This window comes from Pelodiscus sinensis, chromosome 5, assembly GCF_049634645.1.
Source record: "Pelodiscus sinensis isolate JC-2024 chromosome 5, ASM4963464v1, whole genome shotgun sequence".
Taxonomy (NCBI): Eukaryota; Metazoa; Chordata; order Testudines; family Trionychidae; genus Pelodiscus; species Pelodiscus sinensis.
In genome coordinates, this window is record NC_134715.1 from 83,340,900 (window position 1) to 83,400,815 (window position 59,916).

A 59,916-nucleotide genomic window follows, 5' to 3' on the forward strand; every position below is an offset into this window, starting at 1 on the left:
GCCATTTCTGTCTTATGTGACTGTAGAAACATGTAATCTGCATGACACTACTGTGCCTTTTGCCAGATGCATTTAAGGTACTGTAAAAATGGTTAAGATCTTGTTCCAGGCATATTATTTCCATAAATAAGCATTTAAATGTACAAAATTTGAAATGTTCACTTAGAATGCTGTCATGAAAGAGAGGCTCTGAGGGACTTCATATTCGAAGCCCTGGATTCTTGTGCAAATCTGGCTGCTCCTTTTTCTGCTGATGTGAGAACAGCTGCTGCTTTTAACATCTGGTGTTGTCTTAATATCTAGGGAAATTTTTAGGAGCTAAGGAGCATGAAGAGACATTTTCTGCCTCAAGAACTAGAAATGCTGGAGCAGACAGCTGGTTACAATGTTTCATGGGTCATTCGGAAAAAAATACACATCACAAATAGAACTCCAATTTCTGAATTTGAGATTGATAAAGTTCAGACTTTGGATGTCAGAGTTTTACACTAACTTTAGAAGTTCAGGAATACACAAACTTTTTGAATTGAGCATTCAATATCTCAGTCTTTTTGTTATTGTTATTTTTATTACCCTGCAGAGAAGTTTGTTTGATCCTGTAAGTCCTGCTAGTATAGTGGAAGTATTTTGGTTGTTGAACTTTATATTCCTTTGTCATAAAATTTGGAGTACAGACCTAATGGGCCCTATTATTCCCTATCTCTGCAGCAGACATTGGCTGTAGCAGCATGCCAGTAACTTACAAATGTGCCTTGCTGGGACTACAAAAGTTCCACTAAGGCACAAATTCTCATTTATGACTGTGATACCGGAATAGTTGATGACGATGGAAGCTCAGGGTAACAGAGAAAGATGTAATGCAGCAGATTAACCTGAGCCCAGAGAAAAGTCCTGGAGCTTTGATACCACTTTTAAAGAGAACTCAGGGCTGTTAGCTGCTAGGAGTGAAATTGGATGTATTGGGCCATTTATTTGGCTTTGGAATACGAATGAAGGAAGAATTTTGCCATTAGAAAATAAAAAAAATCAATGCGAGAAGCAACAACCTTATTTGTTAGATCCCAGGAGTGATAGTGAATGATGATGGATGAAAGAACATATGAAAACTCTTTTTTGTTATTTAGTTATGCCTAAGGGTGAATATCTGCAGCCTTTATTTTATTTGTTCTGCTAGACCTATACCACTACACTGAAACTGAGTTTGAAATTGCTATCCGTTAATAAGATAATTAGTCAAATCAAAAATTAAATAATGCAATAAGACAGACCATCTTCATTTGTTTGGAACACTTTGGAATTGAATATTATAATAAAAGCCAAAAAAAACAAAACCCTACCCTGTAATTATTTGTAAACGAGTAATGAAAATTCAAGATATCATGAAATGAAAAAGAGTGAAAGTGGTGACAGTTTTTAGCAGGCTGTACTTAATAAGCATGTTGATAATTCTAAGGCTATGATAACTAAGGGTATGTCTACACTACAAAGTTAGTTCGAACTAACGGACGTTAGTTCTAACTAACTTTAATAGGCGCTACACTAGCGCTCCGCTAGTTCGAATTTAATTCGAACTAGCGGAGTGCTTAGTTCGAACTAGGTAAACCTCATTTTACGAGGATTAAGCCTAGTTCGAACTAGCTAGTTCGAATTAAGGGCTGTGTAGACCCTTAATTCGAACTAGTGGGAGGCTAAGGCTTCCCAGGTTTCCCTGGTGGCCACTCTGGCCAACACCAGGGAAACTCTATGCCCCCCTCCCGGCCCCGGACCCCTTAAAGGGGCACGGGCTGGCTACAGTGCCCGTGCCAGGTGCAAGCCTGCCAGCACCCAGCCAGCAGACCCTGCACCTTGCACGGATCGAGCCACCCACCCGATGCTCCCCAGCCCTCCCCCTCTTCCCGGCATCAGGCTGGCGGCTCCCGAGAGCTTGCCCGGGACCGCAAGAGGCTGGCACCTGCCTGGGCTAGTGCGGACATCGTGGACCTTGTCCATGACCTCCGCACTAGGCACAGGAAAGTGGCCGGCTTGGGCAGGAGAGCTGCCAGCCTGGCCACCCAGGAGCAGGTGTGCAAGAGAATCAAGGGGGTCCACTGAGACCCCCGACCCTGAGCCCTAAGCTTACAATGGCCGTCCTGGGTCAGACCAAAGGTCCATCTAGCCCAGTAGCCTGTCTGCCGACAGCGGCCAACCCTAGGGACCCTGAAGGGGATGGACCGGAGACAGTGACCAAGCCATTTGTCTTGTGCCATCCCTCTCCAGCCTTCCACAAACTTTGGCCAGGGACACCACTCCTACCCCCTGGCTACTACCACTCCATGGACCCAACCTCCATCACTTGATCTCACTTCCCTTTAAACTCGGTTCTAGTTCTAGCCTTCACAGACTCCTGCATCAAGGAGTTCCACAGGTTGACTCTTTGCTTTGTGAAGAACAACTTTCTGTTACTAGTTTGAAGCCTGCTACCCATTCCTTTCCTTTGGTGTCCTCTAGTCCTTCTTTATGGGAACTAATGAAGAACTTTTCTGTATGCACCCTCTCCACCCAACTCCTGCTTTTAGAGACCTCTATCCTGTCCCCCCTCCGTCTCCTCTTTTCTAATCTGAGAAGTCCCAGTCTCTTTAGCCTCTCTTCATATGGGACCTGTTCCCAACCCCTGATCATTTTAGTTGCCCTCCCCTCTCCCAGCCTCTCTCTTCCCCTCTCCCACCTCCTTTTCCCAGTCTCCCCCAGTTTTTTTCAATAAAGACAGATTCCATTTTTGAACACAATTGTCCTTTATTTTGTACATCAAGAAGAGGGGCTAGGGAAGGGTAAGTGGAAGGCGGTGAGGGAGGAATGGGGCACGAGCCCCCGATGGGGAGGACTGGGCTGGCTCTGTGGGCTTCTGGGGGTGGAAGCTCTCCTGCAGCCCCTCAATTGCCCCCTCTCCCCAGATGGCAGCCTGCGGCAAGTGCAGCCGGGCTGATGGCTGAGTGCTATGATGTGCCCAGTGTGGGCACTCTGGGCACTCCAAGCCATGACTGGTTTTCAAGCGGGGCACCCCTGAGAACTATCTGTCCGGGGTGGGGGTCGGGTCCCTTTAAGCACAGCCCTCAGCTAGCCTGAGACAGCATCTCCACGCTCTAAGTCCTCCTCTGATGCCCTGCCGGCACTGCTTCCGGCCATCCTTAAGCCCTGTTCAGGGTCCACTTAATGTGGACATGCTAGTTCGAATTAGCAAAACGCTAATTCAAGCTAGTTTTTAGTTCTAGACGCGTTAGTTCGAATTAGCTTAGTTCAAATTAACTAATTCGAACTAAGTTAGTTCGAACTAACTCTGTAGTGTAGACATACCCTAAGAAAGGAGGACTGACCATGAAGGCAGGGAGTTTAGAAAAGAAAAATAATTTAAGCACCTGTTCTCAATAATTGCTCAGAACAGTGTGTTTCTGTTTGATGCCCAGTATTTGTACTAAAGCTGCTTGGTGCAAAAGGTGGTAGCTGACACCAGTTTTTTTGTGAGTGTTTAAAACTGTTATTGGACCAGCTAATGCAGAGGTAGGCAATGATTTTTAATTGGGAAACTACTCCAAGATTTTGGTAAAGGGTCACGGGCCACACTTCTATGGAGGGCACTGTGGGTGGGGGGTGCAAAAGGGAGCTTGGGACAGAGGATTGTGGTGTAGGAGGGCATGTGGAGTTTGAAAGAGAGTTTGGGTGAAGGAACAAGTTATGGTCTGCAGCAGGGGCTTGGGGGTTTAGGGTTCAGGTGAGGGTAAAAGTGCAGGAGAGGATTCTGGCCTCCAGGAAGGTTGTAGGAGGGGGTACAGGGTCTGGGAGGGAGCTGTGACCTGGAGATGGGGAGAGGGGATACAGAGGGTTTGGTGGTGACCTAAGGCAGGAGAGACTGGTGACCTCAGGCAAATTAGGAATAGCCAATGGGAGATGAGGGATTTTGCTGGGGGCAGGGACAGCATGCAAATTCTCCCATCTCTCCCCAGCTTGCAGACCAATTAGCAGCCAGCTGTTTAAAACAGCATCTGGCCCACTAGCTGCTTCTTTCCCACCCCCAACCTAATGTATAGAACAGAGACTTGGCCAGCCCCTAAAAAAGAAATCTATATGCTCTCCACCATGAAAATGAAGATGCTGAATTGGTCAAAGGGGTGAACACTGTGTGATAGGAAGAGAAATGAGATTGGAAGGGGTCTAATATGAGTAGCTCCAACTGAAGACGAATTGAGGGATGCTAGATGATGTCAGTATGGGCATATCCAGTGGAGAATTAAAATCTGTATTGGTAAGATGTCTATTACAATGATCTTTGATGAAAGACAACCAATAGGGAGACCAAAGACTTGGTATGTGGACCAAAGAGAGACCAATCTGCATGACAGCCCGGTGTCTAATTATGAGTTTATACAAGTCTATACAAGTTTATACAAGTCTATACAAGTCACCAGCCCCAAACAGGGATGTGATTAAGAAAGAAGTAGAGAAATGAAGAAAACCAACATTCCCTTCCTTTCTTTTACTAAGGAAGATACAGCTACAGCACATGCTAACTTGTTTATGAGAAAATAACCGCTCACCACAGTGTTTTATAATTGATAAATAAAATACATGGTCTTTCCCATGTAGTCACAACGTTGGCCAAATTAGGCAAGAACTTGAAAACAACAAAGAAAATATTTAAAAATCCAATACAATTTTCCTCTGAAGCTCATTAGTAATTCCAAAACTTACTCCCAGACCAAAATGTACCTATTTATCATTGTACAGACACACCTTCCATCTACTCATGTAATAATTTAGTAACTCTACATTTGGAAAAAGCAGAGAAAATGTTTAATTGATAGGGAATCTTGGTGTTTAGATTCTCATTAAGCTGTTACTATAGGACAACATCTTTGGACAGTTTCTATAGAATTTAAGAGTGATAATCTTTCTATAGATTCTTAATACAAAAGGCTACACTGTCTATAAAATCTAATTAAAAAGTATCCTGAGAATGGTTTAAGGACCTATTAAAAGAAAGCTTTTAAGCACATGCTTAAATCCATCCCTCTTCAGGACAAGTGGCATGGACACAGCTTAAAAGCTACAAGTTTGAGAGGATTAAAATATAAGACCCTGATTTGGTCTAATTAACTCTAGATCAGCAGTCCCACTAAAGCCATGAGTCAGACAAGTATAAAACTATCTGATTAGAATCAGACCCATAGGGCAAAAACTCAGGTTTTGAGGCATCTTTTTAAAACGCAGCCCCTATTCAGAGTATCATCCAAAGCTTGAACTATTTTCCAGACAATTTTTTAATTCTTTTTGGTTTCTAAATCCTGTTTGTGTTATTGGAGCAGTTGGTATAGGTTGTAATCACAGTTTTTCCAAACACAATAAATAATAAACCAATCTTTTTTTCCAAAACATTTTCTCCTTAGCAAGCACCCTGTAATTTATGTTTCTATAATTGTGCTGTGGAAGTGTGTAAATCTCAGCCTGGAATTCATTTTTTCCAACTAAGTTAAATGCTACAAAGGAAGGTTTGCCATAGACTCTGTAATATCAAGGCACAGACATAGTTTAAAAGCCATAATGGTACAAACATCCTATCAAAATGGATCAACATATGATTTCTAAATTACAGCAATAACATGTGAGTGCTTTTAGGAAAATGTAGAAATGGGAAAAATAATTTGCTAGTCACGGGGTTCGAACTAGCCGGCATTTAAAAATGGCGCCGGCCGGCTTCATGCAAATTCAAATCCCGGGCTTCATTTGCAAGTACGGATGACTACATTACCCCCGCTAGTTCGAACTAGCTGGGTAGTGTAGACATACCCTTATTCTGATGTCATTTGCATCACTCCCACTTCCTTAACTTGAAAAGAATTGTTCCTGATTTGAAGCTGTGTGCATGAGAACTGAATAAGGCCTGAACCACGAGGAGTAGCGGTAGTTCGAATTAGGATCTTTAATTCTAACTACCTATTCCGTGCCGCATGTAGCCCCGAGCACGGAATTCAGACTAAGGGGGATTTAAAAATGGCGTGCCCGGGAACATGCAAATGAAGCCCGGGATATTTAAATCCCGGGCTTCATTTGCAACTCTGCTTGCCCTAATTACCCTACCTAGCTCGAACTAATAAGCTAGTGTAGACGTGCCCTATGATATCTCTGCGTGTCTGATTTTCCATTTTCTATATACATTTGCCTGCCTCTAGCGATTTCAATTCTACCCTGCATAATTATTATCTGATTCGTACAGCAACTTGGCAGCACTGGTGTGCTATATGTAGGTTTGAATTGGGTCAAGGCTTAGAAATGAGTGAATTCTTAAACAACTGTTACCAGTAGTAAGCTCTTGAACAGCTAAAAGTCTGAAAAATAGCAAGAGAAATAGGAATAAATAGGATGAAGGAATTGAAATATTGCTGTTTTGCTCCCCATTGTTGCCCATATGCCAAGCACTGCTCCTCTGGACGTTGGGGAAAGGAATTATGAAAGATGAAGAAGAGAACCCAATCTGGTGCCTTTATCTCTTGCTTGAAGAGCTTCCATGCTTAATGTGAAGCCTGTCAGAAATTCTCATAAACAATGTAGCTCTAGACAATTTCACAATATCACTCTTTTTGCAGGTCTTTTTGTAAAACAATTGATTTTAAAAAATCCTCTTTTTATACACGTTTTAGAAAATACCTTGTAATTAGTGCCTATTAACCTGTCTTAATACTTCCATGTTTAATACTTTAATAGACTATTAATACACATTTTGAAAGTTATAAAATATATTTGCAGCATACAATGTTTGTAGAAAGGACAAAAGGAAAAATATCATTACATTTAGGAGCAGAAAATGTCCCTCTTTAATTACCTTAATTTTGGAATGCAAGTCATTAGAATATGCTTTATTTTCTGTACAGATCATTACACCATATAAAATGCAGTGAAGAACTTTAATTTCATTTTCTTGACTCTTATCTCTGGGGAGTCCTACATCTTCCGCAGCAGCTTGCAGGCCCTCTGATGATATGCAAGTTTCTTAATGTTTTGCCAGTGACTGCCAGCATGTTGTTTTCTTTTACCTTGTGTGTTCTCTTCAAAGCCATCCACCCTCTTTCAATACCCATCACTTTCTAGTCCAATGAGCTCAGCTCAGCCACCAAATTTTCAAACCTTTCTTTTGAATAGTTACAGAATTTTACATTTAGCTGAGACAACAATTCCTTACCAAGAGTATCTTTCTCTCGGTGTTATCTGAGCCATTTGTGTTATCTGGGTCTCAAGCATTATCAGATTGATATGTATCAATAAAAGAACAGTATCACCAGAACATGGAAAAGCACTGGAGAAGAAAAATGCATGCTGTTCTTAAGATACCATACTTATTTTCTCCAATTATTACTCAGGCCTTGAGGATGAAGCCCTGAGGGAACGAGGCAGCTAAGCTTTCCATATTTTCTGATTTTTTTTTCAGGAATAGGCAGGAAGTAGGTCTAATGATGTTGGTCCCTCAGAGATGGACTCAGGGCATGGTATGGCCAAGGTTGGTGACAGTAATTGCTGGGCCGCAAGCAATGTGAGGGGGCTCAGCTCCTAGCCCCCTGGAAGGTGCGAAGACTTGGGTGGAAGGGGTGAGGCTAAGGTCAGGGACTAGCCTCCCCAAGCTACCCCTCACTGCTGCCTGGACCATGCCACCCTTTTAAATTGCCAGGCCCCAGGACATCTACCCCTTTTGTCCTCTTCCCACTCCTCCCACCCTATCTGTGGCTCTGGGTATGGCATAAGTTTCTCTCCCTGAAAGTTTCAGGGAGGGAAGAACTATTAATTTCCTTTTAGCAGAGAATGGGAAGAGTCTGTGATCCTATGTAGCACAAGTACTTCTACCTCTTAAGGAGGATTGAAAAATGTAGCACAAAGGAATTGTTATTTCAAGGAGATTGGATATTCCAAGGGCTGATGGTAACAGTCAGGTAGGGACTTACCTATCTGAAAAAGTCTATAGATTGTTTTAAGAAGATGATGTTGGAGAACCAATAACAACCTCTGAATTCCAGACAGTGATGGTTTATTTTAGTAAATAGCATTCATAGGCTGCCAGGCCCATTTTGCTGAGTACTGTAAAACTCAGGAAGGAGACAATTTCTGCCCTGATGGGATTACAATCTGTATGAGTTTGTCTGTATATGGAGAGTTAGTATGTGGCTAGCTGCAATGTAAATTTGCACATTAGCCTATCACACACTAAATGGCCATGTAGGCAACCCAACAAAATGCCCTTAAAGTTCTGTAGTGAACTTTGATCCAAAACAGAGTCAATGTGGTTAGTCAGCTTCATCAGTCACAGGTTATCAATCTAAAACAACAAACATGACTATGTAGCACTTTAAAGACTAACAAGATGGTTTATTAGGTGATGAGCTTTCGTGGGCCAGACCCACATCCTCCCTGGGGGATTCTGTGTAACCTGAAGTCTTTAACTCATGATTTCAGGATTTCAGTAATTCAGCCATAGGTTTTGGGTCTGTTACATGGGCAGGTGGGTGAGTTTCTGTGGCCTGCACCTTGCAGGAGGTCAGACAAGATAACCACAATGATTCCTTCTGGCCGTAAAGTCTATGAATCTTTGATTAAGGAGAAATAAGGGCATTTTAAAGCCAATCAAACTGAGTTAATTCAGTTTAAAAACAGTTGCATTACCACAATGCAATCCATCACTGTTCATTAAATCTGCATTTGTCCTCTCCGCAAGTAGACTATTTGCTGTGAATTGAATTAGTATAGACTATTGTTCTTGTGGGCACAATAGCTATGCACCATTTTGTCTGTATATGGAGAGTTAGTATGTGGCTAGCTGCAATGTAAATTTGCACATTAGCCTTTCACACACTAAATGGCCATGTAGGCAACCCAACAACATGCCCTTAAAGTTCTGTAGTGAACTTTTATCCAAAACAGAGTCAATGTGGTTAGTTAGCTTCCATTTTTTTGTGCTTCCACAATTCTTTGCAGGTTGATGTTACTGACCTGTCTCTTTACTTGTTTCACCTCTGCTGCTCTGGTGTCAAATTCCCAAGTTGTTCCATCCCCACTTGAAAATCTGGCTTAGCATCATCATTTGCCCTTTTTATTTCTGAATCCCAGACTAGCCACATTCTTGCAATACAACTGCACTAGCACTGCAGAAGGCCCAGAGGTGTTAAGATCCAATATCATTGCCGGCTGGGGAAAAGCATCAAGGCAGGAGGCTTTCAGGTCCAGAGACCAGAATAAAGTCCTTTTCATGACAGTGCAAAGCAGATGTTCACAAGAGGCTAGAAAATAAGCAAGCAGCTTGGAGTCAATATATCAGGGGACGTATGACCTGTCCTTTTTATAATGAACCGGACAGGATTCTATACAATTATAGCACAACCCATCCAAGATACCTCACACCCTCTGCCTCACCGAGGACAAGCAGCAGGACCCTGAGAAGATGAGCTGGAGGACGTTGGAGAGAAGTGTCCTCTGAGATCCAAGATATTTTATTCCTAGATAGAAACTCAGGTTGTCCCAGAGAGAACTTTGGCATGTAGGTACCTATCCCTAATACTTAGAATTTATTAGTGTTGTGCCATATTGTTGTGCTTCCTCAGGTGCCTCCTGACCACAACCATTAGATGCATGGTGAGTTAGGAGCCCTTCTGGGTATGCATCCCCTGTCTTCTTCCTATTGCTCTGCCTTTCAAAAAAGCCAAATACACACTTGGCCACCATTCTGTCCCAACTCAGGTGATAGCACCCAGGATATGTCTACACTACATAGTTTTTTTTGAAAAACTGCCATTTTTCTGAAAAAAACTTAATTTATGTCCATACTGCAATTGCATTCTTTCAAAAGAAAATCAGAGAACACAGGTTTTTTTTCTGACAGCAGTAAACCTCTTTCTGTGAGAAAGAAGCCTTTTTCTGAAAGAGCTCTTTCAGAAAAAGGCATGTGTGGATGGGGAGGAGGGAGTTCTTTCAGAAGAAGAGGAAAGAGGAAAAAGCAAGGTGCCCTGGTGGCCACTCCATCCATAGTAATCACAGCTGCAATGTGAGACAGAATCCATTCAATGTGGATGCTATCTTTCAAAAACGCAGATCGTTTTTTCGATGTGCTTTGGTAGTGTGGATGCTGTCTTTCAGAAGAAGTTTTTCTGGAAGATCTCTTCTGGAAAAGCTTCTTTCGAAAGAAGCCTGAAGTCTAGACATAGCCCTAGGCTGCACTAGTGGCGCACTCATGGGACACCTGGTCCATTTTCAGTTTGCATTGTGTGAACACACATTTCTGGGTGCTGGAAATGGATGGAGTAAAATTCTCAGAGTAAATCCCATAGCATGCAATGATGAGACATAAATGACATAACTTGTATTTTAAATTGCTTTTATTCTGAAGCAATGGTAACAGAGCCAAAAATAAAGTTTAAATTGAACCTCTAACTATCAATATGTTTTATTTAAAGTACATTTATGACAACAATCTATAGACTAACAAAACAAGTAAATCTTTAAATAAAACAATAGCACCTGAGTTCTCAGTGGGAGATATTGAACCTGAACTCTGGTCTACACTAGGGAGTATGCACGCTACCAAGCCTGTTAATTCAAAACAAGAGGCAGGTTATTTTGAAATAATAGCTTCTACTTTCCATGAGGAATAATGCTTATTTCCAGTTATTTCAAAATAGTGTTAGTGTGGACGCTCCACTGCTGGTATTTCAAAATAACTCCCCAGAGTCATTCAAAGTAATTACACCCCAGTGCTTCCTGGGCTCTAAGTCGAGGTAGCACATCCAGATTAAGGTAGCCTGCCTCCAACTAATTTTGAGGCTTCCCTGTAGTGTGGACATGATGTTTTGAAATAGTTATTTCAGGAGTTACTATTTCAAACTAAATTATTTCCAATAATTTCCTAGTGTAGGCATGCCCTGAGAGAGGAATGGCCTCTGAAACAAGGGTTGCCCTGTGATGGGGTAGCCTATCCTTGTGGGTATTATTGCCTAGAGATTAGTTTATTCTACCACCTGCCATGAATGTTTGACTTGAAAGGACTGATGATAAATACAAGGACCTGGGAGAGAGGAAGCAGTCCAGAAAGTAAGTGAGGTTTGGAAGGAAACTCTTAAGGGCTCAGAGTCAGGAGCTGGCAGAGAAGGCAAGGCAAGGCTCCCTTTTCTCCCATCTAATTGGGTATGATATTGGAGAAGGGACCTGTATAAATACTGCCTCCTCCTTCAGAGCAGGGCAGATGCCTGCAGACACTGAAGAAAATAAGAAGGTTTCTTTGGGAGTTAGCAGGGAGCAGACAGTGGCTGAAGAAGGCTGCCAAAGCTTCTGAGCCTGAGGACTAATTGAAGCCAGCTGAAGGACACAAATTGCAACCAAGCTCCAGGAGAGCTGGGGACTCCTGGTGGAAGGAAAAAACACAGACCAAGAGAAATTGCAACCCAGCTCCAAGAGAAATTCTGGGGATTCTTAAGAAGGAAAGAGGTAATAATTGTTTGAACTACCCAAGCTCTAGGAGAAAAAGGAAGTATCCTTCATAAGAAGAGACATAAAGACTAAGATAACTGTAAGGGGACTGGTAACTCAATATCCTAGGAGAGTTGCATTTTCCCCCCTCATGTCACAGCCAGTATGGTCCTCCTCTGGGATTCTGCCATGAGTTCTCCAGAAATCTTATCTCGAGCATCCTCTTTCACTCACTCAGCTTGCACAGCCTGTGAACCATAGATAAAGGTCCTAAACTTGACGTTCTGGCAAGTGCTGTGGCTATTGGAGTAGGGAAAATATAGTCACTTATTGTTAACATTTCAGATAGTTTCAGCTAGTAATGTTTTAATAGGCATATGTGATTTGACTTCCCTGAGGGTATGTCTACACTTTCAGTCTATTTTCGAATAGGGCTGCAAATGTAGGCATTTGGAATTGCAAATCAAGCCCGGGATTTAAATATCCCACGCTTGATTTGCATCTTCCTGGTCGGGCACCATTTTTTGAAATTTACAAGCCCGAAATAACTTCCCGCATATATACGCGGCAGTGAAACAGGCGTTCAAAATAAAGCCCTATTTCAAATTACCTGTTATTCCTCCTGCAATGAGGTTTAACAGGTAATTCAAAATAGGGCTTTATTTTGAACGCCCATTTCACTGCTGCGTGTAGACGCGGGCAGTTATTCTGGGCTTGTAAATTTCAAAAATGGCACCCGGCCGGGAAACTGCAAATCAGTCACGGGATATTTAAATCCTGGGCTTGATTTGCAATTCTGAATGCCTACGTTTTCAGCCCTATTCAGAAATAGGCTGAAAGTGTAGACATATCCTGAGACTCTTCCCATTCTTCAGGGACCCTCAGAGATGGGAAGGCTGCATGTGAGGAGCTGCTGTGTGAATTGGTATTTCTGTTTGCTGTATGTGATGTTGTGCTGTTTGGAGATAGGAAGTGTTGGAATGTAGATTTCATTTTGGTTTTGCAGTTTTGTATGATGTTGGAGGGTTAAGGGGAAGTTGGAGGGGGGAGAAAGATAGTAATCCCCCCTGCATCCCGTTTAAGACTGCCCTGACTCTTGATGACATTACACTGAGGTGGGTGACTAAGAGGCAAAGAATGACCTTGTCCAAAAAAAGTAAAGGTTAGACCAGCAAGATATGTAGTGAAGCTTTTCATGAGGATATGTTCCCCAGAATTAGTCCAGGAATAGAAGTAGCTTGCAAGCTTTAGTAGGAGGAAGGCATAGTGCTGTTCCCTATAATGTGTGAAATAAAATTGTCATTCCTTGGTCTTATAATTTGCTATATCTTCCTTACAGTCATGGTGAAAAATAGGGTTCTATAATGATTGCTAACTAGAATGTGTATTTTTCAGAAGATTTAAACCTCAGCAAGGAGAAGTATTGTTTGTTCCTTTACCGGATTGGATGGTGTTCATGTAAACTGTGAACACCATCCAACCTTATTTTCCTGTAATCATTGTCAGTGAATTGTTGTTTGTTACGTAAATGATTTTTTTTCTGTATTTGAATGTGGTGTGCAGGTGGGATGGGGTAGGTGCTTCAGCTGCACCATGTTGCTGGCTGCCATTTTGAATGGGCAAATGGGATGGTGTAGGAATGTTTAACAGGTGGGACGGATGAGAGAAGTGAAAAGGAAAACGGGAAGACGAAGAAGTACCCTCCAGATTATGGGTTCTGAAAACAGCTGATAGCTGTGAGTTGTGACACAAGACAGAGGCCAATTGTCTATGTACAGCAGCCATTTGGATACATATATGTGGGGACTGATGGGGCAATGTGAGCTGAGTGAAGATGGGAGACAGGCAAGTGTTGGATACTCTGAAGGGGCCCTAGCTCACATCCATCTATGAGGCATCTGGAACTGAGTCAGAATGGCCCAGGTTTCTGGCTGGGACTCAAGCTCAGCCAGTGTGAGACACATATGGGTATAAGTGATTTTACAGCTGGCCCAAATCTGTGTCCTGGCTGTCAGCAGGTAATACCTTCCCAGCATCCTAGTGTCCTCAATGGAGAGAGGGTATGGCCAGCAAGTTTCATATGGCATCTTGGATGGGTTGTGCTATAATTGTGTAGGATCATATACAGTTCATCAAAAAATGAACAAGTTACATATCTCCTGCTGTAATGTGTATTTTGGTCCCTCATATTAATATACCCTCTCCTGAGGTCAGGTCCCAGGCCCCTTAAATCACTGCCAAAGTGCCATGTGCACTCTGGGTGGCTCTCGGGGCTGGCTGGTGTGATTCAGGGAGGTATGGCATGATCTGGGTGGCACCAAGGGATGGCTACCTCAACCCTGTCCCTTCCTCCTAAGACCCCACCCCTTCTGGAAATGCAGAGCCAGCCAGCCCCCAGCACTGGTTGGTTTCATGGCCCCTCATAGACATCTGCTTTTGCAATGTCCAATACAGGTATTTCTAAACTGCAATTAGATACTTGATGGCAAAGGTCCAGCATCTCAGCACAGCTCTAGACTGCTGTGTGAGGCAAGTTGTGAGCTTCTGCTGTTGCCATTGTATTACAAGAATATTATTCACTAAGTTCCAGGAACAAATGGAGATATGTTGGCTTTGTGCAACATTACAAAGAGGAGAGGAACATGCTGGCAATTGGACACCAGAGTAGGTGAGGGGACTCAGATGAATGAATGGGTTAGTAATATTAACCTACAAAGGACTGCAGGAGAGCTACTGGAAGCATGCAAAAAGTGGTGTGCAGCAACTGTGCTACTTCAATTCACATCAAACCTAATCCACTTGGCACAAAGACTCGAGATCACTACAAATGTGGAGTTAATGAGCAATGATGATTTGTGTTTTCAGTCCAGTATCTGCTTTAAACTCCTCATGTATCCAAGCCCTAAGTGCTCTACAAAATACTAAAGAGCCTGTAGCCATATAGCCTACTATCTTATGGTCCATTAAAAATATTTCCTTCTTCCTGAGGTCAGAGGTGTGCTCTGACCTCAATATGAGGGAGGTAATATTTGCTGTTTGATGTGAATAAAACCTACCAGTGAACCTTACCTCCTATCAGATTAAGAGTGTGGCCATGTATGTGATTCACCCCAAAACCTGCTGAGATATTCCCAATGATGTCATGGTGAGCACAAAATCTTCAGTCAACTCACAAGAAGCCTTCACTGCCCAAACAATGTGGTTTCAAAAATCAGAATTTTATCCCCATCCTAGAATTCACACACATTTATTTGTGAAAAGGCCTCAGGAAGCTTGGGCTTCAGTGTCTTAAATACTTTTGTCACCTGATCAATAATTCATACTGCTAAATTATGTCAAGGAATAATTTCTGTATGTTATTATACAATAGACCAGTCAAAATGGTAAAACAGTTGTGCAGAAACTACCTTCTGTCATCTATATCAGTGCAATTGAAGTGGGAATTGGCACAGAGCAATTACTTATTCATGCTGCAGGCACTGAGGCCTGCTTATATAGGGTTGTCCATCATCTCTGATGTGTGAGACACAGCACAAACTCTTTAGTTTTCCAGAACATAAGACATAAAAATGTCTAGTAATTTGCATACAAAATCAATTATTTAAGGAACTGTAAGATATTTGAAAGTTAGTTAAGAACATTTTTAAAGTAATTTTATACAATCATAGATTATAAATATTATAGCTCTAAAAAGCAAATAAATCACAGAAGAGTCAAGATGATAAAGATGTAGAAAGGGGTCATTGGTTTCAGGTAAAGAGGGACTCGGGTAGGGTATATAAAAAGTGGAGATGATGCTTTTAGCAACTTGTGTCCAATCTTTTTCAATGTATTTTAATTGGATTTTTTTAATTGTACTATACTGTATAAATGAAGCAAAATACAGGACTATGTAGCACTTTAAAGCTCATCATCTAGTAAACCATCTTGTTAGTCTTTAAAGTGCTACATAGTCCTGTATTTTGTTTCAGCTACACCAGACTAACATGGCTACATTTCTATCACTATTATACTGTGTATAATATAGTGATATACAAACTTTAAATTAAAAAAAAATTAGGCATAACACAATAACACCATAAAAGTTCTACTACAGTTCAGCAGAGGTTTATACAACAAAACAAAGAAAGGAATCAATATATGTTTCAGACAGATATTGGTCCATATAGATTGTGTCTTATGCTTGTTCATGATATGTATAATAGTATGAATATTTTACAGTGGAACATGTGACTGCTTCAAATCATTCTATAGTTACCAGTATTCATACAAATTCCTAAGTTTGTCATTTGTAGATTAGGTTAGAGTCTGCATGCATTTATTTCTTTATTTTACATTATTTGATCTTTGTGTTTAGTAAATCTTCAGAATACAAACATCATACAGAAAACATGGCACACTGAGAAAGCCAGATGATGATGTTGTTTTTGAAGTGGGTGTGTTTATGAATTGACAGTAGATTTACAGCAGCATTCTTATCTATGCATCTGTTTAAATACTGTATCACCAGTCTGCACATATTTTTTGTTCTAATATGGATTCACTCAACATGTTCCAAAAGGTACTGTGTTTTATTTTAATTGGTCCTGTGAACTACAAAATTTACCACAAGATGTCCCTGTTTGTTCATTTTTCTCATTGCGTCATATGTTAATGTTGTATTGAAGGGCTAAGTAGCACAAAATTAATAAATCCCATATTTGACCTGTTTTTCTTTTTCAATATTTGTGCCTCAGAAATTACTTGGCCAGATTTCCATCTCATACTTACAAGGGAACTACATACAGTATTACATTTCTTAAATTAAATTTCTGTTCACATCATATGGTGTGACAGCTTACTTCTAGGCCATGGGAGCATCATGTGTTGCAAAATCAAAACTGCTGTATGCAGAGGTATTTCAGAACTGTGAGTTAAAGGTAGCGAGGAAATAACTCAAGATCATCTCATCTGAAGAAGTGGGTTTTACCCAAGAAAGCTCATGATACTACATATATATTTTTGTTACTCTCTAAGGTGCCACAGGACTACTCATTTTTAAAGTTACAAACTAACAAGGCTCCCCCTCTGAGACAAACGTGTGTGCGCGCGAATGCGTGCTTGGCACTGATCTGGAAGGTCTCTTCCATATGCTTTAAATATGCTGTTTTTAACTTGAAACATTTTTCTTCATCAAAGCATAAACTTTAGTTTCTGTGTTCCATAGTTTGATAAATTTAATTCAACCAATAAAAGGTTAATTGCTGCTCAAACTAAATATATATATAAATTAAGCATAAGTCTGTACTGAGCATTGGATAAAATGCCTATGAACAAAAAATATTTTACACTTTGTGTCTAACTGATTAGCCTAAGTCTGGTGTGCCCTGAGACAGAATTGTGCTAAAAAACTGCTAAAAAGAGGTATGTGTTTTCTCAGCTTGTTAGACTTCTGTTTGATTGTTCATGCTTCAGAATCTCCTTTGGAGGTTTAGTAAAAGTTTTGGTATTGTTTAAAGAATTAAAAGAGAGGAAGCTTAGTATTTTTTTTCCAGTCCATAAACTTCTAGGCTATGTCTACACTGGCCCCTTTTCCGGAAGGGGCATGTTAATTTCAGCTATCGTAGTAGGGAAATCCGCGGGGGATTTAAATATCCCCCGCGGCATTTAAATAAAAATGTCCGCCGCTTTTTTCTGGCTTTTAGAAAAGCCGGAAAAGAGCGTCTACACTGGCCCCGATCCTCCGGAAAAAGCGCCCTTTTCCGAGCCTCCGGAAAAGGGCGCTTTTTCCGGAGGATCGGGGCCAGTATAGACGCTCTTTTCCGGCTTTTCTAAAAGCCGGAAAAAAGCGGCGGACATTTTTATTTAAATGCCGCGGGGGATATTTAAATCCCCCGCGGATTTCCCTACTACGATAGCTGAAATTAACATGCCCCTTCCGGAAAAGGGGCCAGTGTAGACGAGCCCCTATAGTAATGTTGTTAACAGAAAAATCATTAGAACAGCCAATACATTTTATGGCAACACTACACTTCTCCCAATCTCTTTCATATTCAAACAAAATTAAATTACCCTCTTTTTAGTATCATCAATTTTCTTTTCCTCATCTATGTCTTTACTGGATAAAAATGTATATAAAAATATAGACTTTGACCAATTTCTCAGCTGATGTCAGTCAGTGGAGCTACACTGGTTTACATGGAGGGGCATTGATTTATATCTGCTGAAAATATGACTCTCTTTTGTAATAAAACATGTCTATATTGCCCCAAGCTCTACAACATGTGGCAGTGAACCAGTATCTGGGAAGGTTTTATTAGCCAGGAATTAGGACAGCTCTGCTCCTGTGATAACTGAAATTAGGGGCAAAAACATAGACAAGCTTGAGAGATCAGTAACAGTTTCAAGCCATATGATTTAACCTACAGAGTCTGGATTAATATTGCAGCAGAAGGGAGTATTTGGAAGAAAAACTAATACAAACTCTATAAGTTTTATTCCTGTTCTAAGCTTGAGGGTTCTATAACTTAAATGGTGATTTTAATCTTGCAGATTTTCCAATAAGTGAAGTGATCTAAATAATAAATTCCAGAGACTTCCCTTCTGGATTCTTCCATAACTTTAAACTCCTATAATTGCTCCAGCAGAGATGCTCCTTTTAAATACTGTATTTGGCGAAGAAATATGACTATGAGCAAGGTTTTTCTATGGCTAGTTATTCAGTGATGTAACATTATAAGTGTATATGTGCAAACACAAAAGTAGACAAGGTCCCTTACCAGTGTAATAATTATGTGCCTGTGAACTTTATTTCTTAGACACAGTCACAGATACAGCTCACGGTTGCAAAAGCTCACTGTCACAGGGCAGGAGTCAGTTCCTACTGACTCCATTAATGGTGTTCCCCTCAGAAATTAAAAGCAATCCAAAAGAAGAAGCATAATACTATAAACAACCAGACTCATACTAAAAGCAATGCTTGCCACAAGGGGCTCAAAATCTAAGGCTAAGATATTTAACACTGGGGGTGGAATCCTTGCACAAATGAAGTCAATGGCAAAAATTTCATTGACTTCAGTGGGAACAAAAATACATCTGAGGAGTACAGGATCTTTCAAAATGGGGCATTTCTGTTGAAAATGCCCTGTCTAAACTGCTGTGTTTTTTTTCAAAAGTCCCATTTAGAAAAAAAGCGGTGGCCGCCATTATGCAAATGAAGCATGGGATATTTAAATCCCGGCTTCATTTGCACTTTCGATACGTCTAATTTACATCCCTCAGCCGACAGAGGGGTGTAGTTTAGACATGCCCTTTCAGGTTTCAAGGTGTAAGCAAATGAGGTGGATTCAGTCATTGAAACATGTTGGGTCAATAATAGAAACTGAACTAAAAGATTTGGGTGAGGTGCTGGTCCTGGTTCTCCTTGAAGGTTAAGGGATTCTGTAGGGAAGGATGCAATCTGTATCTCAGCTGCCAATCCAGAAACAGTTAGCCTCGAGCAAGGCAGGGTAAGCTGTGTCTCTATTCTTTACGGAGAAGACTGATTTATCTTTCTGTGTTTTGAGGTTGTTTTTATCCATGAACACAACAAGTAACAGTATGCAAAACAATTTCAAAAGAGATTTTTGGACAGATTTTGAATGTATTTAGGCACCTAAGTCTCATTGATTTCTTTCATTTTGGTGATGAGAACTCATAACTCCAGGTGAAGTGCGAAGAGTTGTCTACCACCTCTAAAACCATTTTAAACACAAATCTCACTGAAAGTTCAGCTTTGGAATCCCAAATACCAAATTCACTTAAAATGGAATCTCAGATGTTTTTAAAAAAAATGTACTCTTAATATTTTCTTACCTATATATTGGGAAGATTTTAAGACACAAATCTCACAGGATTGCTTTGAATCCTAAGGTCATCGTAGAAACTAACCTACCTGCTAAAAAAAGATCAGGTAAGAATTTTATGTGATAAACTGAGAAGCAAATGTCCATTATATTGTAATGTCACAGGTAGGAAATTAGCCTCTGATTAACACACATTTATACTTTACACAGTAATAATCAAATAGGGGAAACCTGAAAAGGCAATATTCCTTTAAAACATTACCTTTAAAAGTATGAAGCAGAGCCTATGAAAAACTATAAAAAGCCAGCAAACAATATTTATGAATATTCTTCAGGGCAAAAACCAAGTCTTCCTTTATGTCTTGGACAATACTACAATACTGAGTATGGCATCAGTTCCTAAATAATGAATAATAGCTTAAATAATCATAACATTTCCTCTGTATTGGGTATTCCCTGCCCACTCATTTGTAGTACATTTTTCTTGATAATATGGAGGGCTCTATGGTCTCTCAAAGAAACATAAAATCCCAGTATTACATGAAACTCATTTGTCCTCTTAGCTCCTATGAAGTAACAGATTTTGAGTTTCAGCTCAGGACTTTCAGGGTATGTCTACCCTGTGGGACAAAGCTGAATTAAGATATGCAACTTCACCTATATTAATTGCGTAGCTGAAGTCGAAGTAGCTTAACTCCGCTTTTGGCGCTGTCCACATTGCAGGAAGTTTGAAGGGTGAACACACTTCCTTCAATTTCCCTTATGCCTCATGAAATCAGGGTTACCGTTGTCGACCGGAGTGCCCCCTCACTTCGAGTTAGCTAGACTTCTAAGTTGAATCCTGGAAGATCGAAAGCAGCAGCTTCAATCTTCTTCTATAGTGTAGACATACCCTGTAGTGTCTAATGGCATACCCCATTGGGCAACATAGTTTCTCTCTAAATAGAGTTACTCTCTTTTTTTACTTTGAGAATGATGTCATACGCTGACAGTTATGACCTTGGTATGCATTCCAGACAGTACCCCATAATGCTTTGATTCTAAACTGTTGGCTTAGAAGTTATCTCTAGCAATAGACAGTACGTCCTAACAATAGGGACTGTAGACATGGTAAGAACATGGAAAACTTTCTACGGGTTAAGGTAAGTTACTACTGCTCTAATAATCTGCAGCATACACTCATCTTCAAAAGTCCTAGTGGATTTGGGCCTTAAAAGGAAGACTTGAAGTGAGGCAGCATAACAAATTCACATACTCACGATTGAAACTCTGAGATTTGTCTTTTCATCTGATGCTGTCCTTTGAAGAATCTTTTCTTCTATCACCTTTTTTTCTACCTCATGTCTTGTGGTGAAGAGCAGAGATGAATGGTGTGATTGAAACAGAATGGCTCTGTAATAATTTTTGAATACTGTATGTTGACCTGGTTATTGCAATGTTTATTGTTTGATTTTAATCGTTTAATTTAATAAAGGAAATTAAGAAAAAAATAACGGGAAGGAAACAAAATGACTCAGACAATCCACTTCTTTGCAGATACTATGGCTACATCTTGACTGGCATGATTTTCCGCAAATGCTTTTAACAGAAAAGTTTTTCCGTTAAAAGCATTTGCAGAAAAGAGCGTCTAGATTGGCACGGACGCTTTTGCGCAAAAGCACTTTTTGCAGAAAAGCACCCGTGCCAATCTAGATGCGGTTTTGCGCAAGAAAGCCCCGATCGCCATTTTTGCCATTGGGGCTTTTTTGCACAAAACACTTTTTAGTTATCTACACTGGCCCTCTTGCGCAAATACATTTGCACAAGAGGGTTTTTTCCCGAACGGAAGCAGCATAGTATTTGCGCAAGAACACTGACAATCTTACATTAGATCATCAGTGTTCTTGCACAAACTCAAGCGGCCAGTGTAGACAGCTGGCAGGTTTTTCCGCAAAAGCAGAACAACTTTGCCAGTCTAGACGCAGCCATAGCCATAGGCATAGCCATAGGAAAAGACCTAGGAAGCAGAAGATCAAAAGGGTAATAGCAGAGACTCTCAGAGTGGGAGCTGTTCAGGGACCTCTCAGGTAGATTTTTAGGAGAACCAGTATTACATGCAGACACCTGAAGAAATTGGCCGTGCCTAGCTTTCAAGCAGGTGATGGTAAGAAACTAGATAAAATAGACATGTATACAGACTATTTTAAAAACCTTTTTTCTCCAAACAGATGGCAGAGGGGACCCAGTGCATCCAGGAAGAAATGAGGGGTCAGGCTTGGATGATGGAGGGGACCCAACACATAGGCCAGGGAGTGGGGGGTTGGATTCAGAGAATGGAGGGGACTCGAAGTGACCCGGTTCAGCCAAGGAGGGATGGGGGGTCGGGCTCGGATGGAAGAGGGGACCCAGCACCTCCGGGGCAGAGGGTTGGGCTCAGATGGAGGAGGGGACCCAGCCCTAACAGCTCCTCCCCAGTGGCACAGTCCCCACCCCCAGGGCATGAAGCGGGCTGTGGAGCAGCCTAGAGGGGACGGTGTTGAGGCTGGAGGATGAAGGCGGCAGTGGCAGTCGTACGTGAACACTGATGACATGATGACATCATTCTCTCATCGTGCAGGAACATTTTTTTTTTATATATAGAGAGAGATATAATACTTTGGTTTGCAGAAGGCTTTCTTGTCACTCTGCCACTGGTCAGATTGGCAAGACCACAGATGCCCGACCCAGTAAGACCTGCTGGTTAAACAAGGTTGGTAAATGGGCTATCATAACTAAGGGCCCAGACTAAGATTGAGACAACAGTGAATACAATCCTAGGAGAGGCCCTGACATCAGAGTTAATGCAGTCAAAGGATCTAGAAGGGAGGTACAAGTGTAGCTGGCATGTAACTGTGATGAATGGAAAGAGAGAGAAGGGATAGATGAAGCTTTGGAGTATGTTTTTCATACTTCCAAGGTGAATAACAAAAAAAAAGAAGAAGAGGAAGAAGGGGAAGGAAGTTACTAGCTGAGGATATATAAATGAGTGAAGGACCTCTAGCCTTCTGTGATGGGGTGTTGGTTCCCACACTGTCCCCTAATGGTATAATAAAGCCCTAGGGAGGCTGCACAGGAGGGACTGAGGGGAGCAGATATTCAGGGCCAGGCAGGCCCATATAAGAAGAGCTGCAGGACAGAATAGGGTCAGTTACTCCCTGAAGCACAAGAAGGGAGGAATGGGTACCTGACAGGCAAGAGGAAGCTAGCACCCTGGACAGAGAAGTGCTACAGGTAGAGACCAGGGAAGCTAAAGGCAGCTCCTTGCTGGTTGCAGGAATTTGCAGGCTGAGGCCCTGAGGCAAGGATGAAGAGAGTGTTAGGGACACAGGGAAGTGGCCACACAATTTTCCGTATGCGCCACTAGGGAAGTGGTGGGACAGTTGGACTGCAGCCCTCGCCACCAGAAGGGGGAGCACAGATTGTGACTCAGTTGGATGGCTGTATCATGAAGAGGATACTGCAGTCCTTGAAGTGATGTGTGTCTAGCAGAAGAAGTGACAAGTGACCCATCAGGAGAGAGTTTATTGACCTGCAGAGCTAATCCCCAAGATGGTCAGCGGGAGAGCCTAGCATGGTGAGGGGAGCCCGTTACACCCTCTAAGCTTCCATGTAGGTAACTGTATATTGTTCATTGCTCTAGAAGGGAGTTGAGGGCATCTAGTTTTAGTCTTATTCCAGTACATTCAATATCACAAAAGCCAAACTGTGTGTTACATAGTAGATAGTGTATTTGTGTTTTGTAAATAGAAAAAGTAAATGCTAATCAAAAATAGAAAGATCAACAAATGATGGATTATATAAAGTCAATTTATACCCTTTTGCTGCTGAAATATAAAGCTGTTGGTAACAAGGCTACTCATTTTGTTGATATATTTAACAAACTGTAGCATTACTCTGTTCCACCCTATACACGCAAGTCCCATGCTTTCTATGACTCATGATAACATCACTTGTACAACTGGATTTATTGTTCTTCAGCTCTGGACAGTATGTAATGATGTGGATTGAAATGTGAAGAACAAGCACCCTACTGTTACAAGAGAAGAAAAATAACAAATTGATGTTTTTTCCAAGTCTATTGATGCCCTATATTTTGGTGGTGATTGTAGTTTTTCAGGTACTGTATTGGTTTTTGTTTGGCTTGGGTTTTGTTGTTGTTGTTGTTGTTGAGGTACAATGTGTCAAATGGATTTTTCTTGTCAATATCTGTTTTTTTTCTTTTTCATCTATGATCTATATATTCAGAAGCATGTCCATAGTAATGGTAAGTATGGTATTTTACCTACATCAAAATTAATCTGTAGTATTGACCTTGGTCCCACAATCATCTCCAGATGGGTAAACAATGTTCCAGTACAAATAGGAGAGGGGGCCCTTCAGCCCTCTCTAACCTCCCTAAAGAGCTCCTTGGGGTGGGAGATGTCTTGGGGGGGGAAGGGGAATGCTCCCAGTCAGCCCTTTTCACCTGTCTGGTGATTCTGTCTCTTTGTATGTGAGAATAAATATGAGAAGCACATCCCATTTTCCTGGCCAAACCAAACCCTTACATTGCTTTAAGAGGTAACAAGAGGAAGCTGTATTCTGAATTTGGTGGTTCTAGCTCTTACCTTTCAGGAGGAATTCTTGATCAGACAGACACACAAACTCTCTCAAATAAATAGTAGATGTTCACTGCATACACAGAGGCTATGTCTAAACTACATCCCTCCTTCGAAAGAGGGATGTAAATTAGACAGATTGAAATTGCAAACGAAGATGGGATTTGAATTTCCTGTGCTTCATTTGCATAATGGCAACAGCGCATTCTTTCAAAAACAGGTATTTCAAAAGTAAAACCACCATCTAGATGCAGTTCTTTTGAAAAAAAAACCTTTTTCGAAAGATCCTGTATTGCTAACATAAGATCCTGAGGAGTACAGGATCTTTCAAACAAGGGGTTTTTTTTTTTTTCAAAAGAACTGCATCTAGAAATTCAAATTCCAGCTTCATTTGAAATTTCAATCCGTCTAATTTACATCCCTCTTTCAAGAGGGATATAGTTTATACATTCCCAGAGAGACATTAAATAACAAAAATACTCTTGCGAGCAGGTTGCAATGTAGCACTACTTTATTTCTTGGAATTCAGAACTACAACACACAAGAATTTCACAGCTGGGAGAAACAAATCAGGTTGCTTCCTATGATAGAGAAAAACAACTCAGCTCACTCTCTTCTAGACTGATTCTTCCCAGAATCACACTGATTGCAGGCTTTCGTATAGCGCACCTTAATCTGGAACAAGACCAGGAAACAAACCTCAGTCCACCACAATAATGGAATATCCTTATATCATGCTGATAAAAACTAAAAGATGCTTATTTCATGTTGTCTCTTACACTTAGAATGGAAGATGGCTGTGCTTACTGTCTGGAAATGCCAGTTAAATATTTACTTATGCTGTAAGCAGGTTTAAGGGGGAAAATATGCAGAGTAAGTTGGGAATATCTGAGTTTGATATTGTTTTGACACAGTATTTACAAATTTTAATTATCAGTCTCATAATAACTCTTTATAGGGAAACTAAAACAGTGTTTTGAAGCTTATCTCGGTGTTTTGATATTATTGTGCTCTGTGGAGAGTGCTTGGGTTCAATCATTTGCCTTAACTAGTGTACACAGAGTATACTACTGTATCTTTAATGCGATAACACTATTCTGAGTTTCCCCTCTCAAGACAATTCTATGCCATATAAATTCCATCAGTAGATTGCTGATATCCAACTGAAACTCACTAATAGTGTGAGCAAAGTGGCAAGTGATCAACTGTGTTTTGCAGGCTTGATATTAGAAAAAAGGCAAATATCATTACCAAAACGAAGAGGACTAATTTTTCTTTTAAATAAAGTAGCCGAGCTCATTACACTTGTATCATATTGCAATGTTGTTGCACAGGCTATGTCCATTAATATTTACAATTATTGCTTTATTTTGCATTTCATCAAATGAGGGGATCATTTGTTGTAAAACATTGAAAAAGTGACCTAATAGGAATAAAGGGGAGGGTGCACATAGCAACAAGAAATAAGATACAAACAAATAAACAGATTGCAACAGCTGATACTCTGGGAAATCATCACAAAAGTACTCCCTTTTTCTCAATCTAAAGCAAGCTCCTTTTCTCTTCAAGGTTAACATTTGCAGCACTGCTAAATACTTGGACGCAGCCAGCATGATTATGTTCAAAATTGTTCACATAAAATGTTTGTTGACAAGGAATGCAAGTTTTAAGATGTGCTAAGTGAAGTAATTAATACAATGTAATGATTCTTGCATACTTACCTAAGCTTTAGATATGTTCAAACTCTTTTTAGACTATGTGGCAAGACTTGTGTTAAAATATTTCAGGCATGATTATATTTTTAATTTTGGGACCACAAACCTTGAGAGTTTGTACTCAAGGAAGACTTTAGTATGCTAGACTATAGTATGTCTACACTACAGTGTTCTTTCAAAATATCTTATTTCGAAATAGTTACTTCAAAATAAGTTATTTCGAAATAACGTGTCTACACACAAAATGCATTTTGAAATAGTGCATCCACGCTGAGTGGACGCTGAATCACATTTAAGACCGGCCGGAACCAGGTCCAGCAGGGCATCAGGTCAGGAGTTACCTGATGGCTGCTGCCTGAGGCTATCTGAGGCCTGTGCTTAAAGGGACCCCCCCACGGACAGCCAGTTCTCAACTTTCCCTGCTTCCTTGTCTACCTCAATGAGGGACAGCAAAGCATTTTCTCTGTGTGTTCTGGTTGCCCTCACTCAGGACAGCACAGCACTCTGCAACATAGAGCCAGAGCTGCCACTGGGCACTCTGCTGCTTCTCGTGGATGCATTGCTGCGAGCCTGGCTGCACTTTCTGCAGGCTTCCATCTGGGAGGTACATCGGCGGGCTGTCAGTATCCAGGAGGCCTTGCAGGAGAGCTTCCATCCTGAGGAGCACTAAGAGCCTCCCTGGTCTGCCCCACTGGGGGCTTATTCCTCATTCCTCCCTCACATCCTTCCACTTACCCCTCCCTAATGACAAATAAAAAACACGTATTTTCATGAACACAAACTCTCTTTGGGTCCGTCTACACTACAGTGCTAACTTAGTTCAAACTAACTTAGTTCGAATTAGTTAATTCGAACTAAGCTAATTCGAACTAATGCATCTAGAACTAAAAACTAGTTCGAATTAGCATTTTGCTAATTCGAACTAGCGCGTCCACACTGATTGGACGCAGGAGCGCATTTAAGGGCGGCTGAAACCGGTTCTGGCAGGGCATCAGGTCAGTAGTTGCTTTGTGTGGCTGCTGTCTGAGGCTATCTGAGGCTCGTACTTAAAGGGACCCGCCCGGACAGCCAGTTCTCAGCTTTTCCGCTTGCTTGCCAACCTCGCCGAGGGACAGCAAAGTGTTGGTCTCTGTGCCCGTCTGTGTCGGTGCTTCCCTTCGGGGACACCGCCGCAGGTGGCAACATGGAGCCAGAGCTCACCCTGCACCTTCTGGTGCACTTTTTGGACTTGCTGCTGCAAGCCTGCCAGCAATGGCTCGAGGCTGCCTGGCACCACCTGGTGCACGTCAGCCCCCTGCCTCTCCACCTGGCCGCCCTGGGGGCCATGGAGGAGCCGCAGCGGTGCCCTGGCACCGGCGTGCCCCGCCGCATCTGGCGTCTGGACACCAGCAGCGACTGGTGGGACTGCATCGTCCTGGAGCGCTGGGAAGACCGACAGTGGACCCAGAACTTCAGGATGAGGAGGGACACCTTCCTGGAGCTCTGCAAGTGGCTCGCCCCTGCTCTGCACAGAAGGGACACTCGCATGAGGACCGCCATCCCCCTCCAGAAGCGGGTGGCCATCGCCCTCTGGAAGCTCTCCACGCCGGACAGCTACCGATCCGTCGGGAACCAGTTCGGCGTGGGGAGATCCACCATCGGAGCGGTGCTCATGCAGGTATGGCACTCGTCGGCCACTGAGACGGGGAGGAGGGAGGCTGCAAGGAGGGGATGGGCCGCCCCAGGGACAAAGGGGGGGCGGGAGGAGGCGAAAGCGCCCCGCACCAGAGGGGTCGGTCTGTCCCGCCCGTACTATACGCCGCCAGGGGGGTTGCTTCCGGGAGTGGGGCGCGGGGCACTGCCAGGGCACGAATGCTCCCAGCCACCCGGGCGCCCCACTGATTTGCGCTTTGCTGTGTCTCTCTCCGCAGGTGGTCAAGGCCATCAACCGGATGCTGCTCCGCAGGGTGGTCCGCCTCCCCAACCCGGACACCGTCATCCGGGGGTTCGGCGCCCTCGGCTTCCCCAACTGCGGGGGGGCCATCGACGGGAGGCACATCCCCATCCACGCCCCGGAACACCAGGCATCCCGGTACGTCAACCGCAAGGGGTACTTCTACATCCTCCTGCAGGCCATGTGTGACCACCGGGGACAGTTCACGGACATTAATGTGGGCTGGTCCGGCAAAGCACACGACGCCTGGGTGTACCGCAACTCCTCCGTGTGCCAGCGGCTGCAGGCCGGGACCTTCTTCCCTGACTGCCACATCAGGGTCGGGGACGTGGACATGCCCGTCTGCCTGGTGGGGGATGCCGTCTGCCTGGTGGGGGATGCCATCTATCCACTGCAGCCGTGGCTGATGAAGCCCTACATGGGGCACCTCAATCCCTCCCGCCAGGCCTTCAATGCCAGGCTCACCAGGGCCCGCATCGTGGTGGAGGGGGCCTTCGGGCGACTGAAAGCCCGCTTTCGATGCCTCCTCACCCGTCTGGACCTGGCCGAGCACAGCATCCCTCCCATGGTGGCAGCATGTTGTGTGCTCCACAATTTATGTGAGCAAAAGGGGGAGGCTTTCCTGCCAGCCTGGATGGCTGAGGCTGACCGCATGGCTGGCCACTACGGTCAGCCCTGCACCGCCGCCATCCGGGAAGCCCAGCGGGGGGCTGTCCGGATCTGGAAAGCCCTGCGGAAGAGCTTCCTGGTGGAGGAGGAGGACTGACCTCTCCCTGCATGCCCCACTGGGGCCTTCTTCCACCCTACCCCCTTCCCCTTTCCCCTCCCTACCTACTGTCAAATAAAGACACCTGTTTTTCAAACAAAAACGTCTTTTTATTTTACATAACTGGGGTGGGGGGAGGGAGGAAGGAAGGTGGGAGAGGGGAGGGGGAAACCTGGGACGAGGGAGCTGGAAGGGGAGGGAAGGGAGGAAGGGAAAGGAAAGCTCAGGGGTGAGGGTCCGGCTGCCTTCTCCTGTCTCACAACGCTGCGGGTCCGGGGGGTGGGGCAGGAGGGATGGGGGGTGTGGATGAAGCAGGAGCGGGAGCAGGGGGAGGAGGAGGGGGAGCAGGGGGAGCAGGAGGAATTGGGAAGTGGTCGAGCAGGCTCTGGAGGTGGCCTCGCAGGGCACGGCCCTGCTCCTCCAGTGCCTCCAAGCTCCTCCGGCGCAGCCTCAGGTCCTCCTGGACCCAGTGGTCCTGGAGACGGAGCGGTTGCTCTAGGAACCGGAGGTGCCGCCTCTGGTACTCCTCCTGGTTCCTGGCTCTCCTGCTTGCCCAGGTACGGGCAGCTGCTGCAGGCGGGGTGGTGCGCCCTGCAGGCCCAGGTGCTGCGGCTGTGGTGAAACAAGAACAGCAGTCAATTACCCCAGGGGCCCAAGTGTGTGAAACCCAGCTCCCCTCTGCAAGGCCAGGGCCCCTGCAGGATCCCCAGCTGCTGCTCCATGGTGGGCAAGGCCCAGGCACACAGTCCTGGGGCGCCCTCTCGCTCCAGCCCCCCGTACACATAAGGGGAGCATGCTGGTACTCACAGGTGGACGCCTCTCCGGCCTCGGATGACACAGGCGAGCGGCTCTGTGGGGTGCCTCGGGGGTCCCGGGTCCTGTGCAGGCTGCCAGCAGGCTCCTGGCTCTCGGAGCCCTCCTCCGTCTCCTGGAGCGGTCCCTCTGCCCCGGGGTCTATCATGTCCTGGGGGGCAGGGACGGCATGAGCCCCCAGGAGGCGGTCCAGAGCCTGGAAGTGGGGGCATGCCTCCGGGTCAGCCCCCGGAAGGCAGGCCCGGGAGTAGGACTGCCGCAGGTCCTTTATTTTCCAGCGCACCTGCTTCCGGCTGCGCTGGTGGCCCCGGGCGGCCAGGCTGGCAGCCATGCGGCCATAGACTGCCACATTCCTGTGGCTAGTGCGGAGATTGTGGACATTGGAGGCTTCCCCCCAAACCTCGATGAGGTCCACGATCTCCGCACTAGACCACGAGGGCGCCCGCCTCTTGCGGCCCCGGGTAGGGTCCTGGGAGCCGCCAGGCTGGTTCTGGGAAGAGGGGGAGGGCTTGGTTTCATCGGGTGGCTGGCTCATGGGTGTCAGCTGCTGGGTGTGCTGGCACGGGTGCTGGCAGCCTTGCAACTTGCACAAACTGTGTAGCCAGCCTGTGGCCCTTTAAGGGCTCCGGGGCCGGGAGGGGGGCAGTAGAGTTTGCCTGGTGTTGGCCAGAGTGGCCACCAGGGCAAGCTGGGAAGGGCTAGCCTCCCACTAGTTCGAATTAAGGGTCTACACAGCCCTTAATTCGAACTAGTAAGTTCGAACTAGGCTTAATCCTTGTGGAATGAGGATTACCTAGTTCGAACTAAGCGCTCTGTTAGTTCGATTTAAATTCGAACTAATGGAGCGCTAGTGTAGCACCTATGAAAGTTAGTTTGAACTAAAGTCCGTTAGTTCGAACTAATTTTGTAGTGTAGACATACCCTTTATTTAACAAAACTGCAAGGGGGACTGAAACTCTGGTGAGACTGGGGAAAGGAGACAGGACAGGGGAGAAGAGAGGCTGGGAGAGGGGAGGGGGAAACCTGGGAGGAGGGAGCTGGAAGGGGGAAGCAAGGGGAAGAAGCTGGAGAGGAAGCTCAGGACTCAGGGTTGGGGGTCTTGCCGGAACAACTTGATTTTCATGCAAACCTGCTCCTGGGTTTGCATGTGGCCTTTGGTGGCCAGGCTCGCATCTATCCTGCCACAGACAGCCGTGTTCCTCCATCTAGTGCGGAGATCATGGACATTCGGGGCATCCCCCCCAACATGAATAAGGTCCATGATCTCCACCCTGGACCAGAAAGGTGCCCACTTTCTCCGGGCCCTGTCAGGCTCCTGGGAGATGGCAGACTGCTCCTTGGGAGCGGTGGAGGGCTGGCTGCCAGTGGCTTGCTGGCTCATGTTTTGGGGCCAATGGATCAGGGGCAGTGACTGCTGGCTCTGGGATGGCAGGCTTGGAGCTGGCACAGGCACTGTGGCCAGAGTCTACCCCTTTATGAGCTCTGGAGAGGGGGGGAGGGAGAGGAGTGTTCTTGGTTGAGGCTGGAATGGCTTCCAGGGCACCCTGGGAAGGTTGGAGGCCCCCTATTTTGATATAAGTGTCTACACAGCACTTATTTCAAAATAGCTATTTTGAATTTGGCATTAGTCCTCATGGAATGAGGTTTACCAAATTCGAAATAAGCGCTCCACTATTTCGAATTAATTTTGAAATAGCGGTTTGGCTGTGTAGATGCTAGTAAAGTTATTTTGAAATAACTTTGCTATGTAGACATACCCTTAGAATGTTCTGCCCTACCTATTGCCTCCAATGTCCATAATCTCCGCACTAGATGCAGGAACATGGCCATTGACAGGCGGATGGCTGACAGCTTGGTCACCAAGGGCCACATGCACACCCAGGAGCAGGTGCACATGAAAATAAGAGCTGTGACAGGCCTATGCCAGGGCCTCAGGAGGCAGCTCCTAATCAGGGGCTCACCTGGACACCTGCCCCTATTATGATGCTCTGGACCACATCCTAGGGGGTCAGACTGTCTGTGCATCCCAGGTGGTCATCGACCCTGGAGCAGAGGGCCCTACCCATGACACCGAGGAGGAGGAGGAGGAGGACAGTCAGGAGCCGCAGGAACCTGGAGGGAGAGTGTCCCGCACCCAGGACCCCGAGCTGTCCCAGCAAGCCTGTTGCCAGTGTCATCTGAGGCTGGGAAGGCCTCGACATGTGAATGCCATCACTGTCCCCTTATGCAGGACGGGGGAGACCAGGGACCACGCGTGTAGGCTTTGCTGACCATGGAGCATACATCAACCTGTGCATATGCCGTGACATCCCGGGCACGTGGCCTCAGCTGGCTGCCACACAGGGGCCCTGGCCTGTTACCCACATGTGCATATGTATGAAGGCACATGATAGGCTCCTGACCCCGGGGAGGGACACTGCATGGTGCCCTCCCTCCATGAGCCCCCTCTATGCAAAGGCAGGGCACATCTATCTGTCTCCCCAACCCCACATTAGATATAGCCATGGGGCACAAGTGCAATCCCAGGCCAGCTCACACTCCCGGGGATAGCAGGAAATGCCGAACATGGCCTGTGTGCAAGCACATCGCCTCCGATGGTGTGGAGACCTGTTGTTCTCGCCGTGCAGACAGCGGCTGGGTTTCACCCACTGCATCCCCTGTGAAAACTGACCACTTCTCTTGTTTCTCGACAGACGCAGCAGCTGCAAGTGCAGGGCACACCACCCCACCCAGGACAGCCTCCCGCACCCGGGCCAGCAGGCTGACCCTTAATCAGAAGGAGTACCAGCTGCAGCATTTGGGGATCCTGTGAGGCCAGCACCACACCCTCAACCACTGAGGGCAGAAGACTTGCAGCTGTGGTGGGATAGCTGGCAGCAGCTGCTTGCCCAGGGCAGTGCCATCTCTGACCACCTACAGACCCTGGTGCAGAGGTTGCTGCTTCCTGCCACTCCAGCCCCAGCTGCCACCCAACTACCATTCCTCCTCCCACTCCTGCTCCCTCTCTCACTTCTTCCTCCTCCCCCACCCACACCGCCCTCCATACCCACTCCCCCCCGGGGATGCCGAGGCCCCCACACCTTCAGTGCTGGGAAACAGGTGGACCAACAAGACCCCCAACCCCGAGCTTCTTCTCCCCCTTCTTCCCCTTGCCTCCCCTTCCAACTCCCTCCTCCCAGGTTTCGCTGTCCCCCCTCTCACCCTCTCTCCTCCCCTCTCCCGCCCTCATTTCCCCCCTGCCACTCCAGTTTTGTTCAATAAACAGAGTTTGTTTTTGTCAACACGTGTCTTTATTTAATGGGAAAGGGGATTATGAAGGGGTCAGTGAAAGGATGTGAGGGTGAAATGAGGCATAAGCCCCCAGTGGGGCGCACCAGGGAGACTTTAGTCTTCCTCTGGGTGGACGGTCTCCCACAGGACCTCCCGGATATGGACAGCCCCCCGATGGGCCTCCTGGCTGGCAGCTGTGTGGGGCTGTGTGTTCAGGCCAGCTAAGTGGTCGGCCTCTGCCATCCAGCCCAGCAGGAAAGCCTCCCCCCTTCTCTTGCACAAATTATGCAGCACACAACATGCTACCACCACGTGCGGAATATCCCGCTTGGATAGGTTCAGGCGGGTGAGAAGGCATCTAAAACGGGCCTTCAACCCGCCGAACACCCCCTCCACCATGATGCGGGCCCTGCCGAGCTTGGCATTAAAGGCCTATTGGGAGGGGTTGAGGTGTCCCATGTAGGGCTTCATCAGCCAGGGTTATAAGGGATAGGCCTCATCCCCCATCAGGCACATAGGCACGTCCCCGACCCTGATGTGGTGGTCGGGGAAGAAAGGAGTCGGCACATGGAGGAGTTGCGGTATACCCACGCATCATATGCTTTGCCGGACCAGTCCAAGTTGATGTCCCCGAACTGGCCCCAATGGTCAGACAAAGCCTGCATGATGACCGAGAAGTATCCCTTCCAGTTGATGTAGAGGGAGGCCTGGTGGTCCGGGGCACGGATGGGGATGTGCATCCTGTTGATTGCCTTCCCTCTCCCCCACCGCAGTTGGGGAAGTCCAGACCGTCAAACCCCTTGATCACTGCGTCCACATCAGTGAGGCGGATGACTCTGTGGAGCAGCACTCTGTTGATGGCCTTGACCACCTGCCAAGGGACACACAAAACCACCAAGAGTCACTGGGGTGCCAGGGTGGCTGAGAGTGCTGTTTCCCTGTCACTGCTCCATGCCCCCACTCGCAGAAGCAACCCTTCCTGCAATCCTGGCCACTGCTGGCAGCCCATAGTGCGGGTGGGACAGACAAAATCCTCCCATGGAGGGGACTTGCACCACCTCCCCCCTCTTTTCCCTGGGGCAGCCCATCACCTCCTTGCTCCCACCCACCCACCCCAGGCACAGTGGCCGGAGACTGCCATACCTGCATGAGCACTGCTCCAACGGTGGATCTCCCCACGCTGAACTGGTTCGCCACAGATCGGTAGCTATCCAGCATGGAGAGCTTCCATAGGGCAATGGCCACAGGCTTGTGGAGGAGAATGGCGGGCCTCATGTGTGTGTCCCGTCGCTGCAGAGCAGGGGCGAGCCATTCGCAGAGCTCGAGAAAGGTGTCCTTCTTCATCCTGAAGTTCTAGGTCCATTGTTGGTCTTCCCAGCACTCCAGGATGATGTGGTCCCAGCAGTCACTGCTGGTGTCCAGACGCCAGATGCAGCGGGGCACGCTGGCATCTGGGAGCTGCAGCTGCTCCTCCCCGTCCCGCAGGAGGGTCCGGAGCAGGGTCAGATGACCATTTCGTGGGGCCCAGGGCAGCACAATTTCACGGGTTCCCCTTTTGCCATGGCACATGCGCCATGGCGCCACCGTGCATGCGCGGGGCTCCTTGAAGCGCAGGGTCCGGGGCGACCACCCCACTTGCCCTTCCCTATATCCGCCCCTTGTTAGGAAGATGGCGTGGGGGTACGGCTGCAGCAGATGCCATGAGGCAGCCTGCAGAAAGCACAGCCAGGCTTGCGGCAACACAACCAAAATAGCATCAGAGTGCCTAGGGCAGCTCCAGCTCCATTGTGCCAAGTGCTGTGGTGTCCTGAGTCAGGGCAACCAAAACAATCAGAGACAAAAATGCTTTGCTGTCCCTCAGAAAGGTAGGTAAGCAAGCAGGGAAGCTGAGAACCGGCTGTCCAGGGTGGTTCCTTTAAGCACAAGCCTCAGTTAGCCTCAGGCAGCACCCACACAAAGTAACTCCTGACCTGATGCCCTGCTGGAACTGGTGTCAGCTGCCCTTAAATGTGATTCAGCATCCAGTCAGTGTGGACGTGCTATTTCGAAATAGCAAAAGGCTATTTCGAAATGCATTTTGTATGTAGACACTTTATTTTGAAATAACTTATTTTGAATTAATTATTTCGAAAGAAGATATTTCAAAATAATGCTGTAGAGTAGACATACCCTAAGAGTGTCTCTACATTGCAGGGCTTAACTTGAAATAAGCTACACAAACTGAGCTACTTCAATTACGTAGCTTATTTCGAAATAGGGAGCGTCTACCCAGCACTTATTTTGAAATAGAGCTCTCTTCCTCTGATTTCCCTTACTTCTCATACAATGAGAGTTACCAGAGTCAGAGTAAGAAATCCTCCAGCTTGACAGTATTTTGACACTATTTCGAAATAACTACCTGCTGTGTAGACACGGACTAAGTTATTTCAGAATAGCACTAGTTATTTCAAAATAGTGTTGCAGTGTAGCCATACCTAACAAACCTGCTTCCAAATCAGGATCTGGACTAAACAACAGAAAAACTAAGATTGCTATTATGAGTGACAGTGCAAACATAAGCAGCAATATCTACATACCAATCCGTAAACTGTAACTATGTTGTCTTCTCTTTTTACGATTTTTATTTAAAAAAACCAAACAGGAACTGGGAAAAAGCTTTATGTTTCTCCTTACATTTTCAAAAAAATAAAAATAAAAAAGCACTTCAAAGTAAGTAGTATTATAAATTAAACTTTGTTTAACTTTCAAAATGTTGTGAAAAATTATTGAAATTGAGGCATATGTGTATGTAAATACCATCTGGGAGCAATTTCTCCCTTGGCAAATGAAAGAAATGTACAGCACTATGTGAAAATAAATTTGGAATATGCATCCCTAAATAGAAGGGCAAAATAAAATAAAAAGCAGCTGAATGGACAAAATCCAGATGTATGTTCACAGCATAAACCTCTGAGCAATTTATAATTAGAAAATCAAACAGAACCTGGATGCAGGACAAACATATGCTGAATCAAACTTATTGTAAACTGTATAATCTAATCACAAATATTTACATTACTTTCTGCCCTTTTTCTTGCTTTTTTTTCCTTGGTGCTATCTATCCTGTTCCCCTGTCCCCTATAATCTGTGTTGTTGTTTTTTTGCAACTGCTGCTTGTTGTAGGATTCTGCTAAAAACTCCTAAGGTTACACTTCAAGAAAATTTGGCATGTTCTCTTATAACATTGCTCTAATCAGGAGTAACTCCACAGGAATAACACTGGTGTGAGTGAGAGGAGAATTGGGATCTATATTTCTAGTCCAATTTCCCTATGAAATAGTGTGAAATTTGAAATGAAACCAGAACTGTAATCAACCTAAAAATGAAACCTTGCAAATATATTGTCTTCCTTACTCATTACACTTACAATGAGAACACTGACAACTGCATCTGAAGAGCCAAGTCCTATTCTCAGAGGTCATCTTCTTTGAAGTAATAAACTTCCTATTGATTTTATTTAACATAGGGTTATTTTTCTATTGCAAGAAGATTCCAAATTACAGGTGTGATTGCCTCTTCCGCTAAGGAAAATCCACGGGAGAGAGTTAAATCCCCATGATCCTATCCCATATTCTTTCAGCGGGGTGTAGTCTCCTCTCCCTGGAACATGCTGCAAGTCTGACCCTAAACTCTGCAAATCCATTAGAATCTGTAAAGAGTCCAGGGCTAGAGACTCACTGACTTGGAGGCCCAGCTGAGCAAGTCCATCCTCTTGGCATCACAGCTCACACTGCCTGAGTTCCCCTGTGATCCCCTTCTCCCAGAGTTCTTCACCGAGGAAAGTGCTTGGCAGAAATGCAATACAATTTCTAGCTGAATTACATTTCCATGGGGCAGGTGGGAGAAATGACTAGTGTTCCACTGCCCTTGCTTCTACTTTCCCCTGGCCTATCTGTCACCTGAGAGCTCCCCTTGCAGGCATCCTTGATAGCAGAGGAGGCTTATTAAATGGAAGAGTGAGATTGACATGGGAAAATTTCCTTCCACACACAAGACCTTGTGTGCAGTTAAACCTTTTATCATTATTGGAACTGGATGGGCACCAGACATTCCACAGATTGGCTAAAATATAAAACAATTGAAATTACTAGTGAAATTGAATTTTTTTTAAAAAAAATTGTTTGGTGTCAATCACCATAGACTGATAAAACTAAAAAAAAATGCATTGCATTTTGACTTTAAGAATTTAATTTCAAAACAATAATTTTAAATGAAAAACTGAAATGCTACTTTCCAGTATTTTCAGTCAAATTATTTCATTTTGATTTGTGTTTTTAAATGAAATTTCATTGAAATCCTATGAAATGTTGATTTTTTTTGTATGGAAAAATGTTCTGTTCCAAACTTTCAAACCAGTGCTAATCATTCTTTTGCTCTGAAAGCAAAGGTGGGGTTTGGGTTACGTGTTTCTAATAATTGTGGTTTATGTGTGTTGCAGTAATGACCACCAGAGAGAGCATGCAATTTAAAGAGACAAGTCAGAGAAAGCATAAGAGAAAAGAAATACCATTACCCCTATTTGAATCATGAGAAACTGATTTTATGCAAAAATTTAGAGCCAGATTTTTAAAGTGGTTAGTTATTTAAAGATGTTGATCGGCATCTACTGCCATTTTCAAAAGCACCTAATATCTTGTATAGGTTAGTTTACTTAGCCAAAGGGCTGTCTTAAATACTGAATTTGTTGTGTGTGTATGGAAAAGCAAAATTGTACATATTAATTATTTATGTATTTCTATCATTTATTACAATAGTTCTTTAAAAATAACTTCTTTACATAAACAATATTTCATATAAATAAACCATTAACCATTATTATAACAGTTTATAATGGCAAAGTAAGTTTTCAGTGACATAAATAGAGATATTCTTATTTCTAGAAACTTTTTTCTTTTTAAAAAATGTTGCACCTGGGAACCTCTCAAATATCTTCCTTCTTTCTCTGAGTTCTTCCTTTGAGTGTGTGCCATACTGAAAATTCATCTGGTAATAAATGGATTTTCCCTTTTGGCCTTATAATGAAATGAAAAATAAATGTAATATTTGTTGCCAGATTATTTTTGTGTGACATCTCTTTTCACTTATAGCAGAAATATAATGTTAAAGCATGTTTCTCCCCTTTGCTGTTTTACAATTCACCAAAACAACTTTTCTTTTAGTTCAGATATACATGAAGTAAAAAATATGTTGTTAGTTGAACTCTCCCTAACTTTCTTCAAACTACAATGCTAGAAACAGGTGTACATTATCCTTGTGTACATTTGAAAACCCATTACTAGCCAGTAATCTCTGTTATACCCTTAATTACTCCTTTGATAAATGTTCCAAAACTGCTAGTTAACAGTGGAGCAAGTTTCACTAGCACTCACCCAGTACAACTGGACTGAAGTGAAGGTTAAACAGGGATATAGATCAGTATAGAATTTTATCCGGTTTTGTGGTCCCTCACGTCTTCTGCTTGAGAATTTTTTCCTTTTCCTGAAATCTTCCTTTTTTCCTTTAGTCGAGACATCTTTGTCCTATACTTTGTCTGGTTTGCCTTTTCTTACAGTCACAAAATAATCATTTCTGTACTGCGCTTGCTATTTGCTTAGTTGGTAAGTGAGCATCCTGTGGCAGCTTTCCAGTCTACATGGAAGCAATTTGTGTTCCTGCCAAGCTACCTGCTAGTGGGATTTCTTTTCCATTTGTTGTGTTAGTTTTCTTCCCATATGTAAAATTAGCAACTCCCTGGCATGACTAAGCCATCTCATATGCACCATCAGAAACATAATTATACAGACATGTTAGTTTCCAGGGAGAAAATTATATGTCAAATATGAAAATGCTATTTCCAGACTTTTGGTACCTTGTTAACCTCAAAGGAAATAATGACAATTGTGTATGGTACATTCTTTCTGCTGATGCTAGTGGAAGCCAGATTGGTGCTGTCGGGCTGCAGACTAGCTGCTGAACCGGAACTGTCTAACACACAGCCACTCAAGGAATGACATGCATGCTTGCTGTGAGTGGCCCAGAATGAGAACAACAATAGTGAATCATTGTGAAGCACCCAAGGTTATGGGGCTGGTGGAGACACAACCCTTCACCCAGACAGGGAGGAAAAAGGGGGAAATTTCCTCAGGGCCTGAGGCGCCTGGCCGCTGCTCCAGCTGCAACTGCAGCCATGGTGGCAGCTGGAGCTCTAGGCCCTTTAGAATCAGCATCAGACGGCAGGCTCCACACCTGCCCTCATCTTGCCCCAACAGCCTGACGCCCTGTCCCTTCTGGGAGCATGGAGATGCCTCCCTACCACCGCCACCACCACACACTGCCCAGGGGCCTGGCAATACTGTTGGTTCCTCTGCTTTCCCCTGGGCTATGTCTAGACTGGCATGATTTTCTGGAAAATCAGCCGCTTTTCCGGAAAAACTTGCCAGCTGTCTACACTGGCCGCTTGAATTTCTGCAAAAGCACTGACAATCTCATGTAAGATTGTCGGTGTTCTTGCAGAAATACTATGCTGCTCCCGTTCAGGCAGAAGTCCTTTTGCGCAAAACTTTTGCGCAAAAGGGCCAGTGTAGACAGCTCAGATTTGTTTTCCACAAAAAAGCCCCGATCGCGAAAATGGCAATCGGGGCTTTTTTGCAGAAAAGCGCGTCTATATTGGCATGGACGCTTTTCCGCAAAAAGTGCTTTTGTGGAAAAGCATCCGTGCCAATCTAGATGCTCTGTTCCGAAAACTTTTCCGTTAAAAGCATTTCCGGAAAATCATGCCAGTCTAGACGTAGCCCTGAAGTGTACCCCTGCATGTTACAGGATGTAACCAGGGAAAAAGGAGAATCATCCATGTATCCCTAAATTGCATCAGACCCCAGCACAAAACAGTTACGCCGCCTTTGTAGCCCTTCCTACCTTGCATCAAGCACAGCTGAGAATCTGATCTTCAGCACATTTCCTGCAGTTAATAAATGCATAATGCAAGCACCTGATGAAGGTTGCCACTTGAAAGTAAGCACAGCATAAGGTAAATTGTGAACTTAAAGTGCAGCAAACATTCTTGCATAACTTCACGTATGGATATTCTTATTCCAGGATGAAGGTACCCTGGCACTGTTTGGTTTAATCCACCTTCCACCCAGTGAATTAAACTAAACAGTGGAATAGAAAGGAGAATATTTTATGACAAACCTGTTCCCTAAAAATGCTAACGCAAGCCTAGAAAGTACACCAAAGGCAAAATATGGCCTGGGTGCCTCATTGAATTCAGGCTGTATTTCTGGAAACAGTGTAATCAGATATGTATGTGACATTTGTAACAAATGACCTGGTTGTATTAGCTAGTCAACTAAATGGTTGGTTTGTCACAGATTAAACATTGTACATGACATGGTATCTGCATAAAACATGAGTACAATGTAATTCCAAAGTATCTTTGATATTTGATTTTTCTGTGACAAATATGTTGGGAAGGTGCTATTCTGAAATAGCATAGTCCACAGCTACACTACAATCAGTTATTCCGACAATGTCAAAATAATGTTGAGCTGGAGGACTTCTTACTCTGACTCCTCTAACCCTCATTTCACGAGGAGTAAGGGAAGCTGGAGGAAGAGTGTTCTTCTGACTTCCTGCTGTGTAGACAGTGCCAAAAACCGAAATAAGCTATTTTGACTTAATCTACACAATTGATGTAGCTCAAGACATGCCTTATGAGACTGCCTCTCTTACTATGAAAGTTGTTTTAAATTCTATTTTAAACACATCAAAAGGGCTTCAAGGCAAAAATCCCCTCTCTTCTCAAGGGTACATATCTATGAAAAGTAAAGACAAGCTTCCTGCTAAAAAGTAGAATTTAACTTTTGGACCCACATATGGGAAGTAATGCACAATGAGCACTGGGAATTGTGCATACTCTTCCAAAGCAGAACTTTGCAAATATTTTCTCAGTATGTTTTAATATCAAATCCCATGTGTTTTAATCCCGTAAAAGGGGATTTAAACTTGTACAGATTAATCTAAAATATTTACATGAGAAAAATGTTTAAAAGCCTAAAGGAATGGGCCAAGACAAGTAGGGGGATTACTGTAATCTAACACAGACTGCACAAAAACATCCATAGACCCTATAACGTAGTTAATTATTTCCATAAATTTCTTCTCTGAATTTGTCTAGCTTCATCTTCTAACCACTAGATCTTTTGTTTGCAAAATTAAAGAGCTCTCTATAATCAGAATTCTCCGCCCTCTGGCAGTAAGGACTGTGATCAAGTCACCTCTTGGATAAACTAAATAGATTGAGCTTTTTCAGTCTATCACTGTTAGGTGGGTTTTCTGGACTGTCACCGGGTGGCTGATCCCTTTAAATAAAGGAGGCCCAGCCTCTCCTCCCTTGCCAGATCAAGTGATCTCAGTTGGGTCAGTTAAGAGCATGAGGTCTTCTGAAGCTCAGGAAGAATCAGCAAAGTCAGAGATTTCTATTGGAAAGCTAAATAGCAGCAGAGTTGCCACTTCATGTGACGAAGGAGTCATGTCTCATAATTAGCATCAACATTTGCACCAGCAAATAGTTATTTTGAATTAACTTAATGCATTCAGAGTTGGAAATTAATGGGTAATGGCATTTTTCTTTTCACCAAAAGAGTCTTACCCTTAAACTTCATGATCATAAAACGACATTTACTGTAATGCCGTATTTCTGTTAAATTTATTTATCTCAGAGTAATAGGGAACTAACATTCTAAGTCTTTTTTCCTTTGAACTGGTGAGAAAGAAAATAATTTCTCTGGGCAATCTAATTTTAAAAAAATCCATCCTTTCCATTTTAATGACTACTAATCTGTATTGCACCTTTAATTAAATATAGGGAAAGTCGCTTTGAATTTCCTTTCATGGCACAAGAGACTAGAGTGCTTTGTAGAAAGAAGTCTCATTAAATAAGTGCATTGGGTTGTTTTCTCTGCAGTGCCAAGATTTCAGAAAAGAAAAGATCTAATTATTTTGTTCACAATAAAATCATAATACTGGCTGTCTGGGCCCTGTGTTGACAAAGACCAGGGATGCAACAGAAGTAGTACACTTGATCCCTGGGTAGGAAGTTCTGCCCACACATTCAGTATAAGTAGTTCAACAGTGATTTCTTTAGCCAATGAAAGAGCAGTGTATCTTCAGTAAAACATGTGAGGATAATTCCCATGCTAACATAATTCGGAAGTGCATTCCTGTCAACATTAGTGTTCATCATGACTGAAAAACCTGGGCTTAACAATTGTTCCATCTACATCGTGGTACAAATTAGTGTGCGTTAGTTTATGTACAGGCCTGGAGCACAGTAGCATCTGCAAGGTTGCTGGATAGCTAGCCTTTTCTTCCAGCAAGCCCCTGAAGACTCTACTTGTCAAACACTCAACTCATTTGAAATGAAGTCCTGTGTGTAAACTTAGGGCAGAGTATAAACCTAAATTGGCCTTCTCTGCAATAGATATCAAATGTTTTTCACAACAGTTCTTATGCCTATAGTTTGCTTATGTCTATAGTTTGCTTTTTTCATTATTCCCTGCTTCTACTCTGCTCTAGAAAAAATAAAACATACTGGGGAAAATATTTGCTTTTATGGAAATTGTGTGCAGAAAAAAAAATGTACGTCTAGACTAGAGAGTTTTTCCAGGATAGCAGACACTTTTTTTGGCATCCCTGTATAACTCGTTCTATGAGGAAGAAGGGTTGTTCTGAAAGAGGATTTTTTCCGACATTTGGCCTGGTGTAAACAGACAAAATGCTGGAAAAGCCTCTTTCGGAAGAAAAGCAGAAAAATATATGCAAATTGCGGACTTTTCTTTGTAGTCTAGACACAGCTCTAGTCTTTACACTTAAATCTCATCAGTTGGATTAGGCAGTTTGTAACATCCAAAAGGAAATGTGGTTCTTAATGACACAATGTATTTTATATGATATTTGTATGATAATGTCTTTTTCAAAAACAGTATTTTTAACATTCACTATCCCTGTAGCTCTACAATTCATTTACATGATGTACTGTAAAGTTTATGAAGGAAAAGCAGCTATTTCATACTGCATTACTTGAGCACATGAGACTGACTGGTTCCCATGCAGATGTCTAAGAAATTACAAGGAAGTAATTGTGCAGAAGCCTGCCACAATAGGGCTATGTCTAGACTGCAAGCCTCTTTCGAAAGAGGCTCTTTCGAAAGATACTTTCGAAAGAGCCTCTTTCGAAAGAGAGCGTCTAGACTGCACGCGGAACTTTCGAAAGAGCAAGCCGCTTTTTCGAAAGAAAGCACCCAGTGAGTCTGGATGCTCTCTTTTGAAGAAGCCCTATTTACATTCAAGAACGCCTTCTTTCGAAAGAAGCACTTTCGAAAGAAGGCGTTCTTCCTCGTGAAATGAGGTTTACCGCCGTCGAAAGAAAAGCCGTGTTCTTTCGATTTAATTTCGAAAGAACGCAGCTGCAGTCTAGACGCAGGTGAAGTTTTTTCGGAAAAAGGCTACTTTTTCCAGAAAAAACCCTGAGTCTGGACACAGCTAGCAATCCCTGCACTCTTCTGACTATCAAGAACATGCCAAGCTAAAGCCAATGACTGTGCTAGTCACTAGAGAGGAAGATGGGAAAGGTCCAGCCACCTGCATGCCACTTAGAGTTGGCTCTCTGCAGCTACAGCCCAGCCAAAAGATACGGTCATCATTCTTTCCCATTCTGCTCCTCCAGGCATTATATCTTATTATTTGGTGCCAAGTGTTCACTACAGATAAGATTAAAGCTGCTGCAGTCAATTTCTGGGGTTCAAACTAGTGGGTCTAGTGAACACACGTTAATTCAAACTGAGAGGATCACTCCTGTTGATGCCAGTAGTCCTGCTTCTACAAGGAGTAAGAAAGTCAAAGGGAGAGAGTGCTCCCTTCAACTTCCTACTGTGTGGACAGTGCAAAATTCAAGTTAAGATACATTGAATTAAGCTACGCAATTAACAGCTGAAATTGCATAGCTTAATTCGAGCTTATTCCCTAGTGTAGACCAGGGGTGGGGATGGATCTTATCCTGCCACAACATCTTTTCTTGTGGGCTTCTGTACTAGAACAACTGAGCTTGGTTTAAGCTTGGTGTATCATGCTTGGAAAACTCTCATGCAATCTCCAGCATTATTCTTTTCCTTCAGGGTGTAAAAGAAGCAGGGGGTAACCAAAAGGGATCTGCAAGTCTCCAGGAAATATTTATTGGACTTCTCTTGTGAGTGGAAGAGGAGAAAAGGGATAATATTGACATGAATAATCCTATATTATTTGATCCAAATTCAATTGTTACTTTTTTAGTGTAGTCTGATTTTGCAAGCTAGAATCTCTATTTAGCTATAGCGAGTAGATGAAATTGTTTGTTTTTTTTTTCAAGCATTGGTTTGACAATGAGCAGATTTTGCTAGCTACTGGCTACTTCTCCTCAAAACTAATAGTAGTAAACCAGATCTGAATTCAGCAGAAGGCACCATTTCATTAAATTGAATTTTCTTTATCAAAGGACACATTCCACCTACAAAATGCTGCAACATAATGTAATTAAATACAAGCTATATGTTAGTCACTAATGGATGCATGGTCCCTAAATGCTGCTAAATGGGAAAAGTGTAACCGTCAAATTCAATATATCTCTAACAGTAACAAAGACAGGGAATGCATATAATGTATTTACATGAGAAAAATGACTTGGGACAGTAATGTTATTGTCTGTGAGGGTAATCTGGAAAGTAGATGAAAACCAGTTAGACAGTAATTTAATACAAGCACTACACAGACCTAGGAGAGAAGCAGTTTGTCACTGTATAGCACATCAATAAAAAGGTCATAAGTAAGACTGGTTTATGGTTGATCAGAATAATTAACTTCTGAGAGCTACCTTACTATACTTGTTCTGACTTTAGGGGCAAAAAACTTAAGCAAGAAATAAAAGAACGTATAGGTCCTCTGTATCAAATATGAAGCACATTTTTTCATACAGCTAAGTAAAAAGATTCTACACTGGTTACAAAGTGAACTTCTACATCTAGAATAGGAAAGAAACAATCAAATTAGAGCAATAATTTTAACTATTGCATAAAGACAGCATGCCAAAGTAGAATAGCATAACAAAATTATTACCTTTCCAAACTTAATAAAGATAAGAATTATCAACAGAGTGAAGATGTTTATTGATATGGCAAATAAATCCCCCAACAATGAAAATATGCCTTTCCCTATCCTCCAAAACAATCAGAAAAAAGATTAATGCATATTATTTATATTTTGGATAAAATTCTCTAACAGCAGCATACTCAGTACACAACTTGCATTGGCATTTTGAATAATTCGTTTTTCTGATGAATTTCCTTTCTTTCTGCTTGCAGGATATCCACAAGTAGGAGTCCATTTTCTCAAATTTATTTATTATTCAAAATTATTCAACAAATTTGATTGAGACCACTCCGTAGAGTCAAACAATTTTCTGTGAGATTTGATTTTTCACTGTGAGAAATTCACCACAATGCAGAAGAACACTAACATTATACCTACCACTTAAACTCACAAAATAAGGTTTAAGTGGAACTTACAGTAAGCCATTTATAAGCCTCACTGAATGCCATTGGCTAGTTGTGATAGGTCAAAGAAGGGTACTAGTCTAGATGAACTGTTTCAATAAAATACAGAAACAGGATGGAAAAGAAGCTAATGATCTTTCCGAGCTAAACTGACATGCTCAGGTGCCCCAGTGATGAACATAACATAATGCTTTACGTAGACTGCCCTGAGACTGTGTAAAAAATTGTGAGCACTTGACTTCATGCCAAAGGAGCATGTTGGAGAGTAGACTCATAGGAAATGACCCTAATATCTGTATCCCCTGATTAGTGGTGAGTCACAGCCAATGTAAATTGTTCAAAGCGAACAATCCTAATACTAAATGCCTTTTGTCATATCTAATTCTATCCCTTTCATTACTGTGACAATCCATAGAAGTCCTCCCCCTCAGGAAATAACTGGCTTATAATGGTCTGGAGTTGATCTGGAGAGCAAAAAATTTCCAGACTAGGATGGTCATGGCACTAGCCTAGGGCTCAGGAGACTTGACATATATCGTTTAATTTTTCTGTGTCTTACTTCCCTATCTGTAAAGTATAGATAATAGCAGTTCCCTACCTTGGAGAGCTATTGTGAGGATAAATGTACTAAGAATTGTCAGGCACTCAATTACAACTATAATGGAGGCCATATCATCAGTAAAATAGACATTGTCAATAAGAGTCTTGGGGGAATGCTTTGACCTTGTCCACCCTGCAGTTAGGTCAACCTAAGGCTATGTCTACACTTCAGAGCTTTTACGGGATACTGGAGATATCCCATAAAAACTATGCCACATCCAAGAAATGCGTCCACTTTTTCGGAACAGTTTCCAAATAAGCAGATTCATTCTTTTGGCATACCTGTATTCCTCATTGTATGAGGAAGAAGGGATATTTCGAAAGAGGAGGTTTTTCCAAAATTTGGCCCCAGGGAGACGGGCCAAATTCAGAAAAGCCTCTTCCAAAAAAATAGTGGAAAAAGATACGCAAATTGCAGTTTGCAATTTGCGTATCTTCTTCTGACTTTTCTTTGCAATCTAGTCATTGCCTAGTCAGTTTGTGTCAACCTAATTATTTCAGTGCATACACTACAGCCTTGTCCTCTTGATGTAAGTGCCCTACTGCACTGTCATAATAACTCCACCTCCACAAAAGGCACGGGGCTTGTGATAGTGTAGGTACAGCACCACAGTGCCTGTGTAGACATTACAGTGCTTCCCTGAGTTGTTAGCTAATTTGTCCGAGCTCCTTGTTGGAGTCCTCAAATTGACAAGAAAGCCAGGCAGCTAGAGTCCAGCTTCCCCCTGGGTCTCTGCTCCCAGATGTGCTATGCTTACCTGGCTCCCAGCAGAGGATGGCAAGGAGCCCCCAAGCTTCTCCCCACTCCCGCGAGGGAGCTGGGACACAAAAACCCAGGAGAGATCTGGACTCTCAGTGGATAGCTGCTTGAAGCTGAGAATCCTAGTCGCCACCCACAGAGTCATGGCAGTATGGATAGCTGCCACTGCAGTAATTACTGTGCTGACTGTATGTTGATCCAACATGGGTTGACTTTAAGCCTATAATGTAAACATGCCCTTAAATGCTTACTCACCCTTCTAGATGTTCTCTGCTATAGCCAGGAGCTGCCTAACTCTCTTAAACTTTTCACCTTACTAGATTTTTGGTTTAACTGGTCTTTATTGTTTTTCTTTAGGTGTTACTAGCACACTGATTATTTATTTTTCAAATCTATTTTAATCCAAGCTCTTAATAGGAACACATTTAAGTGCCATTGTACATACCTATAGAAACTATGGGAAGTTATTTCTCTTAAAATTATTGATTTTAAGTGTCCCATGGTCTTTATTAGTTTTATTCTTAGAATGTGGGGACATCTCTGCTTCTTATACAGCTCCACATTTAAAAAATAAAAAATATTTAAAATTCATGTTTGGAATAGAGTGTATACCTGGTCTGAGTGTCTTGCCTCTTTTTCATTAGTAAAATCATTAACAAACCACAGTAAAATATTGCTCTTACCAGATTCATGTAGGCTAGGTAATACCGTTGTGTGATAGTTTCCTTTAGTAGCTCCTTTAATATATATAAATACCATATAAATATGCTGTAGAGTTAATCCTGATGCTGTGCAAGTCATTCTGCTCTGATGGACTTTGATTATCTGATTTACATAATCACTGTAGAGTTATTTCCTTACAATAATTGTAAATTACAACTGAATTAACTACTGTATTATTACCCCTCTGTTTTGAGTGCCCTCATCAAATATTGCCAAGTTATTTGCAAAACAAATATGCCAGTTCAGCTCCTTCCTTCTTTTAGCTGAAGAAGATCTCTCCCAAGGAGGAAGTGGAGAGGACCACATAACAAATGCAAAATTATGAAGAGGATCAAGGAAGAACTGGAGGTCTGCAAAATTTCCCTCCCTACTAAGACAGATAAGAAATGTGGTGCAAAGCCAGTAGAAGTAGAGGTAAATGACAAGACATCAGAAACAGAACTCAAGCTGCTTGTAGCCAATCCTCTGACGTAACCAGGGATCCATATTTCCTCCCAGAGCGGGAGAACATGTCATGTAATCCAATAGCCAGTTCATGGGCAGGACGTGCGTGTATTATGTAAAATGTATTAAATTCTTTGTTAGCCTTTAATTTGGTCCCGTTATTAAAACTTTTGCAGTTTCAGTATACCAGAAACATAGTGAGCAACGTCTCCCTATGTGTTGATGCATATGCATATGCACACTACCTCTTAAACTAATCATCTAAAAGCTTGTGACAGTAAATGTAAAGTGGTTTCCTGGTAGGCACTAGCATTCTTTGAAAGGGAAGATTCCCTGATGAATTCATTACTACACAGAAGTCCCACCCCTAGAAACTGCTGTAGACACATAACAGGATTACTGTTCAAGAGTTTCCTGGGATGTAAGGAAAATTGTTCCATTCAGTCAGAAGCACGCATCTTCGACTAAGGTAAGAGAGTGACCTATTACTTAGTATATACGTTATGGCATGTGAAATGTAGGATTATTATTATTTCATTTATTTTATTTTATTATTCAGATAATGTTGCTTTGGGCACTTTGGTATCGGTGTTGACCTGGAAAAATGGAAAAACGTACAGCACTTTCCTATGGTCCAGATATTCAAAAGAGCCTCATTTTGTAAATTAGCTTTAAAATCTAAATCATTCAATAGAAATCAGGAAAACAATTAATAAAGGAAGATTATTTTTCTATTTGGATGATATGTGTAATTCAAACATGTGATCTGTAAAACAAACCATAGGGGAGGAAAGTTTACAATTAATTCTAAAGATTAGGAGGTTTGATTGTGTATGATTTGATGGTAAAGATATAATGGTTTAGGATTTTCATGTTTCTGAACCATTTTTTCAGGATGTTCCATTTGATAGATAATGCCATGAGAATGACAAATAATTAGTAACATTTGAACATTGCACATTATACATCGATTTAAGAATGAATATATTGCATCTAATCCAAAATGTGCTGATCACATTTACTGTCTTTAAACAATACCTTGATATGGATCTTTACCTTTCTTAATTAGTTAATGTGCAGAATGTAGTCATATAATTCTGAGAAAACAAATCAGCCAGATTTAATAATCTAATGGCATGAGAGCTTTTGCAAAATGTAGAGCTGCACATCAGGGTGGTGACAAATGAAATGAGCTATGGCCTCTAAGGTTGTGAGTTAATTGAATGAACCAACAGTATTTTTTACAGCTGCTAATATATTCCTAATGGAGAGCTTGGTTTTATGCTCCCTTAAAGTAATTGCACATTCATCATTAATTTAAAATATCTTGATTTTACCCAGCTAGTTGCTTTTAGACAGGGCAAAGGTCTTGCATATTTATACTTTGGAGATTTAAATTGTCAATATGATATATGGAAACCTACTTATAACTTTAAGTGATTGAAAATCATTACACACCTTCTTAACCTACACTTAAAATATTACCTTGCTCAGAAACAATAAGAATAAAGTAAAATTAGAGTGCTCAGAAATAATTGTTCTCAATACCTTACAAATAGTCTATATTTTTCAGATCTTTCTCTCCACATTAATGAATGAAGAAATGATGTTATGTTGGATGCAACAGAAACAGATTTTTCCCAATACAGACAGACATCACTTTATGTTAACAGCTTTAGAATTAGCTATTTCTCCACACAGTTTATGTGACACAAGAACAAATCTAATACAAAGAAAATCAAGACATGAGAAGAACCCACTCATTACCTTAAACTGACCATTGAAGTCTATATCTCAACTCATGACAATAAAAGTATTTTATTGATTTATTTTATATGGATATTAATGCATTCTTAAATACCTGGGAAAGTTTTTAATGAAATTTCAAATTATTTCAAAGTTGTTTTTTCAAGGTATTCACATGTAACATAGTCATCTGCTTGTATTCCAAACTCAGTCTCTCTCTTTATGTACACGTATAATCCAGGACAATAATGTGCTTGGCCATAACTAGAAAAGTGCATCTGGCATCGGAAGGATGTGCCATTTAAAACAGGTACAAATATGCACAGACATAGACATAAAGCTCTTTCGTATTTGTTATACTCATGCTTCTGCATTGAAGAAGTTATGTTAGTGGTTGCATGCGTGTGTTTTCCCCTGGAAAATGGCGTGGTCACCTTCAGTTATGGATAAGAACATTCAAACTAATGATATAAATAAATTAAATATATCAGCGTTACAAGAAACATCTTTACAAGAATGAAAAGGCAGTATCCCTAGAGATAGTGATTATCCAGGAATAATAAATTAGGAATTCCTTATTTGAGCTTATGTAGTTGAAGTTTTAAGTAATGATTTAATGGAATGTCTCTCATTTATTACATATTTAATACAGCATTTGTCCTTGTGTAGCTATATTGTACTCCCATTTTTATTTATTATTAATGTGATTTTAAATTACAATATGATTATTAAATAGACTGAATGTGAAGATGTAAATAGAAAAAGCCTAGGTTAAAAAACTTTGTCCCGGGTTATTTTTATTAAATAACTTTTTCAGATAAACCCTGGATGACTTATCTATCGTCAATGATTTAGAAAACGCACAGAGAATACACTTACTAAGTTAGTGGATGATAGCAAGGTGGGAGGGGTTACAAGTGCTTTGGAGGATACGATTAACATTTAAAATCATCCGGACACACTAGAGAAATGCTCTAAAGCAGTGGTCCCCAACGCGGTGCCCACAGGTGTCATGGCACCCGCCAGGGTATTTATGTGCTCCCACCTAGTGACCAAGGATTGCCCGAGCCATTCTTGCGCCCCGGGTGCCCGGCAACCCCAAAAGGTTGGGGACCACTTCTCTAAAGGAATCAGATGCAATTCAATAAGGACAAATACAAAGTACCCCCCTTAAGGGCTACGTCTACACTGGCATGATTTTCCGGAAATGCTTTTAACGGAAAAGTTGTCCGTTAAAAGCATTTTCGGAAAAGCGCGTCTACATTGGCAGGATGCTTTTCCGCAAAAGCACTTTTTGCGGAAAAGCGTCCATGGCCAATCTAGACGCGCTTTTCCGCAAAAAAGCCCTGATCGCCATTTTCGCGATCGGGGCTTTTTTGCGGAGAAAACTACTGTGTTGTTTACACTGGCCCTTTTGCGCAAAAGTCTTTCGGAAAAAGACTTTTGCCCATATGGGAGCAGCATAGTATTTCCACAAAAGCACTGACAATCTTACATGAGATTGTCAGTGCTTTTGCGGAAATTCAAGCGGCCAGTGTAGACAGCTGGCAAGTTTTTCCGGAAAAGCAGCTGCTTTTCCGAAAAAAGTGGCCAGTCTAGACACAGTCAAGAAGTATCAGCCAGTGGCACACATACAAAATGGGAAATGACAGCCTAGGAAGGAGTACTGTGGAAAAGGATCTGTGGATCCTAGGGTACGTCTAAACTACATGCCCGGCAGAGGCATGTAGATTTGTTTGTTCAGCAAAGGCAAATGAAGCCGCGATTTAAATGATCGCGGCTTCATTTACATTTACATGGCTACCGCGCTGAGCCGACAAACAGCTGATCAGCTGATCAAAGCCCTTGGTCGGCAGCCCCGGTAAACCTCATTCCACGAGGAATAACGGGGCTGCCGACAAAGGGCTTTGATGTCGACCGGGGGAACGTCCAGACTAGCGCGTGAGCCGACAAACAGCTGATCAGCTGTTTGTCGGCTCAGCGCGGCAGCCATGTAAATGTAAATGAAGCTGCGATCATTTAAATCATTTAAATCATGGCTTCATTTGCCTTTGCTGAACAAACAAATCTACATGCCTCTGCCGACAGAGGCATGTAGTCTAGACACAGCCATAGTGAACCACAAGCCAAATATGAGTCAACAGTGTGCCACTTGCAAAAAAAGGAAGCATCATTTTGGGCTGCAGAAGTGCTGTAAATAAGAAACAAGAAGTAATTCTTCCACTCTACTCCCTCCTGATTAGGCCTCAGGTGGACTACTGTGTCCAGTTCTGGGTGCCACATTTCAGGAAAGATGTGGGCAAACAGGAAACAGTCCAGAGAAGAGTGACAAAAATGATTAAAAGACAAGAAGACTGAAAAAATGGGTTTGTTTAGTTTGCATAAGAGAAGACTGAGGGATACATGATAACAGTTTCCAAGTACATAAAAAGTTGTTACAAGGGTGAGGGAGGAAAATTATTCTCCTTAAACACTGAAGATAGGACAAGAAGCAATGGGTTTATATTGCAGCAAGAATGGCTTAGTTTGGACATTAGAAAAAAAATCCTGTCAGGGAAGTTAAGCACTCAAATAAATTATCTAGGGAAGTTTTGGCATCTCTATCACTGGAGATTTTTTTAAGAGCAGGTTAGACAAATACCTGTCAGGGATGGTTCAGATCCGGGGAGGAGAATCTTTTTTGTGTTGGGGGCCATTGACCCACAGAAAAATCAGTCAGGAGCCACACTCAAGTGAGAAGTACAAACACAAAACCTTCACTAACTTGGCCCCCAAGAGAGAAGGGGACAAAATCCTCCAGATATGGCTGAGAAACAAGGGGAAAAAAGACACTCCTCTCAAGCTCCAGCTCCAGGGGTGTGTGGGGGATGCTGGGGCTCAGGGCTTAGCCCCAGGGCCAGATTAACTCTTCTGGGGGCAAGAGGCAAGCAAATTTTGTGGGGCTCTAGGGTCAGACCAAAAATGAAAGGTAGACTATGCAGGAAGAGACTGCCAGGGAGTAGGCTGGGGTTGGCGGTTTAGGGTCTGGGCAAGTGATAGTGTTCAGGAGCAGTGTGTGGTATGGGGTTTGAGTAGGAGGGTATGCAAGAGTAGGCTGGGGAGTGAGGGGTCTGGGTGAAAGGGGGTGCAGGCGTGGGGTGGGGATGCAGGGTCTGGGTGGGAGGAAAGATCTGAGAGGGGACAGGGGAGGGGGCCCACATGCCTCGGTATTGCTCTGCACATTGCAGGGAATGGGTGCAATGAGGGGGGTGCCTGCGTGGAGTGCTTCCTTGCAATGCACAGGAACCATTTCCTGCAGGCTGCATCCAGTCCACAATTTGCATTGATTGGGCCCACGAGGCTCATTCCCCCTCCCCCAGCGGGGAGTCAGTGCTAGCACTCCAGCTACAGTGCTCCCCTCATGGCTGAAGAACCACTTCTGGCTTGCCCTGATGCTGGGTGAACAAGCCGCAAACAGCATGGGCCATAGGTTCCTCACCCCAGGTTTCAATAATACATAGTCCTGCCATGAGGTGAGGGACTGGACATTATGACCTCTCAGGGTATGTCTGCACTAGCCCCCTACATTGATCTAGGGAGGCTAATGAGGGAGACCGGAATTGTAAATCAAGCCCGGGATTTAAATATCCCACGCTTGATTTGCATGTTTCCGGCCGGTCGCCATTTTAGAAATTGACTAGTCCAAAGTAACTACCCGCATCTACACTCAGCAGTGAAATGGGACTCCGGAATAAAGCCCTAAATTGAATTAGGTGGTATTCCTCATGGAATGAGGTTTACCACCTAATTCGATGTAGGGGCTTTATTCCGGTATCCCGTTTCACTGCTGTGTGTTCCTTCCTGTCATATGCATCTATGATTCCATATCCAGAAAGTATGTGTAGGGTTTATCTGACAGTTCTGAAAGTCATCAGGCTTGATTCTGATCTCATTTGTATTAGTGTAAACATAGAATAACTTCACTGAAATCAGTGGAGTTACACTAATATAACTAGATGTATCATTTCAGAAAAAGGGGCAAACTAAAATATAATTTGTTTAGCGAGCTTTCCTATTCCTTAGTAACTCAAGATACGTCCCAATTTCACACAAGGGAAACTGTTTTATTGCTCAGGAATACACGTAGCATGTAATCTGTTTCCTCCTGATTTTCATTTTCTTGCACTAAAAATCCTTATCTTTAAGTACTTAAGTGTAAGTTAGCCTGAGGCATGGATCCAGTCTTACTCGGCTTACTTCCCTACTCTAGTCTCCATTCTCTCCAACGCAGCTAGGGGGTGGGGAACTCAGCATGTCCCGTGCAATATGTGGGATGTTTTGATGGATATATACCTGTAAATTCAGAAATCTGGAGGTTTTATGTAAATGAACTAAAACCCATTTTAATATTCTGTTACCTATTATCTTGTTTCCTCAATCTCATCAATTATCAGAATTAAGTCTGACAAGGCTGCGATTTGGATTAAATATTAAGAATACAGAAAATACTATGCTGAGTCCAGGCTTGCTCTGGCATCTTCGGAGCAAGCTCCGGCGCATCTTGCTCTTCTCACTGCCCTCAGCCTTCCTGAGACCTGCCCCCCTCTGCCCGCCCTTCTCTCCCCCGTGCCCACTCCTCCAGTAGCCCCACTCTGATCATGTGAGCTACCCCTCCTCATCCCCTCTCCTAACACCTCCCACTACACTCCTGCCCTGCCTCTCTCCACTGGTGCTGGTCCCTCCCCTGCAGGTGTCTGCCCTTCTGCTTTACCCCCAGAATCCCACTGCCCCCATTCCCCTCATTCCCCTGTGCCCTCACAGCTGCCTTACTCCATCCCCGCCTTCCTCATGCCCACCCCTTCTTTCAAGCCTTCTCCCAGCACCTCCCTCTCCTCCCTCTAGCCCCCAGTGCCCTTACCCTTTCCTCTCCCAGCATCACCCTGTCCCCCCTCCCACTGACACCTCCCCTCCTGCCCTTTTCCTCATTGTCTCCACTTGGCCCCCTGGCATTTATCTCTCCTACACCCCTGTCCCTTGGTGCTTTCCCCTTTCTTCTTCTTCTTCTCCTGACCTCCTCCCTTCACCTCCCCTCCCCTCAGCACAAGCCCCTTCCCCATATTTTTCCTCTCCCTTCCCCACGGCCCAGTCAAGCCTCTTCCCCACCCCCAGGGCCAGCTCTAGGTTTTTTGCTGCCCCAAGCAAAACATTTTTGGCCACTACCCCCTTTTTTGTTGTCTTTTACATGTTTGCATTTTGCAATGGGTTTTTTTGTTTGTTTGTTTGTTTTCATTTTTGTCCTAGTATTTTAGCCGTATAAATAGCAAATAGCATTTTCATTCGTTTTTTTCCATAAAGACAAAGGTGCTTCAAGTGAACTCCCCCTTTCACTCCATGCTGGGTCACAGCAGCTTTTTCCCTGCCCTGTCCAGCCCCTCCCTATGGACAAGCACCCCTCACTCCTGACCCACAGGGGGAGCAGGGTGCAGAGACAACACAGAGCCAGAGGGATGCAGAGAACAGTGTGGGAGGGTACGGGGGTGGCACGGGGAAGGGGAGGCACAGAACTAGAGGGATGCAGAGATCGGGGGAGCAGGGTGTGGTGGAGGCACAGGGAATGGGACGTGGGGAACGGGAGGGGCAGAGGGATCGGGGTCTAGGGACAGTGCAGGGAATGGGCAGCACAGAGCTGGGGTGGCAGGGATTGGGGGACAGGGTGAGGGGTGCAAGGGTGGCACAGAGCCAAAGGGTCACAGGAAAGAGGGAGAGCAGAGGGTCCAGGGTGCAGGGGCGGCGTGGGGAACGGGCAGCGTGGAGACAAAGGGGGGCTGAGGCCATGGCAGGACTTGAGCTGGCAGGGCGGGCCCTGGCTGTGCCGCGCGCCGCAGCCAGCTCCCAGGGACACGCGGCCAGAGCCAAGCTGTCGTGGCCCTTTAAAATCAGCGGGGCATCCCGCCCCACCTCCTGGCGCCGGAGCTGCACGCAGGCAGCCTGGTGGCAAGAATCACCGCACTTCCCCCTTCCCAGCGGCACTCTGGTACTCTGCTGGCCAGCAGATCAGATGGGGCCGCGCCGCACGTACTACGGGCTTCCACCAGCCCGATGCAACCGCCCACTGGGCCAGTCCACCCCTGTACTCGCCAGCTGGTAAAATCTACTCGCCATGGGCGAGCGGGCGAGTGCATTTGTCGAGCCCTGCTGATGAATGGACATTATCCAAGGAGGGTAATGTTTACACTCCAGATTTGGCTAAATCTTTTAAATTTATTGTTATCTGTGAAAAGACCCAGATCCTGACTTGAAAATATACTATGCCAGTTTCATGCTGGTCTAACTTATTGAAATCATTGGGGTAAAACTGATGTCACAGAGTGGAATACTAGGCTTTTGTTATGTTTCTTTGTTGAACCTCCTTCAAGCTAATGCAAGCATGGCTATTCTGGGTCAGAACAGAGGTCCATCTTACAACAGTGGCCAGAAGGTTGTGTTTCCAAAGAAAAGAACAGAAGAGGCAATCATCAAATGACCAATCTTCTGTCATCCACTCCAAGCTTCTGGCAGTCGCAGGCTATGGCCACCCGGAGTATACAGTTGCATCCCTGATGATTGGGGCTAATAGCCACTGACAGATCTGTCCTCCATTGAACTTATCTAATTCTTTTTTGAACCCCACTGTAGCAGGCTTCACACCATCCCCTGGCAATGAGTACCACAGGTTAACTGTGTGTTATGTGAAGAAGTACTTCCTTTTGTTTGTTTTAAACCTGCTAACTATTAATTTAATCAGGTGCTCTCTAGTTCATGTTATATGAAGGTATAAATAACACTTCCTTATTCACTTTCTTCATACCATTCATGTTTTACAGACATCTATTATGTCCCCTCTTTTTTGTCTCTTTTCCAAACTGAAAAATCTTTGTAATCATTCCTCAGATGGAAGCTGTCCCATAATCTTAATCATTTTAGGTCTTTTTTTTTCTATAACTTTTTCAATTCTAAGATATCTTTTTCTTAAGAAGGGGTATCCAGAACTGGACACAGTATTCAAGGTGTCCATGAACATGGATTTACATAGCAAGCAATAGAATACACGTATTTGCCCACTGTAGCGGGTTGGACTCACTTTCCCTCAGGGTGGCTTTGGGGAAGTAACTGGTGGCTCCAATGCTGACATGCCCCCTTTGGGTGAGGTGTTCTCTTCAGGGCACTGCCCTTCCACAGTGTCCACTCCAGTCTTGGTCCACACCCCCTTCCGGGGGGAGTCATTGTTCTTCCTCCGCTCCTCTCCAGGGTCCTCCCTACTCCTTAGAACCCCCAGTTCTTCTCCCACTCTGCCTGCCCAGTTACCTCCTGAAACCCTGCCTTGCGAACTTATGGCCTGGGGCTTCTCTGGCTCAAACTCCCCCAGTGTACGGCAGCTGCCTCCTTGCGAACCACAGCTGCCTCCTTGCAGACCGGCCTTTTAGGGCTGCCTCTCTGCAAGCCCCATCCTCCATGACTGCCTCCTTGCAGTCCTGGGCCTCAGGCTGGGTAACCTGGGATTGCTAGGCCAAAGCCTCTCTCTCACTGCAGGCAGGTAGCAGGTCCCTCTCCTCCCAGGAGCTTCTCTATTTGGCCTCCAGCTGGGCCCTCCTTAGCTGCCTCAGCTGGGCTTCTTCATGACTCCAGGGCTCAGCCCCTTAAAGGGCCAGTACGGGGCAATGCCCTGACAAAGCACATACACATTTACATCTTCCTGGGAAATATTTAACATGTTAGGAAACTATTTGTGAGAGAGAGAGTGAGGGGGAGGGTTTTTTTTTTAACAGCAGATTAGGCAGCTGCCTTTCCTGGGGTTTTGCTGGGATTGGATGGCTCAATAAGTTGGAGCCAGCAGAGGGGTTGGGGCTTTGAGGAGCAAAAGGCCTGAAAGAATGGGGGTTAGGTAGGCCATCGGCAGGGATAGCAGGTGAGTGCTGCCGCATGACAGGGTCTGGGCAAGGCAGCAGGGCTGAGGCAGATGGAGGAAAAGAAGGAGGAGAGCGAGACCGAGATCAACGAGGAGGAGAACGGGCCTGAGCACTGCTCAACAAATGGGAGTGGCAGTGTCTGGCTGAGGCCAAGTAGGAAGAGGCGCTGGCACCAGAGCTGCAGGAGGAGGTGGCAACTGCCATGCAGCTGGAGCATAAGCAGCAGAAACTATGGCACTTTTTAATGAGATCAAACTTTTGTTTTTGCTGAGACCACTTTTGGTTCCCATGAACAAATGTGAACTTAAGTATATGTGTATGAGCCTACAGAACCTGAACCTTACTCTTGAGTTCCCATAAAATACAATTATAGAGAAAACTGGGTGCATCCAACATGAGGTTTTTAAATAATCAGAGGTATGCAAACCACCACACAAATTTATTCAAGCTAAACAAGATCACTTCCTTTGCTTTAAAATAAGAGGTTAAAGTCTCTAGCTCCCTCTTGTGTTTGTTTTGTTTGTTAAATCAGGAAATTGACTACTTCCTGAAAGGATATGTGACATAAGAAGTCATAATTAATTGCCTTATATTATTGCCTTGGCTAGGCAACTCTGGCAGATGTAGAAAAGGGAGAGCAGAAGTTATTTCATATACAGATGTGGCTAGAGATCTCTAAGCAAAGAACTCTCTAAGCACACACTTCAGTTTCCTTTCTTTCACCAGCTCCATAACTTGCTTCCTTCTCATATTTCCATAGGGTCTCACTAGCCTTATGCACACCCAGTGATGAGAATAAGGAGGTGTATAATTATGATAATCTTTCTTTACTCATGGCCTGTAGGTAAAATAGTTTGACTAGCATTCTTGTTTCTGTGAAGGAGTGTTTTTGTGGAGCTTATTCTAAGTTGAAGGAAAGAGGCTTGTTTTTAGCTCCAAGGCTGTGTCCAGACTCAGGTTTTTTCGAAAAAAGTAGCCTTTTTTCGAAAAAACTTCACCTGCGTCTAGACTGCAGCCGTGTTCTTTCGAAATTAAATCGAAAGAATGCGGCTTTTCTTTCGACGGTGGTAAACCTAATTCCACGAGGAAGAACGCCTTCTTTCGAAAGTGCTCTTTCGAAAGAAGGCGTTCTTGAAAGCAAACAGGCTTTTTAGAAAGAGAGCATCCAGACTCACTGGGTGCTTTCTTTTGAAAAAGCGGCTTGCTTTTTCGAAATTCCACGTGCAGTCTAGACGCTCTCTTTCGAAAAAAGCTCTTTCGAAAGTATCTTTCGAAAGAGCCTCTTTCGAAAGAGGCTTGCAGTCTAGACATAGCCCAAGAGTGGTAAAATCCTTCTCTTCTTGCAGGAGTGAGTGCCTTATTCTCAATCCAGCTTCTGTAAAAGTTCTGTCTCACTCACTCATTGTTCAAGTGTAATGTAGCTATTGTGAAAGGTCATGGTTATGGGTAAAGAGATGATCTCTCACCTAGCTAGGTACAAGACTCAGGAAGGCTTTGAATATTAGGGAAGTAACCTTGAGTTGGACTTACACCAAGGCAGCCAGTCTTGTTTGAGACCAATGTTAGGCAGATGGCCTCTTGTGTCTGCACCCATTACGTCCGCTGGCATTGAGTCTAAAAGGACCCAAATCTGAAGACCAACATAACAATAATTTGAAGTCAGATTCTTTCAAAAATGGGGAATATTAAAGATGTCAAATTATTCACAGCATTTCCTTTTTATTACTAGAATCACAGTTTTCTTGCTTGCATTCAGCTGGAGTCAGCTTTTCTTCATCCTTATATTGATTTTGAAATTTCCTTAATTTCACATACTCAGGCACACCTGTTAACTCTGGTACGGAAAGAAGAGTAACATCCTTGCAGCCAGCCACATACTCGACAACTAGGTAGGCAGTTCTACAAAGCTTGTCAAAGACCATTCAAGAATAACATTAACTCTTGTACGAATATGTGAGAAAACGAGATGGCCTAAAATTATATTTTTCCATTATTGCATTAACATGTGAACAAACAATACCTATATTATCAGATTGCCTGATTGAATCAATTTTCCATTATGAATCAGTGTATTGAAAGGATGAATGTTCAACAGTAGTTCTTCTGTACCATGAGTAAATATGTAGAAGAACTATTAACTAGTTCTGTGCAGTTTGGGATAAATGCTAAAGGATACTTAGCATGTATAACTCCCATAGCATTCAATGTACCATTTAGAATTTGGCCCTAAGTTTTTTCATTATGTAATTTCTAGCAATCAAATATGCTATTGAACGTATACGCATACATTACATTCTTGTCCAAATCTCAAATAGTTGCATAATAGAAAAGGACTGTGTCTCTGTAGAAGTGTTTTGGACCCTTCCTTCTTGTGAGAAAGAAGCTTTATAGAAGCTCTTGTTTTAATTCTCTGCTTTCATTGTGAGCGAAAAAGAGTTTATCGTGCAGAATACTGGCTTTTAGAGTGAGAGAAAATATATGATTAGGAGAAAATGAGTAAAGTTCTTTCTCTGGTCATTACTTAAAGTTTAAATTCCCCTTAGGAATAGTCCAGAGCTGATGTAATGCATGAGTTGAGGGAAGTTATAAATTGCTGGAGGATGTAGTCACAGACTTATCCAAAGTTGTGGTTTAAGAATACATCTAATACTGACTTTTTTGAGCTAAATGGTTTTTATGAGTCATTTTTAAGGAACGACACAAGCTTTTTG

At 43.5% G+C, this 59,916-nt stretch overlaps 1 long non-coding RNA gene across 1 annotated transcript; it reads left to right on the forward strand.

The window, feature by feature from the left end:
• Positions 1-20,339: 20,339 nt before the first annotated feature.
• LOC142829460 (uncharacterized) lies at positions 20,340-47,887 on the forward strand. Its single transcript, XR_012903878.1, has 3 exons — positions 20,340-20,434; positions 23,289-23,427; positions 47,354-47,887. It is a non-coding gene; the product is annotated as an uncharacterized LOC142829460 (long non-coding RNA).
• The last annotated feature ends 12,029 nt before the right edge of the window (positions 47,888-59,916 follow it).